This window comes from Opisthocomus hoazin, chromosome 19 (genome assembly GCF_030867145.1).
Source record: "Opisthocomus hoazin isolate bOpiHoa1 chromosome 19, bOpiHoa1.hap1, whole genome shotgun sequence".
Lineage (NCBI taxonomy): Eukaryota > Metazoa > Chordata > Aves > Opisthocomiformes > Opisthocomidae > Opisthocomus > Opisthocomus hoazin.
In genome coordinates this window covers 2,529,660-2,599,032 of record NC_134432.1, presented here as the reverse complement: position 1 = coordinate 2,599,032, position 69,373 = coordinate 2,529,660, and positions in this window count along the sequence as shown.

Below are 69,373 nucleotides of genomic sequence, written 5' to 3'. Positions count from 1 at the left end.
ATGGGCAGATGAGGCTGAGCAACAGCTTTCCAGGCTAGCTCTTTCTGCCTGCGAGCTATCTGCAGACGTTCGCATTTTCAGAGCAGGGCTGCCGGAGGCGCCCGGCACAGACCACCTAAGCTACGTTTGAGGTTTGAGGGGGCAAGACAAGCAAGCAGCCCCAGTCTCTGTGCCTCTGTGCGAGCAGTGCCATGGGCAGATGAGGCTGAGCAACAGCTTTCCAGGCTAGCTCTTTCTGCCTGCGAGCTATCTGCAGACGTTCGCATTTTCAGAGCAGGACTGCCAGATTATAACGGCACGGAATACCAAATTTATGTTTGAGGTTTGAGGGGCCAAGACAAGCAAGCAGCCCCAGTCTCTGTGACTCTGTGCGAGCAGTGCCATGGGCAGATGAGGCTTAGCAACAACTTTCCAGGCTAGATCTTTCTGCCTGCGAGCTATCTGCAGACGTTCGCATTTTTGGAGCAGGGCTGCCGGAGGAGTCTGGCACAGACCACCTAAGTTACGTTTGAAGTTTGAGGGGACAAGACAAGCAAGCAGCCCCAGTCTCTGTGCCTCTGTGCGAGCAGTGCCATGGGCAGATGAGGGTGAGCAACAGCTTTCCAGGCTAGCTATTTCTGCCTGCGAGCTATCTGCAGACGTTCGCATTTTTGGAGCAGGGCTGCCGGAGGCGCCCGGCACGGACCACCTAATATACGTTTGAAGTTTGAGGGGGTAAGACAAGCAAGCAGCCCCAGTCTCTGTGCCTCTGTGCGAGCAGTGCCATGGGCAGATGAGGCGGAGGAACAGTTTTCCAGGCTAGCTCTTTCTGCCTGCGAGCTATCTGGAGATGTTTGCATTTTCAGAGCAGCGCTGCCTCAAGCACCCGGCACGGACCACCTAAGCTACGTTTGAAGTTTAAGGGGACAAGACAAGCAAGCAGTCCCAGTCTCTGTGCCTCTGTGCAAGCAGTGCCATGGGCAGATGAGGCTGGGCAACAGCTTTCCAGGCTAGCTCTTTCTGCATGCGAGCTATCTGCAGATGTTCGCATTTTCAGAGCAGGTCTGCCGGAGGCGCCTGGCACAGAACACCTAAGCTACGTTTGAAGTTTGAGGGGACAAGACAAGCAAGCAGTCCCAGTCTCTGTGCCTCTGTGCGAGCAGTGCCAGGGGCAGATGAGGCTGAGCGACAGCTTTCCAGGCTAGCTCTTTCTGCCTGCCAGCTACCTGAAGACGTTCGCATTTTCGGAGCAGGGCTGCCGGAGGCGCCCGGCACAGACCACCTAAGACACGTTTGAAGTTTGAGGGGGCAAGACAAGCAAGAAGCCCCAGTCTCTGTGCCTCTGTGCGAGAAGTGCCATGGGCAGATGAGGCTGAGCAACAGCTTTCCAGGCTAGCTCTTTCTGCCTGCGAGCTATCTGCAGACGTTTGCATTTTCGGAGCAGGGCTGCCGGAGGCGCCCGGCACGGACCACCAAAGCTACGTTTGAAGTTTGAGGGGGCAAGACAAGCAAGCAGCCCCAGTCTCTGTGCCTCTGTGCGAGCAGTGCCATGGGCAGATGAGGCTGAGCAACGGCTTTCCAGGCTAGCTCTTTCTGCCTGCCAGCTACCTGAAGACGTTCGCATTTTCGGAGCAGAGCTGCCGAAGATTCTCGTCACGGACCACCTAAGCTACATTTGATGTTTGAGGGGGCAAGACAAGCAGGCAGCCCCAGTCTCTGTGCCTCTGTGCGAGCAGTGCCAGGGGCAGATGAGGCTGAACAACAGCTTTCCAGGCTAGCTCTTTCTGCCTGCGAGCTACCTGAAGACGTTCGCATTTTCGGAGCAGTGCTGCCGGAGGCGCCCGGCACGGAACACCGAAGAAACGTTTGAAGCTTGAGGGGACAAGACAAGCAAGCAGCCCCAGTCTCTGTGCCTCTGTGCGAGCAGTGCCATGGGCAGATGAGGCTAAGCAACAGCTTTCCAGGCTAGCTCTTTCTGCATGCGACCTATCTACAGACGTTCGCATTTTCAGAGCACGGCTGCCGGAGGATCCCGGCACAGACCACCAAAGCTACGTTTGAAGTTTGAGTTGACAAGACAAGCAAGCAGCCCCAGTCTCTGTGACTCTGTGCGAGCAGTGCCATGGGCAGATGAGGCTTAGCAACAACTTTCCAGGCTAGCACTTTCTGGCTGCCAGCTATTTGCAAACGTTCGCATTTTCGGAGCAGGGCTGCTGGAGGCGCCGGGCACAGACCACCTAAGCTACGTTTGAAGTTTGAGGGGACAAGACAAGCAAGCAGCCCCAGTCTCTGTGCCTCTGTGCGAGCAGTGCCATGGGCAGATGAGGCTGAGCAACAGCTTTCCAGGCTAGCTCTTTCTGGCTGCGATCTATCTGCAGACGTTCGCATTTTCAGAGCAGGTCTGCCGGAGGTGCCTGACACAGAACACCTAAGCTACGTTTGAAGTTTGAGGGGACAAGACAAGCAAGCAGTCCCAGTCTCTGTGCCTCTGTGCGAGCAGTGCCAGGGGCAGATGAGGCTGAGCAACAGCTTTCCATGCTAGCTCTTTCTGCCTGCGAGCTATCTGCAGACGTTCGCATTTTTGGAGCTGGGCTGCCGGAGGCGCCCGGCACAGACCACCTAAGCTACGTTTGAAGTTTGAGGGGACAAGACAAGCAAGCAGCCCCAGTCTCTGTGCCTCTGTGCGAGCAGTGCCATGGGCAGATGAGGCGGAGGAACAGTTTTCCAGGCTAGCTCTTTCTGCCTGCGAGCTATCTGGAGATGTTTGCATTTTCAGAGCAGCGCTGCCTCAAGCACCCGGCACGGACCACCTAAGCTACGTTTGAAGTTTAAGGGGACAAGACAAGCAAGCAGTCCCAGTCTCTGTGCCTCTGTGCAAGCAGTGCCATGGGCAGATGAGGCTGGGCAACAGCTTTCCAGGCTAGCTCTTTCTGCATGCGAGCTATCTGCAGATGTTCGCATTTTCAGAGCAGGTCTGCCGGAGGCGCCTGGCACAGAACACCTAAGCTACGTTTGAAGTTTGAGGGGACAAGACAAGCAAGCAGTCCCAGTCTCTGTGCCTCTGTGCGAGCAGTGCCAGGGGCAGATGAGGCTGAGCGACAGCTTTCCAGGCTAGCTCTTTCTGCCTGCCAGCTACCTGAAGACGTTCGCATTTTCGGAGCAGGGCTGCCGGAGGCGCCCGGCACAGACCACCTAAGACACGTTTGAAGTTTGAGGGGGCAAGACAAGCAAGAAGCCCCAGTCTCTGTGCCTCTGTGCGAGAAGTGCCATGGGCAGATGAGGCTGAGCAACAGCTTTCCAGGCTAGCTCTTTCTGCCTGCGAGCTATCTGCAGACGTTTGCATTTTCGGAGCAGGGCTGCCGGAGGCGCCCGGCACGGACCACCAAAGCTACGTTTGAAGTTTGAGGGGGCAAGACAAGCAAGCAGCCCCAGTCTCTGTGCCTCTGTGCGAGCAGTGCCATGGGCAGATGAGGCTGAGCAACGGCTTTCCAGGCTAGCTCTTTCTGCCTGCCAGCTACCTGAAGACGTTCGCATTTTCGGAGCAGAGCTGCCGAAGATTCTCGTCACGGACCACCTAAGCTACATTTGATGTTTGAGGGGGCAAGACAAGCAGGCAGCCCCAGTCTCTGTGCCTCTGTGCGAGCAGTGCCAGGGGCAGATGAGGCTGAACAACAGCTTTCCAGGCTAGCTCTTTCTGCCTGCGAGCTACCTGAAGACGTTCGCATTTTCGGAGCAGGGCTGCCGGAGGCGCCCGGCACGGAACACCGAAGAAACGTTTGAAGCTTGAGGGGACAAGACAAGCAAGCAGCCCCAGTCTCTGTGCCTCTGTGCGAGCAGTGCCATGGGCAGATGAGGCTAAGCAACAGCTTTCCAGGCTAGCTCTTTCTGCATGCGACCTATCTACAGACGTTCGCATTTTCAGAGCACGGCTGCCGGAGGATCCCGGCACAGACCACCAAAGCTACGTTTGAAGTTTGAGTTGACAAGACAAGCAAGCAGCCCCAGTCTCTGTGACTCTGTGCGAGCAGTGCCATGGGCAGATGAGGCTTAGCAACAACTTTCCAGGCTAGCACTTTCTGGCTGCCAGCTATTTGCAAACGTTCGCATTTTCGGAGCAGGGCTGCTGGAGGCGCCGGGCACAGACCACCTAAGCTACGTTTGAAGTTTGAGGGGACAAGACAAGCAAGCAGCCCCAGTCTCTGTGCCTCTGTGCGAGCAGTGCCATGGGCAGATGAGGCTGAGCAACAGCTTTCCAGGCTAGCTCTTTCTGGCTGCGATCTATCTGCAGACGTTCGCATTTTCAGAGCAGGTCTGCCGGAGGTGCCTGACACAGAACACCTAAGCTACGTTTGAAGTTTGAGGGGACAAGACAAGCAAGCAGTCCCAGTCTCTGTGCCTCTGTGCGAGCAGTGCCAGGGGCAGATGAGGCTGAGCAACAGCTTTCCATGCTAGCTCTTTCTGCCTGCGAGCTATCTGCAGACGTTCGCATTTTTGGAGCTGGGCTGCCGGAGGCGCCCGGCACAGACCACCTAAGCTACGTTTGAAGTTTGAGGGGACAAGACAAGCAAGCAGCCCCAGTCTCTGTGCCTCTGTGCGAGCAGTGCCATGGGCAGATGAGGCTGAGCAACAGCTTTCCAGGCTAGCTCTTTCTGCCTGCCAGCTACCTGAAGACGTTCGCATTTTCGGAGCAGAGCTGCCGAAGTTTCTCGTCACGGACCAACTAAGCTACATTTGATGTTTGAGGGGGCAAGACAAGCAGGCAGCCCCAGTCTCTGTGCCTCTGTGCGAGCAGTGCCAGGGGCAGATGAGGCTGAGCAACAGCTTTCCAGGCTAGCTCTTTCTGTCTGCGAGCTACCTGAAGACGTTCGCATTTTCGGAGCAGGGCTGCCGGAGGCGCCCGGCACGGAACACCGAAGAAACGTTTGAAGCTTGAGGGGACAAGACAAGCAAGCAGCCCCAGTCTCTGTGCCTCTGTGCGAGCAGTGCCATGGGCAGATGAGGGTGAGCAACAGCTTTCCAGGCTAGCTCTTTCTGCCTGCGAGCTATCTGCAGACGTTCGCATTTTTGGAGCAGGGCTGCCGGAGGCGCCCGGCACGGACCACCTAATATACGTTTGAAGTTTGAGGGGGTAAGTCAAGCAAGCAGCCCCAGTCTCTGTGCCTCTGTGCGAGCAGTGCCATGGGCAGATGAGGCGGAGCAACAGTTTTCCAGGCTAGCTCTTTCTGCCTGCGAGCTATCTGCAGATGTTTGCATTTTCAGAGCAGCGCTGCCTCAAGCACCCGGCACGGACCACCTAAGCTACGTTTGAAGTTTAAGGGGACAAGACAAGCAAGCAGCCCCAGTCTCTGTGCCTCTGTGCAAGCAGTGCCATGGGCAGATGAGGCTGAGCAACAGCTTTCCAGGCTAGCTCTTTCTGCCTGCGAGCTATCTGCAGACGTTCGCATTTTCAGAGCAGTACTGCCAGAGGATCCCGGCATGGAATACCAAATTTATGTTTGAGGTTTGAGGGGGCAAGACAAGCAAGCAGCCCCAGTCTCTGTGCCTCTGTGCGAGCAGTGCCGTGGGCAGATGAGGCTTAGCAACCACTTTCCAGGCTAGCTCTTTGTGGCTGCCAGCTATCTGCAAACGTTCGCATTTTCGAAGCAGGGCTGCTGGAGGCGCCGGGCACAGACCACCTAAGCTACGTTTGAAGTTTGAGGGGACAAGACAAGCAAGCAGTCCCAGTCTCTGTGCCTCTGTGCGAGCAGTGCCATGGGCAGATGAGGCTGAGCAACAGCTTTCCAGGCTAGCTCTTTCTGCCTGCGAGCTATCTGCAGGCGTTCGCATTTTCAGAGCAGGGCTGCCGGAGGCGCCCGGCACAGACCACCTAAGCTACGTTTGAGGTTTGAGGGGGCAAGACAAGCAAGCAGCCCCAGTCTCTGTGCCTCTGTGCGAGCAGTGCCATGGGCAGATGAGGCTGAGCAACAGCTTTCTAGGCTAGCTCTTTCTGCCTGCGAGCTATCTGCAGACGTTCGCATTTTCAGAGCAGGACTGCCAGATTATAACGGCACGGAATACCAAATTTATGTTTGAGGTTTGAGGGGCCAAGACAAGCAAGCAGCCCCAGTCTCTGTGACTCTGTGCGAGCAGTGCCATGGGCAGATGAGGCTTAGCAACATCTTTCCAGGCTAGATCTTTCTGCCTGCGAGCTATCTGCAGACGTTCGCATTTTTGGAGCAGGGCTGCCGGAGGAGTCTGGCACAGACCACCTAAGTTACGTTTGAAGTTTGAGGGGACAAGACAAGCAAGCAGCCCCAGTCTCTGTGCCTCTGTGCGAGCAGTGCCATGGGCAGATGAGGGTGAGCAACAGCTTTCCAGGCTAGCTATTTCTGCCTGCGAGCTATCTGCAGACGTTCGCATTTTTGGAGCAGGGCTGCCGGAGGCGCCCGGCACGGACCATCTAATATACGTTTGAAGTTTGAGGGGGTAAGACAAGCAAGCAGCCCCAGTCTCTGTGCCTCTGTGCGAGCAGTGCCATGGGCAGATGAGGCGGAGGAACAGTTTTCCAGGCTAGCTCTTTCTGCCTGCGAGCTATCTGGAGATGTTTGCATTTTCAGAGCAGCGCTGCCTCAAGCACCCGGCACGGACCACCTAAGTTACGTTTGAAGTTTAAGGGGACAAGACAAGCAAGCAGCCCCAGTCTCTGTGCCTCTGTGCGAGCAGTGCCAGGGGCAGATGAGGCTGAGCGACAGCTTTCCAGGCTAGCTCTTTCTGCCTGCCAGCTACCTGAAGACGTTCGCATTTTCGGAGCAGGGCTGCCGGAGGCGCCCGGCACAGACCACCTAAGACACGTTTGAAGTTTGAGGGGGCAAGACAAGCAAGAAGCCCCAGTCTCTGTGACTCTGTGCGAGCAGTGCCATGGGCAGATGAGGCTTAGCAACAACTTTCCAGGCTAGCACTTTCTGGCTGCCAGCTATTTGCAAACGTTCGCATTTTCGGAGCAGGGCTGCTGGAGGCGCCGGGCACAGACCACCTAAGCTACGTTTGAAGTTTGAGGGGACAAGACAAGCAAGCAGCCCCAGTCTCTGTGCCTCTGTGCGAGCAGTGCCATGGGCAGATGAGGCTGAGCAACAGCTTTCCAGGCTAGCTCTTTCTGGCTGCGATCTATCTGCAGACGTTCGCATTTTCAGAGCAGGTCTGCCGGAGGTGCCTGACACAGAACACCTAAGCTACGTTTGAAGTTTGAGGGGACAAGACAAGCAAGCAGTCCCAGTCTCTGTGCCTCTGTGCGAGCAGTGCCAGGGGCAGATGAGGCTGAGCAACAGCTTTCCATGCTAGCTCTTTCTGCCTGCGAGCTATCTGCAGACGTTCGCATTTTTGGAGCTGGGCTGCCGGAGGCGCCCGGCACAGACCACCTAAGCTACGTTTGAAGTTTGAGGGGACAAGACAAGCAAGCAGCCCCAGTCTCTGTGCCTCTGTGCGAGCAGTGCCATGGGCAGATGAGGCGGAGGAACAGTTTTCCAGGCTAGCTCTTTCTGCCTGCGAGCTATCTGGAGATGTTTGCATTTTCAGAGCAGCGCTGCCTCAAGCACCCGGCACGGACCACCTAAGCTACGTTTGAAGTTTAAGGGGACAAGACAAGCAAGCAGTCCCAGTCTCTGTGCCTCTGTGCAAGCAGTGCCATGGGCAGATGAGGCTGGGCAACAGCTTTCCAGGCTAGCTCTTTCTGCATGCGAGCTATCTGCAGATGTTCGCATTTTCAGAGCAGGTCTGCCGGAGGCGCCTGGCACAGAACACCTAAGCTACGTTTGAAGTTTGAGGGGACAAGACAAGCAAGCAGTCCCAGTCTCTGTGCCTCTGTGCGAGCAGTGCCAGGGGCAGATGAGGCTGAGCGACAGCTTTCCAGGCTAGCTCTTTCTGCCTGCCAGCTACCTGAAGACGTTCGCATTTTCGGAGCAGGGCTGCCGGAGGCGCCCGGCACAGACCACCTAAGACACGTTTGAAGTTTGAGGGGGCAAGACAAGCAAGAAGCCCCAGTCTCTGTGCCTCTGTGCGAGAAGTGCCATGGGCAGATGAGGCTGAGCAACAGCTTTCCAGGCTAGCTCTTTCTGCCTGCGAGCTATCTGCAGACGTTTGCATTTTCGGAGCAGGGCTGCCGGAGGCGCCCGGCACGGACCACCAAAGCTACGTTTGAAGTTTGAGGGGGCAAGACAAGCAAGCAGCCCCAGTCTCTGTGCCTCTGTGCGAGCAGTGCCATGGGCAGATGAGGCTGAGCAACGGCTTTCCAGGCTAGCTCTTTCTGCCTGCCAGCTACCTGAAGACGTTCGCATTTTCGGAGCAGAGCTGCCGAAGATTCTCGTCACGGACCACCTAAGCTACATTTGATGTTTGAGGGGGCAAGACAAGCAGGCAGCCCCAGTCTCTGTGCCTCTGTGCGAGCAGTGCCAGGGGCAGATGAGGCTGAACAACAGCTTTCCAGGCTAGCTCTTTCTGCCTGCGAGCTACCTGAAGACGTTCGCATTTTCGGAGCAGGGCTGCCGGAGGCGCCCGGCACGGAACACCGAAGAAACGTTTGAAGCTTGAGGGGACAAGACAAGCAAGCAGCCCCAGTCTCTGTGCCTCTGTGCGAGCAGTGCCATGGGCAGATGAGGCTAAGCAACAGCTTTCCAGGCTAGCTCTTTCTGCATGCGACCTATCTACAGACGTTCGCATTTTCAGAGCACGGCTGCCGGAGGATCCCGGCACAGACCACCAAAGCTACGTTTGAAGTTTGAGTTGACAAGACAAGCAAGCAGCCCCAGTCTCTGTGACTCTGTGCGAGCAGTGCCATGGGCAGATGAGGCTTAGCAACAACTTTCCAGGCTAGCACTTTCTGGCTGCCAGCTATTTGCAAACGTTCGCATTTTCGGAGCAGGGCTGCTGGAGGCGCCGGGCACAGACCACCTAAGCTACGTTTGAAGTTTGAGGGGACAAGACAAGCAAGCAGCCCCAGTCTCTGTGCCTCTGTGCGAGCAGTGCCATGGGCAGATGAGGCTGAGCAACAGCTTTCCAGGCTAGCTCTTTCTGGCTGCGATCTATCTGCAGACGTTCGCATTTTCAGAGCAGGTCTGCCGGAGGTGCCTGACACAGAACACCTAAGCTACGTTTGAAGTTTGAGGGGACAAGACAAGCAAGCAGTCCCAGTCTCTGTGCCTCTGTGCGAGCAGTGCCAGGGGCAGATGAGGCTGAGCAACAGCTTTCCATGCTAGCTCTTTCTGCCTGCGAGCTATCTGCAGACGTTCGCATTTTTGGAGCTGGGCTGCCGGAGGCGCCCGGCACAGACCACCTAAGCTACGTTTGAAGTTTGAGGGGACAAGACAAGCAAGCAGCCCCAGTCTCTGTGCCTCTGTGCGAGCAGTGCCATGGGCAGATGAGGCTGAGCAACAGCTTTCCAGGCTAGCTCTTTCTGCCTGCCAGCTACCTGAAGACGTTCGCATTTTCGGAGCAGAGCTGCCGAAGTTTCTCGTCACGGACCAACTAAGCTACATTTGATGTTTGAGGGGGCAAGACAAGCAGGCAGCCCCAGTCTCTGTGCCTCTGTGCGAGCAGTGCCAGGGGCAGATGAGGCTGAGCAACAGCTTTCCAGGCTAGCTCTTTCTGTCTGCGAGCTACCTGAAGACGTTCGCATTTTCGGAGCAGGGCTGCCGGAGGCGCCCGGCACGGAACACCGAAGAAACGTTTGAAGCTTGAGGGGACAAGACAAGCAAGCAGCCCCAGTCTCTGTGCCTCTGTGCGAGCAGTGCCATGGGCAGATGAGGGTGAGCAACAGCTTTCCAGGCTAGCTCTTTCTGCCTGCGAGCTATCTGCAGACGTTCGCATTTTTGGAGCAGGGCTGCCGGAGGCGCCCGGCACGGACCACCTAATATACGTTTGAAGTTTGAGGGGGTAAGTCAAGCAAGCAGCCCCAGTCTCTGTGCCTCTGTGCGAGCAGTGCCATGGGCAGATGAGGCGGAGCAACAGTTTTCCAGGCTAGCTCTTTCTGCCTGCGAGCTATCTGCAGATGTTTGCATTTTCAGAGCAGCGCTGCCTCAAGCACCCGGCACGGACCACCTAAGCTACGTTTGAAGTTTAAGGGGACAAGACAAGCAAGCAGCCCCAGTCTCTGTGCCTCTGTGCAAGCAGTGCCATGGGCAGATGAGGCTGAGCAACAGCTTTCCAGGCTAGCTCTTTCTGCCTGCGAGCTATCTGCAGACGTTCGCATTTTCAGAGCAGTACTGCCAGAGGATCCCGGCATGGAATACCAAATTTATGTTTGAGGTTTGAGGGGGCAAGACAAGCAAGCAGCCCCAGTCTCTGTGCCTCTGTGCGAGCAGTGCCGTGGGCAGATGAGGCTTAGCAACCACTTTCCAGGCTAGCTCTTTGTGGCTGCCAGCTATCTGCAAACGTTCGCATTTTCGAAGCAGGGCTGCTGGAGGCGCCGGGCACAGACCACCTAAGCTACGTTTGAAGTTTGAGGGGACAAGACAAGCAAGCAGTCCCAGTCTCTGTGCCTCTGTGCGAGCAGTGCCATGGGCAGATGAGGCTGAGCAACAGCTTTCCAGGCTAGCTCTTTCTGCCTGCGAGCTATCTGCAGGCGTTCGCATTTTCAGAGCAGGGCTGCCGGAGGCGCCCGGCACAGACCACCTAAGCTACGTTTGAGGTTTGAGGGGGCAAGACAAGCAAGCAGCCCCAGTCTCTGTGCCTCTGTGCGAGCAGTGCCATGGGCAGATGAGGCTGAGCAACAGCTTTCTAGGCTAGCTCTTTCTGCCTGCGAGCTATCTGCAGACGTTCGCATTTTCAGAGCAGGACTGCCAGATTATAACGGCACGGAATACCAAATTTATGTTTGAGGTTTGAGGGGCCAAGACAAGCAAGCAGCCCCAGTCTCTGTGACTCTGTGCGAGCAGTGCCATGGGCAGATGAGGCTTAGCAACATCTTTCCAGGCTAGATCTTTCTGCCTGCGAGCTATCTGCAGACGTTCGCATTTTTGGAGCAGGGCTGCCGGAGGAGTCTGGCACAGACCACCTAAGTTACGTTTGAAGTTTGAGGGGACAAGACAAGCAAGCAGCCCCAGTCTCTGTGCCTCTGTGCGAGCAGTGCCATGGGCAGATGAGGGTGAGCAACAGCTTTCCAGGCTAGCTATTTCTGCCTGCGAGCTATCTGCAGACGTTCGCATTTTTGGAGCAGGGCTGCCGGAGGCGCCCGGCACGGACCATCTAATATACGTTTGAAGTTTGAGGGGGTAAGACAAGCAAGCAGCCCCAGTCTCTGTGCCTCTGTGCGAGCAGTGCCATGGGCAGATGAGGCGGAGGAACAGTTTTCCAGGCTAGCTCTTTCTGCCTGCGAGCTATCTGGAGATGTTTGCATTTTCAGAGCAGCGCTGCCTCAAGCACCCGGCACGGACCACCTAAGTTACGTTTGAAGTTTAAGGGGACAAGACAAGCAAGCAGCCCCAGTCTCTGTGCCTCTGTGCGAGCAGTGCCAGGGGCAGATGAGGCTGAGCGACAGCTTTCCAGGCTAGCTCTTTCTGCCTGCCAGCTACCTGAAGACGTTCGCATTTTCGGAGCAGGGCTGCCGGAGGCGCCCGGCACAGACCACCTAAGACACGTTTGAAGTTTGAGGGGGCAAGACAAGCAAGAAGCCCCAGTCTCTGTGCCTCTGTGCGAGAAGTGCCATGGGCAGATGAGGCTGAGCAACGGCTTTCCAGGCTAGCTCTTTCTGCCTGCCAGCTACCTGAAGACGTTCGCATTTTCGGAGCAGAGCTGCCGAAGATTCTCGTCACGGACCACCTAAGCTACATTTGATGTTTGAGGGGGCAAGACAAGCAGGCAGCCCCAGTCTCTGTGCCTCTGTGCGAGCAGTGCCAGGGGCAGATGAGGCTGAACAACAGCTTTCCAGGCTAGCTCTTTCTGCCTGCGAGCTACCTGAAGACGTTCGCATTTTCGGAGCAGGGCTGCCGGAGGCGCCCGGCACGGAACACCGAAGAAACGTTTGAAGCTTGAGGGGACAAGACAAGCAAGCAGCCCCAGTCTCTGTGCCTCTGTGCGAGCAGTGCCATGGGAAGATGAGGCTAAGCAACAGCTTTCCAGGCTAGCTCTTTCTGCATGCGACCTATCTACAGACGTTCGCATTTTCAGAGCACGGCTGCCGGAGGATCCCGGCACAGACCACCAAAGCTACGTTTGAAGTTTGAGTTGACAAGACAAGCAAGCAGCCCCAGTCTCTGTGACTCTGTGCGAGCAGTGCCATGGGCAGATGAGGCTTAGCAACAACTTTCCAGGCTAGCACTTTCTGGCTGCCAGCTATTTGCAAACGTTCGCATTTTCGGAGCAGGGCTGCTGGAGGCGCCGGGCACAGACCACCTAAGCTACGTTTGAAGTTTGAGGGGACAAGACAAGCAAGCAGCCCCAGTCTCTGTGCCTCTGTGCGAGCAGTGCCATGGGCAGATGAGGCTGAGCAACAGCTTTCCAGGCTAGCTCTTTCTGGCTGCGAGCTATCTGCAGACGTTCGCATTTTCAGAGCAGGTCTGCCGGAGGTGCCTGACACAGAACACCTAAGCTACGTTTGAAGTTTGAGGGGACAAGACAAGCAAGCAGTCCCAGTCTCTGTGCCTCTGTGCGAGCAGTGCCAGGGGCAGATGAGGCTGAGCAACAGCTTTCTATGCTAGCTCTTTCTGCCTGCGAGCTATCTGCAGACGTTCGCATTTTTGGAGCAGGGCTGCCGGAGGCGCCCGGCACAGACCACCTAAGCTACGTTTGAAGTTTGAGGGGACAAGACAAGCAAGCAGCCCCAGTCTCTGTGCCTCTGTGCGAGCAGTGCCATGGGCAGATGAGGCTGAGCAACAGCTTTCCAGGCTAGCTCTTTCTGCCTGCCAGCTACCTGAAGACGTTCGCATTTTCGGAGCAGAGCTGCCGAAGTTTCTCGTCACGGACCAACTAAGCTACATTTGATGTTTGAGGGGGCAAGACAAGCAGGCAGCCCCAGTCTCTGTGCCTCTGTGCGAGCAGTGCCATGGGCAGATGAGGCTGAGCAACAGCTTTCCAGGCTAGCTCTTTCTGCCTGCGAGCTACCTGAAGACGTTCGCATTTTCGGAGCAGGGCTGCCGGAGGCGCCCGGCACGGAACACCGAAGAAACGTTTGAAGCTTGAGGGGACAAGACAAGCAAGCAGCCCCAGTCTCTGTGCCTCTGTGCGAGCAGTGCCATGGGCAGATGAGGGTGAGCAACAGCTTTCCAGGCTAGCTCTTTCTGCCTGCGAGCTATCTGCAGACGTTCGCATTTTTGGAGCAGGGCTGCCGGAGGCGCCCGGCACGGACCACCTAATATACGTTTGAAGTTTGAGGGGGTAAGTCAAGCAAGCAGCCCCAGTCTCTGTGCCTCTGTGCGAGCAGTGCCATGGGCAGATGAGGCGGAGCAACAGTTTTCCAGGCTAGCTCTTTCTGCCTGCGAGCTATCTGCAGATGTTTGCATTTTCAGAGCAGCGCTGCCTCAAGCACCCGGCACGGACCACCTAAGCTACGTTTGAAGTTTAAGGGGACAAGACAAGCAAGCAGTCCCAGTCTCTGTGCCTCTGTGCAAGCAGTGCCATGGGCAGATGAGGCTGAGCAACAGCTTTCCAGGCTAGCTCTTTCTGCCTGCGAGCTATCTGCAGACGTTCGCATTTTCAGACCAGGGCTGCCAGAGGATCCCGGCATGGAATACCAAATTTATGTTTGAGGTTTGAGGGGGCAAGACAAGCAAGCAGCCCCAGTCTCTGTGCCTCTGTGCGAGCAGTGCCATGGGCAGATGAGGCTGGGCAACAGCTTTCCAGGCTAGCTCTTTCTGCCTGCCAGCTACCTGAAGACGTTCGCATTTTCGGAGCAGGGCTGCCGGAGGCGCCCGGCACAGACCACCTAAGCCACGTTTGAAGTTTGAGGGGGCAAGACAAGCAAGAAGCCCCAGTCTCTGTGCCTCTGTGCGAGAAGTGCCATGGGCAGATGAGGCTGAGCAACAGCTTTCCAGGCTAGCTCTTTCTGCCTGCGAGCTATCTGCAGACGTTTTCATTTTCGGAGCAGGGCTGCCGGAGGCGACCGGCACGGACCACCAAAGCTACGTTTGAAGTTTGAGGGGGCAAGACAAGCAAGCAGCCCCAGTCTCTGTGCCTCTGTGCGAGCAGTGCCATGGGCAGATGAGGCTGAGCAACGGCTTTCCAGGCTAGCTCTTTCTGCCTGCCATCTACCTGAAGACGTTCGCATTTTCGGAGCAGAGCTGCCGAAGATTCTCGTCACGGACCACCTAAGCTACATTTGATGTTTGAGGGGGCAAGACAAGCAGGCAGCCCCAGTCTCTGTGCCTCTGTGCGAGCAGTGCCAGGGGCAGATGAGGCTGAGCAACAGCTTTCCAAGCTAGCTCTTTCTGCCTGCGAGCTACCTGAAGACGTTCGCATTTTCGGAGCAGGGCTGCCGGAGGCGCCCGGCACGGAACACCGAAGAAACTTTTGAAGCTTGAGGGGACAAGACAAGCAAGCAGCCCCAGTCTCTGTGCCTCTGTGCGAGCAGTGCCATGGGCAGATGAGGCTAAGCAACAGCTTTCCAGGCTAGCTCTTTCTGCATGCGACCTATCTACAGACGTTCGCATTTTCAGAGCACGGCTGCCGGAGGATCCCGGCACAGACCACCAAAGTTACATTTGAAGTTTGAGTTGACAAGACAAGCAAGCAGCCCCAGTCTCTGTGACTCTGTGCGAGCAGTGCCATGGGCAGATGAGGCTTAGCAACAACTTTCCAGGCTAGCTCTTTCTGGCTGCCAGCTATTTGCAAACGTTCGCATTTTCGGAGCAGGGCTGCTGGAGGCGCCGGGCACAGACCACCTAAGCTACGTTTGAAGTTTGAGGGGACAAGACAAGCAAGCAGCCCCAGTCTCTGTGCCTCTGTGCGAGCAGTGCCATGGGCAGATGAGGCTGAGCAACAGCTTTCCAGGCCAGCTCTTTGTGCCTGCGAGCTATTTGCAGACGTTCGCATTTTCAGAGCAGGACTACCAGAGGATCCGAGCACGGAATACCAAATTTATGTTTGAGGTTTGAGGGGGCAAGACAAGCAAGCAGCCCCAGTCTCTGTGCCTCTGTGCGAGCAGTGCCATGGGCAGATGAGGCTGGGCAACAGCTTTCCAGGCTAGCTCTTTCTGCATGCGAGCTATCTGCAGACGTTCGCATTTTCAGAGCAGGTCTGCCGGAGGCGCCTGGCACAGAACACCTAAGCTACGTTTGAAGTTTGAGGGGACAAGACAAGCAAGCAGTCCCAGTCTCTGTGCCTCTGTGCGAGCAGTGCCAGGGGCAGATGAGGCTGAGCGACAGCTTTCCAGGCTAGCTCTTTCTGCCTGCCAGCTACCTGAAGACGTTCGCATTTTCGGAGCAGGGCTGCCGGAGGCGCCCGGCACAGACCACCTAAGCCACGTTTGAAGTTTGAGGGGGCAAGACAAGCAAGAAGCCCCAGTCTCTGTGCCTCTGTGCGAGAAGTGCCATGGGCAGATGAGGCTGAGCAACAGCTTTCCAGGCTAGCTCTTTCTGCCTGCGAGCTATCTGCAGACGTTTGCATTTTCGGAGCAGGGCTGCCGGAGGCGCCCGGCACGGACCACCAAAGCTACGTTTGAAGTTTGAGGGGACAAGACAAGCAAGCAGCCCCAGTCTCTGTGCCTCTGTGCGAGCAGTGCCATGGGCAGATGAGGCTGAGCAACGGCTTTCCAGGCTAGCTCTTTCTGCCTGCCAGCTACCTGAAGACGTTCGCATTTTCGGAGCAGAGCTGCCGAAGATTCTCGTCACGGACCACCTAAGCTACATTTGATGTTTGAGGGGGCAAGACAAGCAGGCAGCCCCAGTCTCTGTGCCTCTGTGCGAGCAGTGCCAGGGGCAGATGAGGCTGAGCAACAGCTTTCCAGGCTAGCTCTTTCTGCCTGCGAGCTACCTGAAGACGTTCGCATTTTCGGAGCAGTGCTGCCGGAGGCGCCCGGCACGGAACACCGAAGAAACGTTTGAAGCTTGAGGGGACAAGACAAGCAAGCAGCCCCAGTCTCTGTGCCTCTGTGCGAGCAGTGCCATGGGCAGATGAGGGTGAGCAACAGCTTTCCAGGCTAGCTCTTTCTGCCTGCGAGCTATCTGCAGACGTTCGCATTTTTGGAGCAGGGCTGCCGGAGGCGCCCGGCACGGACCACCTAATATACGTTTGAAGTTTGAGGGGGTAAGACAAGCAAGCAGCCCCAGTCTCTGTGCCTCTGTGCGAGCAGTGCCATGGGCAGATGAGGCGGAGCAACAGTTTTCCAGGCTAGCTCTTTCTGCCTGCGAGCTATCTGCAGATGTTTGCATTTTCAGAGCAGCGCTGCCTCAAGCACCCGGCACGGACCACCTAATCTACGTTTGAAGTTTAAGGGGACAAGACAAGCAAGCAGTCCCAGTCTCTGTGCCTCTGTGCAAGCAGTGCCATGGGCAGATGAGGCTGAGCAACAGCTTTCCAGGCTAGCTCTTTCTGCCTGCGAGCTATCTGCAGACGTTCGCATTTTCAGAGCAGTACTGCCAGAGGATCCCGGCATGGAATACCAAATTTATGTTTGAGGTTTGAGGGGGCAAGACAAGCAAGCAGCCCCAGTCTCTGTGCCTCTGTGCGAGCAGTGCCATGGGCAGATGAGGCTGGGCAACAGCTTTCCAGGCTAGCTCTTTCTGCATGCGAGCTATCTGCAGACGTTCGCATTTTCAGAGCAGGTCTGCCGGAGGCGCCTGGCACAGAACACCTAAGCTACGTTTGAAGTTTGAGGGGACAAGACAAGCAAGCAGTCCCAGTCTCTGTGCCTCTGTGCGAGCAGTGCCAGGGGCAGATGAGGCTGAGCAACAGCTTTCCAGGCTAGCTCTTTCTGCCTGCCAGCTACCTGAAGACGTTCGCATTTTCGGAGCAGGGCTGCCGGAGGCGCCCGGCACAGACCACCTAAGCCACGTTTGAAGTTTGAGGGGGCAAGACAAGCAAGAAGCCCCAGTCTCTGTGCCTCTGTGCGAGAAGTGCCATGGGCAGATGAGGCTGAGCAACAGCTTTCCAGGCTAGCTCTTTCTGCCTGCGAGCTATCTGCAGACGTTTGCATTTTCGGAGCAGGGCTGCCGGAGGCGCCCGGCACGGACCACCAAAGCTACGTTTGAAGTTTGAGGGGACAAGACAAGCAAGCAGCCCCAGTCTCTGTGCCTCTGTGCGAGCAGTGCCATGGGCAGATGAGGCTGAGCAACGGCTTTCCAGGCTAGCTCTTTCTGCCTGCCAGCTACCTGAAGACGTTCGCATTTTCGGAGCAGAGCTGCCGAAGATTCTCGTCACGGACCACCTAAGCTACATTTGATGTTTGAGGGGGCAAGACAAGCAGGCAGCCCCAGTCTCTGTGCCTCTGTGCGAGCAGTGCCATGGGCAAATGAGGCTGAGCAACAGCTTTCCAGGCTAGCTCTTTCTGCCTGCGAGCTACCTGAAGACGTTCGCATTTTCGGAGCAGGGCTGCTGGAGGCGCCGGGCACAGACCACCTAAGCTACGTTTGAAGTTTGAGGGGACAAGACAAGCAAGCAGCCCCAGTCTCTGTGCCTCTGTGCGAGCAGTGCCATGGGCAGATGAGGCTGAGCAACAGCTTTCCAGGCCAGCTCTTTGTGCCTGCGAGCTATTTGCAGACGTTCGCATTTTCAGAGCAGGACTACCAGAGGATCCCAGCACGGAATACCAAATTTATGTTTGAGGTTTGAGGGGGCAAGACAAGCAAGCAGCCCCAGTCTCTGTGCCTCTGTGCGAGCAGTGCCATGGGCAGATGAGGCTAAGCAACAGCTTTCCAGGCTAGCTCTTTCTGCATGCGACCTATCTACAGACGTTCGCATTTTCAGAGCAGGGCTGCCGGAGGATCCCGGCACAGACCACCAAAGATACGTTTGAAGTTTGAGTTGACAAGACAAGCAAGCAGCCCCAGTCTCTGTGACTCTGTGCGAGCAGTGCCATGGGCAGATGAGGCTTAGCAACAACTTTCCAGGCTAGCTCTTTCTGGCTGCCAGCTATCTGCAAACGTTCGCATTTTCGGAGTAGGGATGCTGGAGGCGCCCGGCACAGACCACCTAAGCTACGTTTCAAGTTTGACGGGACAAGACAAGCAAGCAGCCCCAGTCTCTGTGCATCTGTGCGAGCAGTGCCATGGGCAGATGAGGCTGAGCAACAGCTTTCCAGGCTAGCTCTTTCTGCCTGCGAGCTATCTGCAGACGTTCGCATTTTTGGAGCAGGGCTGCCGGAGGCGCCTGGCACAGACCACCTAAGCTACGTTTGAAGTTTGAGGGGGCAAGACAAGCAAGCAGCCCCAGTCTCTGTGCCTCTGTGCGAGCAGTGCCATGGGCAGATGAGGCTGAGCAACAGCTTTCTAGGCTAGCTCTTTCTAGCTGCGAGCTATCTGCAGACGTTCGCATTTTCGGAGCAGGGATCCCAGAGGCACCCAGCACAGACCACCTAAGCTACGTTTGAAGTTTGAGGGGACAAGACAAGAAAGCAACCCCAGTCTCTGTGCCTCTGTGCGAGCAGTGCCATGGGCAGATGAGGCTGAGCAACAGCTTTCCAGGCTAGCTCTTTCTGCCTGCGAGCTATCTGCAGACGTTCGCATTTTCGAAGCAGGGCTGCCGGAGGATCCCAGCACGAAATACCAAATTTATGTTTGAGGTTTGAGGGGGCAAGACAAGCAAGCAGCCCCAGTCTCTGTGCCTCTGTGCGAGCAGTGCCAGGGGCAGATGAGGCTAAGCAACAGCTTTCCAGGCTAGCTCTTTCTGCCTACGAGCTATTTGCAGACGTTCGCATTTTCAGAGCAGGACTGCCAGAGGATCCCAGCACGGAATACCAAATTTATGTTTGAGGTTTGAGGGGGCAAGACAAGCAAGCAGCCCCAGTCTCTGTGCCTCTGTGCGAGCAGTGCCATGGGCAGATGAGGCTGAGCAACAGCTTTCCATGCTAGCTCTTTCTGCCTGCGAGCTATCTGCAGACGTTTGCATTTTCGGAGCAGGGCTGATGGAGGCGCCCGGCACGGACCACCAAAGCTACGTTTGAAGTTTGAGGAGACAAGACAAGCAAGCAGCCCCAGTCTCTGTGACTCTGTGCGAGCAGTGCCATGGGCAGATGAGGCTTAGCAACAACTTTCCAGGCTAGCTCTTTCTGGCTGCCAGCTATTTGCAAACGTTCGCATTTTCGGAGCAGGGCTGCTGGAGGCGCCGGGCACAGACCACCTAAGCTACGTTTGAAGTTTGAGGGGACAAGGCAAGCAAGCAGCCCCAGTCTCTGTGCCTCTGTGCGAGCAGTGCCATGGGCAGATGAGGCTGAGCAACAGCTTTCCAGGCCAGCTCTTTGTGCCTGCGAGCTATTTGCAGACGTTCGCATTTTCAGAGCAGGACTACCAGAGGATCCCAGCACGGAATACCAAATTTATGTTTGAGGTTTAAGGGGGCAAGACAAGCAAGCAGCCCCAGTCTCTGTGCCTCTGTGCGAGCAGTGCCATGGGCAGATGAGGCTAAGCAACAGCTTTCCAGGCTAGCTCTTTCTGCATGCGACCTATCTACAGACGTTCGCATTTTCAGAGCAGGGCTGCCGGAGGATCCCGGCACAGACCACCAAAGATACGTTTGAAGTTTGAGTTGACAAGACAAGCAAGCAGCCCCAGTCTCTGTGACTCTGTGCGAGCAGTGCCATGGGCAGATGAGGCTTAGCAACAACTTTCCAGGCTAGCTCTTTCTGGCTGCCAGCTATCTGCAAACGTTCGCATTTTCGGAGCAGGGCTGCTGGAGGCGCCCGGCACAGAACACCTAAGCTACGTTTCAAGTTTGACGGGACAAGACAAGCAAGCAGCCCCAGTCTCTCTGCATCTGTGCGAGCAGTGCCATGGGCAGATGAGGCTGAGCAACAGCTTTCCAGTATAGCTCTTTCTGCCTGCGAGCTATCTGCAGACGTTCGCATTTTTGGAGCAGGGCTGCCGGAGGCGCCTGGCACAGACCACCTAAGATACGTTTGAAGTTTGAGGGGACAAGACAAGCAAGCAGCCCCAGTCTCTGTGCCTCTGTGCGAGCAGTGCCATGGGCAGATGAGGCTGAGCAACAGCTTTCTAGGCTAGCTCTTTCTGCCTGCGAGCTATCTGCAGACGTTCGCATTTTCGGAGCAGGGATCCCAGAGGCACCCAGCACAGACCACCTAAGCTACGTTTGAAGTTTGAGGGGACAAGACAAGCAAGCAACCCCAGTCTCTGTGCCTCTGTGCGAGCAGTGCCATGGGCAGATGAGGCTGAGCAACAGCTTTCCAGGATAGCTCTTTCTGCCTGCGAGCTATCTGCAGACGTTAGCATTTTCGAAGCAGTTCTGCCGGAGGATCCCAGCACGGAATACCAAATTTATGTTTGAGGTTTGAGGGGGCAAGACAAGCAAGCAGCCCCAGTCTCTGTGCCTCTGTGCGAGCAGTGCCATGGGCAGATGAGGCTAAGCAACAGCTTTCCAGGCTAGCTCTTTCTGCCTACGAGCTATTTGCAGACGTTCGCATTTTCAGAGCAGGACTGCCAGAGGATCCCAGCACGGAATACCAAATTTATGTTTGAGGTTTGAGGGGGCAAGACAAGCAAGCAGCCCCAGTCTCTGTGCCTCTGTGCGAGCAGTGCCATGGGCAGATGAGGCTGAGCAACAGCTTTCCATGCTAGCTCTTTCTGTCTGCGAGCTATCTGCAGACGTTTGCATTTTCAGAGCAGGGCTGATGGAGGCGCCCGGCACGGACCACCAAAGCGACATTTGATGTTTGAGGGGGCAAGACAAGCAGGCAGCCCCAGTCTCTGTGCCTCTGTGCGAGCAGTGCCAGGGGCAGATGAGGCTGAGCAACAGCTTTCCAGGCTAGCTCTTTCTGCCTGCCAGCTACCTGAAGACTTTCGCATTTTCGGAGCAGGGCTGCCGGAGGCGCTTGGCACGGAACACCGAAGAAACTTTTGAAGCTTGAGGGGACAAGACAAGCAAGCAGCCCCAGTCTCTGTGCCTCTGTGCGAGCAGTGCCATGGGCAGATGAGGCTGAGCAACAGCTTTCCAGGCTAGCTCTTTCTGCCTGCGAACTATTTGCAGACGTTCGCATTTTCAGAGCAGGACTGCCAGAGGATCCCGGCACGGAACACCAAATTTATGTTTGAGGTTTGAGGGGGCAAGACAAGCAAGCAGCCCCAGTCTCTGTGCCTCTGTGCGAGCAGTGCCATGGGCAGATGAGGCTGAGCAACAGCTTTCCAGGCTAGCTCTTTCTGCCTGCGAGCTATCTGCAGACGTTCGCATTTTTGGAGCAGGGCTGCCGGAGGCGCCTGGCACAGACCACCTAAGCTACGTTTGAAGTTTGAGGGGGCAAGACAAGCAAGCAGCCCCAGTCTCTGTGCCTCTGTGCGAGCAGTGCCATGGGCAGATGAGGTTGAGCAACAGCTTTCCAGGCTAGCTCTTTCTGCCTGCGAGCTATCTGCAGACGTTTGCATTTTCGGAGCAGGGCTGATGGAGGCGCCCGGCACGGACCACCAAAGCTACGTTTGAAGTTTGAGGAGACAAGACAAGCAAGCAGCCCCAGTCTCTGTGACTCTGTGCGAGCAGTGCCATGGGCAGATGAGGCTTAGCAACAACTTTCCAGGCTAGCTCTTTCTGGCTGCCAGCTATTTGCAAACGTTCGCATTTTCGGAGCAGGGCTGCTGGAGGCGCCGGGCACAGACCACCTAAGCTACGTTTGAAGTTTGAGGGGACAAGGCAAGCAAGCAGCCCCAGTCTCTGTGCCTCTGTGCGAGCAGTGCCATGGGCAGATGAGGCTGAGCAACAGCTTTCCAGGCCAGCTCTTTGTGCCTGCGAGCTATTTGCAGACGTTCGCATTTTCAGAGCAGGACTACCAGAGGATCCCAGCACGGAATACCAAATTTATGTTTGAGGTTTGAGGGGGCAAGACAAGCAAGCAGCCCCAGTCTCTGTGCCTCTGTGCGAGCAGTGCCATGGGCAGATGAGGCTGAGCAACAGCTTTCCAGGCTAGCTCTTTCTGCCTGCGAGCTATCTGCAGACGTTCGCATTTTCAGAGCAGGGCTGCCGGAGGATCCCGGCACAGACCACCAAAGATACGTTTGAAGTTTGAGTTGACAAGACAAGCAAGCAGCCCCAGTCTCTGTGACTCTGTGCGAGCAGTGCCATGGGCAGATGAGGCTTAGCAACAACTTTCCAGGCTAGCTCTTTCTGGCTGCCAGCTATCTGCAAACGTTCGCATTTTCGGAGCAGGGCTGCTGGAGGCGCCCGGCACAGAACACCTAAGCTACGTTTCAAGTTTGACGGGACAAGACAAGCAAGCAGCCCCAGTCTCTGTGCCTCTGTGCGAGCAGTGCCATGGGCAGATGAGGCTGAGCAACAGCTTTCCAGGCTAGCTCTTTCTGCCTGCGAGCTATCTGCAGACGTTCGCATTTTTGGAGCAGGGCTGCCGGAGGCGCCTGGCACAGACCACCTAAGCTACGTTTGAAGTTTGAGGGGGCAAGACAAGCAAGCAGCCCCAGTCTCTGTGCCTCTGTGCGAGCAGTGCCATGGGCAGATGAGGCTGAGCAACAGCTTTCTAGGCTAGCTCTTTCTGCCTGCGAGCTATCTGCAGACGTTCGCATTTTCGGAGCAGGGATCCCAGAGGCACCCAGCACAGACCACCTAAGCTACGTTTGAAGTTTGAGGGGACAAGACAAGCAAGCAACCCCAGTCTCTGTGCCTCTGTGCGAGCAGTGCCATGGGCAGATGAGGCTGAGCAACAGCTTTCCAGGATAGCTCTTTCTGCCTGCGAGCTATCTGCAGACGTTAGCATTTTCGAAGCAGTTCTGCCGGAGGATCCCAGCACGGAATACCAAATTTATGTTTGAGGTTTGAGGGGGCAAGACAAGCAAGCAGCCCCAGTCTCTGTGCCTCTGTGCGAGCAGTGCCATGGGCAGATGAGGCTAAGCAACAGCTTTCCAGGCTAGCTCTTTCTGCCTACGAGCTATTTGCAGACGTTCGCATTTTCAGAGCAGGACTGCCAGAGGATCCCAGCACGGAATACCAAATTTATGTTTGAGGTTTGAGGGGGCAAGACAAGCAAGCAGCCCCAGTCTCTGTGCCTCTGTGCGAGCAGTGCCATGGGCAGATGAGGCTGAGCAACAGCTTTCCATGCTAGCTCTTTCTGTCTGCGAGCTATCTGCAGACGTTTGCATTTTCAGAGCAGGGCTGATGGAGGCGCCCGGCACGGACCACCAAAGCGACATTTGATGTTTGAGGGGGCAAGACAAGCAGGCAGCCCCAGTCTCTGTGCCTCTGTGCGAGCAGTGCCAGGGGCAGATGAGGCTGAGCAACAGCTTTCCAGGCTAGCTCTTTCTGCCTGCCAGCTACCTGAAGACTTTCGCATTTTCGGAGCAGGGCTGCCGGAGGCGCTTGGCACGGAACACCGAAGAAACTTTTGAAGCTTGAGGGGACAAGACAAGCAAGCAGCCCCAGTCTCTGTGCCTCTGTGCGAGCAGTGCCATGGGCAGATGAGGCTGAGCAACAGCTTTCCAGGCTAGCTCTTTCTGCCTGCGAACTATTTGCAGACGTTCGCATTTTCAGAGCAGGACTGCCAGAGGATCCCGGCACGGAACACCAAATTTATGTTTGAGGTTTGAGGGGGCAAGACAAGCAAGCAGCCCCAGTCTCTGTGCCTCTGTGCGAGCAGTGCCATGGGCAGATGAGGCTGAGCAACAGCTTTCCAGGCTAGCTCTTTCTGCCTGCGAGCTATCTGCAGACGTTCGCATTTTTGGAGCAGGGCTGCCGGAGGCGCCTGGCACAGACCACCTAAGCTACGTTTGAAGTTTGAGGGGGCAAGACAAGCAAGCAGCCCCAGTCTCTGTGCCTCTGTGCGAGCAGTGCCATGGGCAGATGAGGTTGAGCAACAGCTTTCCAGGCTAGCTCTTTCTGCCTGCGAGCTATCTGCAGACGTTTGCATTTTCGGAGCAGGGCTGATGGAGGCGCCCGGCACGGACCACCAAAGCTACGTTTGAAGTTTGAGGAGACAAGACAAGCAAGCAGCCCCAGTCTCTGTGACTCTGTGCGAGCAGTGCCATGGGCAGATGAGGCTTAGCAACAACTTTCCAGGCTAGCTCTTTCTGGCTGCCAGCTATTTGCAAACGTTCGCATTTTCGGAGCAGGGCTGCTGGAGGCGCCGGGCACAGACCACCTAAGCTACGTTTGAAGTTTGAGGGGACAAGGCAAGCAAGCAGCCCCAGTCTCTGTGCCTCTGTGCGAGCAGTGCCATGGGCAGATGAGGCTGAGCAACAGCTTTCCAGGCCAGCTCTTTGTGCCTGCGAGCTATTTGCAGACGTTCGCATTTTCAGAGCAGGACTACCAGAGGATCCCAGCACGGAATACCAAATTTATGTTTGAGGTTTAAGGGGGCAAGACAAGCAAGCAGCCCCAGTCTCTGTGCCTCTGTGCGAGCAGTGCCATGGGCAGATGAGGCTAAGCAACAGCTTTCCAGGCTAGCTCTTTCTGCATGCGACCTATCTACAGACGTTCGCATTTTCAGAGCAGGGCTGCCGGAGGATCCCGGCACAGACCACCAAAGATACGTTTGAAGTTTGAGTTGACAAGACAAGCAAGCAGCCCCAGTCTCTGTGACTCTGTGCGAGCAGTGCCATGGGCAGATGAGGCTTAGCAACAACTTTCCAGGCTAGCTCTTTCTGGCTGCCAGCTATCTGCAAACGTTCGCATTTTCGGAGCAGGGCTGCTGGAGGCGCCCGGCACAGAACACCTAAGCTACGTTTCAAGTTTGACGGGACAAGACAAGCAAGCAGCCCCAGTCTCTCTGCATCTGTGCGAGCAGTGCCATGGGCAGATGAGGCTGAGCAACAGCTTTCCAGTATAGCTCTTTCTGCCTGCGAGCTATCTGCAGACGTTCGCATTTTTGGAGCAGGGCTGCCGGAGGCGCCTGGCACAGACCACCTAAGATACGTTTGAAGTTTGAGGGGACAAGACAAGCAAGCAGCCCCAGTCTCTGTGCCTCTGTGCGAGCAGTGCCATGGGCAGATGAGGCTGAGCAACAGCTTTCTAGGCTAGCTCTTTCTGCCTGCGAGCTATCTGCAGACGTTCGCATTTTCGGAGCAGGGATCCCAGAGGCACCCAGCACAGACCACCTAAGCTACGTTTGAAGTTTGAGGGGACAAGACAAGCAAGCAACCCCAGTCTCTGTGCCTCTGTGCGAGCAGTGCCATGGGCAGATGAGGCTGAGCAACAGCTTTCCAGGATAGCTCTTTCTGCCTGCGAGCTATCTGCAGACGTTAGCATTTTCGAAGCAGTTCTGCCGGAGGATCCCAGCACGGAATACCAAATTTATGTTTGAGGTTTGAGGGGGCAAGACAAGCAAGCAGCCCCAGTCTCTGTGCCTCTGTGCGAGCAGTGCCATGGGCAGATGAGGCTAAGCAACAGCTTTCCAGGCTAGCTCTTTCTGCCTACGAGCTATTTGCAGACGTTCGCATTTTCAGAGCAGGACTGCCAGAGGATCCCAGCACGGAATACCAAATTTATGTTTGAGGTTTGAGGGGGCAAGACAAGCAAGCAGCCCCAGTCTCTGTGCCTCTGTGCGAGCAGTGCCATGGGCAGATGAGGCTGAGCAACAGCTTTCCATGCTAGCTCTTTCTGTCTGCGAGCTATCTGCAGACGTTTGCATTTTCAGAGCAGGGCTGATGGAGGCGCCCGGCACGGACCACCAAAGCGACATTTGATGTTTGAGGGGGCAAGACAAGCAGGCAGCCCCAGTCTCTGTGCCTCTGTGCGAGCAGTGCCAGGGGCAGATGAGGCTGAGCAACAGCTTTCCAGGCTAGCTCTTTCTGCCTGCCAGCTACCTGAAGACTTTCGCATTTTCGGAGCAGGGCTGCCGGAGGCGCTTGGCACGGAACACCGAAGAAACTTTTGAAGCTTGAGGGGACAAGACAAGCAAGCAGCCCCAGTCTCTGTGCCTCTGTGCGAGCAGTGCCATGGGCAGATGAGGCTGAGCAACAGCTTTCCAGGCTAGCTCTTTCTGCCTGCGAACTATTTGCAGACGTTCGCATTTTCAGAGCAGGACTGCCAGAGGATCCCGGCACGGAACACCAAATTTATGTTTGAGGTTTGAGGGGGCAAGACAAGCAAGCAGCCCCAGTCTCTGTGCCTCTGTGCGAGCAGTGCCATGGGCAGATGAGGCTGAGCAACAGCTTTCCAGGCTAGCTCTTTCTGCCTGCGAGCTATCTGCAGACGTTCGCATTTTTGGAGCAGGGCTGCCGGAGGCGCCTGGCACAGACCACCTAAGCTACGTTTGAAGTTTGAGGGGGCAAGACAAGCAAGCAGCCCCAGTCTCTGTGCCTCTGTGCGAGCAGTGCCATGGGCAGATGAGGTTGAGCAACAGCTTTCCAGGCTAGCTCTTTCTGCCTGCGAGCTATCTGCAGACGTTCGCATTTTCGGAGCAGTTCTGCCGGAGTCGCCTGGCACAGACCACCTAAGCTACGTTTGAAGTTTGAGGGGACAAGACAAGCAAGCAGCCCCAGTCTCTGTGCCTCTGTGCGAGCAGTGCCATGGGCAGATGATTCGGAGCAACAGTTTTCCAGGCTAGATCTTTCTGCCTGCGAGCTATCTGCAGATGTTCGCATTTTCAGAGCAGGGCTGCCGCAAGCACCCGACACGGACCACCTAAGATACGTTTGAAGTTTAAGGGGACAAGACAAGCAAGCAGTCCCAGTCTCTGTGCCTATGTGCAAGCAGTGCCATGGGCAGATGAGGCTAAGCAACAGCTTTCCAGGCTAGCTCTTTCTGCATGAGACCTATCTACAGACGTTCGCATTTTCAGAGCAGGGCTGCCGGAGGATCCCGGCACAGACCACCAAAGATACGTTTGAAGTTTGAGTTGACAAGACAAGCAAGCAGCCCCAGTCTCTGTGACTCTGTGCGAGCAGTGCCATGGGCAGATGAGGCTTAGCAACAACTTTCCAGGCTAGCTCTTTCTGGCTGCCAGCTATCTGCAAACTTTCGCATTTTCGCAGCAGGGCTGCTGGAGGCGCCCGGCACAGACCACCTTAGCTACGTTTGAAGTTTGAGGGGACAAGACAAGCAAGCAGCCCCAGTCTCTGTGCCTCTGTGTGAGCAGTGCCATGGGCAGATGAGGCTGAGCAACAGCTTTCCAGTATAGCTCTTTCTGCCTGCGAGCTATCTGCAGACGTTCGCATTTTTGGAGCAGGGCTGCCGGAGGCGCCTGGCACAGACCACCTAAGCTACGTTTGAAGTTTGAGGGGACAAGACAAGCAAGCAGCCCCAGTCTCTGTGCCTCTGTGCGAGCAGTGCCATGGGCAGATGAGGCTGAGCGACAGCTTTCCAGGCTAGCTCTTTCTGGCTGCGAGCTATCTGAAGACGTTCGCATTTTCGGAGCAGGGCTGCCGGAGGCGCCCGGCACGGACCAGCTAAGAAACGTTTGAAGCTTGAGAGTACAAGACAAGCAAGCAGCCCCAGTCTCTGTGCCTCTGTGCGAGCAGTGCCATGGGCAGATGAGGCTGAGCAACAGCTTTCCAGGCTAGCTCTTTCTGCCTGCGATCTATCTGCAGACGTTCGCATTTTCAGAGCAGGACTGCCAGATTATCCCGGCACGGAATACCAAATTTCTGTTTGAGGTTTGAGGGGGCAAGACAAGCAAGCAGCCCCAGTCTCTGTGCCTCTGTGCGAGCAGTGCCATGGGCAGATGAGGCTAAGCAACAGCTTTCCAGGCTAGCTCTTTCTGCCTGCGAGCTATCTGCAGACGTTCGCATTTTCGGAGCAGGGCTGCCGGAGGCGCCCGGCACGGGCCACGTAAGCTACGTTTGAAGTTTGAGGGGGCAAGACAAGCAAGCAGCCCCAGTCTCTGTGCTTCTGTGCGAGCAGTGCCGTGGGCAGATGAGGCTGAGCAACGGCTTTCCAGGCTAGATCTTTCTGCCTGCCAGCTACCTGAAGACGTTCGCATTTTCGGAGCAGGGCTTCCGGAGGTTCTCTTCACGGACCACCTAAGCTACATTTGATGTTTGAGGGGGCAAGACAAGCAAGCAGTCCCAGTCTCTGTGCCTCTGTGCAAGCAGTGCCATGGGCAGATGAGGCTGAGCAACAGTTTTCCAGGCTAGCTCTTTCTGCCTGCGATCTATCTGCAGACGTTCGCATTTTCAGAGCAGGTCTGCTGGAGGCGTATGGCACAGAACACCTAAGCTACGTTTGAAGTTTGAGGGGACAAGACAAGCAAGCAGTCCCAGTCTCTGTGCCTCTGTGCGAGCAGTGCCATGGGCAGATGAGGCTGAGCAACAGCTTTCCAGGCTAGCTCTTTCTGCCTGCGAGCTATCTGCAGACGTTCGCATTTTCGGGGCAGGGATCCCAGAGGCACCCAGCACAGACCACCTAAGCTACGTTTGAAGTTTGAGGGGACAAGACAAGAAAGCAACCCCAGTCTCTGTGCCTCTGTGCGAGCAGTGCCATGGGCAGATGAGGCTGAGAAACAGCTTTCCAGGATAGCTCTTTCTGCCTGCGAGCTATCTGCAGACGTTCGCATTTTCGAAGCAGGGCTGCCGGAGGATCCCAGCACGAAATACCAAATTTATGTTTGAGGTTTGAGGGGGCAAGACAAGCAAGCAGCCCCAGTCTCTGTGCCTCTGTGCGAGCAGTGCCATGGGCAGATGAGGCTAAGCAACAGCTTTCCAGGCTAGCTCTTTCTGCCTACGATCTATTTGCAGACGTTCGCATTTTCAGAGCAGGACTGCCAGAGGATCCCAGCACGGAATACCAAATTTATGTTTGAGGTTTGAGGGGGCAAGACAAGCAAGCAGCCCCAGTCTCTGTGCCTCTGTGCGAGCAGTGCCATGGGCAGATGAGGTTGAGCAACAGCTTTCCAGGCTAGCTCTTTCTGCCTGCGAGCTATCTGCAGACGTTCGCATTTTCGGAGCAGTTCTGCCGGAGTCGCCTGGCACAGACCACCTAAGCTACGTTTGAAGTTTGAGGGGACAAGACAAGCAAGCAGCCCCAGTCTCTGTGCCTCTGTGCGAGCAGTGCCATGGGCAGATGAGGCTGAGCAACAGCTTTCCAGGCTAGCTCTTTCTGCCTGCGAGCTATCTGCAGACGTTCGCATTTTCGGAGCAGGGCTGCCGGAGGCGCCCGGAACAGACCACCTAAGCTACGTTTGAAGTTTAAGAGGACAAGACAAGCAAGCAGTCCCAGTCTCTGTGCCTCTGTGCAAGCAGTGCCATGGGCAGATGAGGCTGAGCAACAGTTTTCCAGGCTAGCTCTTTCTGCCTGCGAGCTATCTGCAGAAGTTCGCATTTTCAGAGCAGGTCTGCTTTAGGCGTATGGCACAGAACACCTAAGCTACGTTTGAAGTTTGAGGGGACAAGACAAGCAAGCAGTCCCAGTCTCTGTGACTCTGTGCGAGCAGTGCCATGGGCAGATGAGGCTGAGCAACAGCTTTCCAGGCTAGCTCTTTCTGCCTGCGATCTATCTGCAGACATTCGCATTTTCGGAGCAGGGCTGCCGGAGGCGCCCGGCACAGACCACCTAAGATACGTTTGAAGTTTGAGGGGGCAAGACAAGCAAGAAGTCCCAGTCTCTGTGCCTCTGTGCGAGAAGTGCCATGGGCAGATGAGGCTGAGCAACAGCTTTCCAGGCTAGCTCTTTCTGCCTGCCAGCTACCTGAAGACGTTCGCATTTTCGGAGCAGGGCTTCCGGAGGTTCTCGTCACGGACCACCTAAGCTACGTTTGATGTTTGAGGGGGCAAGACAAGCAGGCAGCCCCAGTCTCTGTGCCTCTGTGCGAGCAGTGCCAGGCGCAGATGAGGCTGAAAAACAGCTTTCCAGTATAGCTCTTTCTGCCTGCCAGCTACCTGAAGACATTTGCATTTTCGGAGCAGGGCTGCCGGAGGCGCCCGGCACGGACCACCTAAGAAACGTTTGAAGCTTGAGGGGACAAGACAAGCAAGCAGCCCCAGTCTCTGTGCCTCTGTGCGAGCAGTGCCATGGGCAGATGAGGCTGAGCAACAGCTTTCCAGGCTAGCTCTTTCTGCATGCGACCTATCTACAGACGTTCGCATTTTCAGAGCAGGGCTGCCGGTTGTTCCCGGCACAGACCACCAAAGCTACGTTGGAAGGTTGAGTTGACAAGACAAGCAAGCAGACCCAGTCTCTGTGCCTCTGTGCGAGCAGTGCCATGGGCAGATGAGGTTGAGCAACAGCTTTCCAGGCTAGCTCTTTCTAGCTGCGAGCTATCTGCAGACGTTCGCATTTTCGGAGCAGTTCTGCCGGAGTCGCCTGGCACAGAACACCTAAGCTACGTTTGAAGTTTGAGGGGACAAGACAAGCAAGCAGCCCCAGTCTCTGTGCCTCTGTGCGAGCAGTGCCATGGGCAGATGAGGCTGAGCAACAGCTTTCCAGGCCAGCTCTTTGTGCCTGCGAGCTATTTGCAGACGTTCGCATTTTCAGAGCAGGACTACCAGAGGATCCGAGCACGGAATACCAAATTTATGTTTGAGGTTTGAGGGGGCAAGACAAGCAAGCAGCCCCAGTCTCTGTGCCTCTGTGCGAGCAGTGCCATGGGCAGATGAGGCTGGGCAACAGCTTTCCAGGCTAGCTCTTTCTGCATGCGAGCTATCTGCAGACGTTCGCATTTTCAGAGCAGGTCTGCCGGAGGCGCCTGGCACAGAACACCTAAGCTACGTTTGAAGTTTGAGGGGACAAGACAAGCAAGCAGTCCCAGTCTCTGTGCCTCTGTGCGAGCAGTGCCAGGGGCAGATGAGGCTGAGCGACAGCTTTCCAGGCTAGCTCTTTCTGCCTGCCAGCTACCTGAAGACGTTCGCATTTTCGGAGCAGGGCTGCCGGAGGCGCCCGGCACAGACCACCTAAGCCACGTTTGAAGTTTGAGGGGGCAAGACAAGCAAGAAGCCCCAGTCTCTGTGCCTCTGTGCGAGAAGTGCCATGGGCAGATGAGGCTGAGCAACAGCTTTCCAGGCTAGCTCTTTCTGCCTGCGAGCTATCTGCAGACGTTTGCATTTTCGGAGCAGGGCTGCCGGAGGCGCCCGGCACGGACCACCAAAGCTACGTTTGAAGTTTGAGGGGGCAAGACAAGCAAGCAGCCCCAGTCTCTGTGCCTCTGTGCGAGCAGTGCCATGGGCAGATGAGGCTGAGCAACGGCTTTCCAGGCTAGCTCTTTCTGCCTGCCAGCTACCTGAAGACGTTCGCATTTTCGGAGCAGAGCTGCCGAAGATTCTCGTCACGGACCACCTAAGCTACATTTGATGTTTGAGGGGGCAAGACAAGCAGGCAGCCCCAGTCTCTGTGCCTCTGTGCGAGCAGTGCCAGGGGCAGATGAGGCTGAGCAACAGCTTTCCAGGCTAGCTCTTTCTGCCTGCGAGCTACCTGAAGACGTTCGCATTTTCGGAGCAGGGCTGCCGGAGGCGCCCGGCACGGAACACCGAAGAAACTTTTGAAGCTTGAGTGGACAAGACAAGCAAGCAGCCCCAGTCTCTGTGCCTCTGTGCGAGCAGTGCCATGGGCAGATGAGGCTAAGCAACAGCTTTCCAGGCTAGCTCTTTCTGCCTGCGAGCTATCTACAGACGTTCGCATTTTCAGAGCACGGCTGCCGGAGGATCCCGGCACAGACCACCAAAGCTACATTTGAAGTTTGAGTTGACAAGACAAGCAAGCAGCCCCAGTCTCTGTGACTCTGTGCGAGCAGTGCCATGGGCAAATGAGGCTTAGCAACAACTTTCCAGGCTAGCTCTTTCTGGCTGCCAGCTATTTGCAAACGTTCGCATTTTCGGAGCAGGGCTGCCGGAGGCGCCTGGCACAGAACACCTAAGCTACGTTTGAAGTTTGAGGGGACAAGACAAGCAAGCAGCCCCAGTCTCTGTGCCTCTGTGCGAGCAGTGCCATGGGCAGATGAGGCTGAGCAACAGCTTTCCAGGCCAGCTCTTTGTGCCTGCGAGCTATTTGCAGACGTTCGCATTTTCAGAGCAGGACTACCAGAGGATCCGAGCACGGAATACCAAATTTATGTTTGAGGTTTGAGGGGGCAAGACAAGCAAGCAGCCCCAGTCTCTGTGCCTCTGTGCGAGCAGTGCCATGGGCAGATGAGGCTGGGCAACAGCTTTCCAGGCTAGCTCTTTCTGCATGCGAGCTATCTGCAGACGTTCGCATTTTCAGAGCAGGTCTGCCGGAGGCGCCTGGCACAGAACACCTAAGCTACGTTTGAAGTTTGAGGGGACAAGACAAGCAAGCAGTCCCAGTCTCTGTGCCTCTGTGCGAGCAGTGCCAGGGGCAGATGAGGCTGAGCGACAGCTTTCCAGGCTAGCTCTTTCTGCCTGCCAGCTACCTGAAGACGTTCGCATTTTCGGAGCAGGGCTGCCGGAGGCGCCCGGCACAGACCACCTAAGCCACGTTTGAAGTTTGAGGGGGCAAGACAAGCAAGAAGCCCCAGTCTCTGTGCCTCTGTGCGAGAAGTGCCATGGGCAGATGAGGCTGAGCAACAGCTTTCCAGGCTAGCTCTTTCTGCCTGCGAGCTATCTGCAGACGTTTGCATTTTCGGAGCAGGGCTGCCGGAGGCGCCCGGCACGGACCACCAAAGCTACGTTTGAAGTTTGAGGGGGCAAGACAAGCAAGCAGCCCCAGTCTCTGTGCCTCTGTGCGAGCAGTGCCATGGGCAGATGAGGCTGAGCAACGGCTTTCCAGGCTAGCTCTTTCTGCCTGCCAGCTACCTGAAGACGTTCGCATTTTCGGAGCAGAGCTGCCGAAGATTCTCGTCACGGACCACCTAAGCTACATTTGATGTTTGAGGGGGCAAGACAAGCAGGCAGCCCCAGTCTCTGTGCCTCTGTGCGAGCAGTGCCAGGGGCAGATGAGGCTGAGCAACAGCTTTCCAGGCTAGCTCTTTCTGCCTGCGAGCTACCTGAAGACGTTCGCATTTTCGGAGCAGGGCTGCCGGAGGCGCCCGGCACGGAACACCGAAGAAACTTTTGAAGCTTGAGTGGACAAGACAAGCAAGCAGCCCCAGTCTCTGTGCCTCTGTGCGAGCAGTGCCATGGGCAGATGAGGCTAAGCAACAGCTTTCCAGGCTAGCTCTTTCTGCCTGCGAGCTATCTACAGACGTTCGCATTTTCAGAGCACGGCTGCCGGAGGATCCCGGCACAGACCACCAAAGCTACATTTGAAGTTTGAGTTGACAAGACAAGCAAGCAGCCCCAGTCTCTGTGACTCTGTGCGAGCAGTGCCATGGGCAAATGAGGCTTAGCAACAACTTTCCAGGCTAGCTCTTTCTGGCTGCCAGCTATTTGCAAACGTTCGCATTTTCGGAGCAGGGCTGCTGGAGGCGCCGGGCACAGACCACCTAAGCTACGTTTGAAGTTTGAGGGGACAAGACAAGCAAGCAGCCCCAGTCTCTGTGCCTCTGTGCGAGCAGTGCCATGGGCAGATGAGGCTGAGCAACAGCTTTCCAGGCCAGCTCTTTGTGCCTGCGAGCTATTTGCAGACGTTCGCATTTTCAGAGCAGGACTACCAGAGGATCCCAGCACGGAATACCAAATTTATGTTTGAGGTTTAAGGGGGCAAGACAAGCAAGCAGCCCCAGTCTCTGTGCCTCTGTGCGAGCAGTGCCATGGGCAGATGAGGCTAAGCAACAGCTTTCCAGGCTAGCTCTTTCTGCATGCGACCTATCTACAGACGTTCGCATTTTCAGAGCAGGGCTGCCGGAGGATCCCGGCACAGACCACCAAAGATACGTTTGAAGTTTGAGTTGACAAGACAAGCAAGCAGCCCCAGTCTCTGTGACTCTGTGCGAGCAGTGCCATGGGCAGATGAGGCTTAGCAACAACTTTCCAGGCTAGCTCTTTCTGGCTGCCAGCTATCTGCAAACGTTCGCATTTTCGGAGTAGGGATGCTGGAGGCGCCCGGCACAGACCACCTAAGCTACGTTTCAAGTTTGACGGGACAAGACAAGCAAGCAGCCCCAGTCTCTGTGCATCTGTGCGAGCAGTGCCATGGGCAGATGAGGCTGAGCAACAGCTTTCCAGGCTAGCTCTTTCTGCCTGCGAGCTATCTGCAGACGTTCGCATTTTTGGAGCAGGGCTGCCGGAGGCGCCTGGCACAGACCACCTAAGCTACGTTTGAAGTTTGAGGGGACAAGACAAGCAAGCAGCCCCAGTCTCTGTGCCTCTGTGCGAGCAGTGCCATGGGCAGATGAGGCTGAGCAACAGCTTTCTAGGCTAGCTCTTTCTAGCTGCGAGCTATCTGCAGACGTTCGCATTTTCGGAGCAGGGATCCCAGAGGCACCCAGCACAGACCACCTAAGCTACGTTTGAAGTTTGAGGGGACAAGACAAGAAAGCAACCCCAGTCTCTGTGCCTCTGTGCGAGCAGTGCCATGGGCAGATGAGGCTGAGCAACAGCTTTCCAGGATAGCTCTTTCTGCCTGCGAGCTATCTGCAGACGTTCGCATTTTCGAAGCAGGGCTGCCGGAGGATCCCAGCACGGAATACCAAATTTATGTTTGAGGTTTGAGGGGGCAAGACAAGCAAGCAGCCCCAGTCTCTGTGCCTCTGTGCGAGCAGTGCCATGGGCAGATGAGGCTAAGCAACAGCTTTCCAGGCTAGCTCTTTCTGCCTACGAGCTATTTGCAGACGTTCGCATTTTCAGAGCAGGACTGCCAGAGGATCCCAGCACGGAATACCAAATTTATGTTTGAGGTTTGAGGGGGCAAGACAAGCAAGCAGCCCCAGTCTCTGTGCCTCTGTGCGAGCAGTGCCATGGGCAGATGAGGCTGAGCAACAGCTTTCCATGCTAGCTCTTTCTGCCTGCGAGCTATCTGCAGACGTTCGCATTTTCGGAGCAGGGCTGATGGAGGCGCCCGGCACGGACCACCAAAGCTACGTTTGAAGTTTGAGGAGGCAAGACAAGCAAGCAGCCGCAGTCTCTGTGCCTCTGTGCGAGCAGTGCCATGGGCAGATGAGGCTGAGCAACAGCTTTCCAGGCTAGCTCTTTCTGCCTGCCAGCTACCTGAAGACGTTCGCATTTTCGGAGCAGGGCTGCTGGAGGTTCTCGTCACGCACCACCTAAGCGACATTTCATTTTGAGGGGGCAAGACAAGCAAGCAGCCCCAGTCTCTGTGCCTCTGTGCGAGCAGTGCCAGGGGCAGATGAGGCTGAGCAACAGCTTTCCAGGCTAGCTCTTTCTGCCTGCGAGCTATCTGCAGACGTTCGCATTTTTGGAGCAGGGCTGCCGGAGGCGCCTGTCACAGACCACCTAAGCTACGTTTGAAGTTTGAGGGGGCAAGACAAGCAAGCAGCCCCAGTCTCTGTGCCTCTGTGAGAGCAGTGCCATGGGCAGATGAGGTTGAGCAACAGCTTTCCAGGCTAGCTCTTTCTGCCTGCGAGCTATCTGCAGACGTTCGCATTTTCGGAGCAGTTCTGCCGGAGTCGCCTGGCACAGACCACCTAAGCTACGTTTGAAGTTTGAGGGGACAAGACAAGCAAGCAGCCCCAGTCTCTGTGCCTCTGTGCGAGCAGTGCCATGGGCAGATGAGGCTGAGCAACAGCTTTCCAGGCTAGCTCTTTCTGCCTGCGAGCTACCTGAAGACGTTCGCATTTTCGGAGCAGGGCTGCCGGAGGCGCCCGGCACGGAACACCGAAGAAACGTTTGAAGCTTGAGGGGACAAGACAAGCAAGCAGCCCCAGTCTCTGTGCCTCTGTGCGAGCAGTGCCATGGGCAGATGAGGCTAAGCAACAGCTTTCCAGGCTAGCTCTTTCTGCATGCGACCTATCTACAGACGTTCGCATTTTCAGAGCACGGCTGCCGGAGGATCCCGGCACAGACCACCAAAGCTACGTTTGAAGTTTGAGTTGACAAGACAAGCAAGCAGCCCCAGTCTCTGTGACTCTGTGCGAGCAGTGCCATGGGCAGATGAGGCTTAGCAACAACTTTCCAGGCTAGCTCTTTCTGGCTGCCAGCTATTTGCAAACGTTCGCATTTTCGGAGCAGGGCTGCTGGAGGCGCCGGGCACAGACCACCTAAGCTACGTTTGAAGTTTGAGGGGACAAGACAAGCAAGCAGCCCCAGTCTCTGTGACTCTGTGCGAGCAGTGCCATGGGCAGATGAGGCTTAGCAACAACTTTCCAGGCTAGCTCTTTCTGGCTGCCAGCTATCTGCAAACGTTCGCATTTTCGGAGCAGGGCTGCTGGAGGCGCCCGGCACAGACCACCTAAGCTACGTTTCAAGTTTGACGGGACAAGACAAGCAAGCAGCCCCAGTCTCTCTGCATCTGTGCGAGCAGTGCCATGGGCAGATGAGGCTGAGCAACAGCTTTCCAGGCTAGCTCTTTCTGCCTGCGAGCTATCTGCAGACGTTCGCATTTTTGGAGCAGGGCTGCCGGAGACGCCTGGCACAGACCACCTAAGATACGTTTGAAGTTTGAGGGGACAAGACAAGCAAGCAGCCCCAGTCTCTGTGCCTCTGTGCGAGCAGTGCCATGGGCAGATGAGGCTGAGCAACAGCTTTCTAGGCTAGCTCTTTCTAGCTGCGAGCTATCTGCAGACGTTCGCATTTTCGGAGCAGGGATCCCAGAGGCACCCAGCACAGACCACCTAAGCTACGTTTGAAGTTTGAGGGGACAAGACAAGAAAGCAACCCCAGTCTCTGTGCCTCTGTGCGAGCAGTGCCATGGGCAGATGAGGCTGAGCAACAGCTTTCCAGGATAGCTCTTTCTGCCTGCGAGCTATCTGCAGACGTTAGCATTTTCGAAGCAGGGCTGCCGGAGGATCCCAGCACGGAATACCAAATTTATGTTTGAGGTTTGAGGGGGCAAGACAAGCAAGCAGCCCCAGTCTCTGTGCCTCTGTGCGAGCAGTGCCATGGGCAGATGAGGCTAAGCAACAGCTTTCCAGGCTAGCTCTTTCTGCCTACGAGCTATTTGCAGACGTTCGCATTTTCAGAGCAGGACTGCCAGAGGATCCCAGCACGGAATACCAAATTTATGTTTGAGGTTTGAGGGGGCAAGACAAGCAAGCAGCCCCAGTCTCTGTGCCTCTGTGCGAGCAGTGCCATGGGCAGATGAGGCTGAGCAACAGCTTTCCAGGCTAGCTCTTTCTGCCTGCCAGCTATCTGCAGACGTTCGCATTTTCAGAGCAGGACTGCCAGAGGATCCCGGCACGGAACACCAAATTTATGTTTGAGGTTTGAGGGGGCAAGACAAGCAAGCAGCCCCAGTCTCTGTGCCTCTGTGCGAGCAGTGCCATGGGCAGATGAGGCTGAGCAACAGCTTTCCAGGCTAGCTCTTTCTGCCTGCGAGCTATCTGCAGACGTTCGCATTTTTGGAGCAGGGCTGCCGGAGGCGCCTGGCACAGACCACCTAAGCTACGTTTGAAGTTTGAGGGGGCAAGACAAGCAAGCAGCCCCAGTCTCTGTGCCTCTGTGCGAGCAGTGCCATGGGCAGATGAGGTTGAGCAACAGCTTTCCAGGCTAGCTCTTTCTGCCTGCGAGCTATCTGCAGACGTTCGCATTTTCGGAGCAGTTCTGCCGGAGTCGCCTGGCACAGACCACCTAAGCTACGTTTGAAGTTTGAGGGGACAAGACAAGCAAGCAGCCCCAGTCTCTGTGCCTCTGTGCGAGCAGTGCCATGGGCAGATGAGGCGGAGCAACAGTTTTCCAGGCTAGATCTTTCTGCCTGCGAGCTATCTGCAGATGTTCGCATTTTCAGAGCAGGGCTGCCGCAAGCACCCGACACGGACCACCTAAGATACGTTTGAAGTTTAAGGGGACAAGACAAGCAAGCAGTCCCAGTCTCTGTGCCTCTGTGCAAGCAGTGCCATGGGCAGATGAGGCTAAGCAACAGCTTTCCAGGCTAGCTCTTTCTGCATGAGACCTATCTACAGACGTTCGCATTTTCAGAGCAGGGCTGCCGGAGGATCCCGGCACAGACCACCAAAGATACGTTTGAAGTTTGAGTTGACAAGACAAGCAAGCAGCCCCAGTCTCTGTGACTCTGTGCGAGCAGTGCCATGGGCAGATGAGGCTTAGCAACAACTTTCCAGGCTAGCTCTTTCTGGCTGCCAGCTATCTGCAAACTTTCGCATTTTCGCAGCAGGGCTGCTGGAGGCGCCCGGCACAGACCACCTTAGCTACGTTTGAAGTTTGAGGGGACAAGACAAGCAAGCAGCCCCAGTCTCTGTGCCTCTGTGTGAGCAGTGCCATGGGCAGATGAGGCTGAGCAACAGCTTTCCAGTATAGCTCTTTCTGCCTGCGAGCTATCTGCAGACGTTCGCATTTTTGGAGCAGGGCTGCCGGAGGCGCCTGGCACAGACCACCTAAGCTACGTTTGAAGTTTGAGGGGACAAGACAAGCAAGCAGCCCCAGTCTCTGTGCCTCTGTGCGAGCAGTGCCATGGGCAGATGAGGCTGAGCGACAGCTTTCCAGGCTAGCTCTTTCTGGCTGCGAGCTATCTGAAGACGTTCGCATTTTCGGAGCAGGGACTGCCGGAGGCGCCCGGCATGGACCAGCTAAGAAACGTTTGAAGCTTGAGAGTACAAGACAAGCAAGCAGCCCCAGTCTCTGTGCCTCTGTGCGAGCAGTGCCATGGGCAGATGAGGCTGAGCAACAGCTTTCCAGGCTAGCTCTTTCTGCCTGCGATCTATCTGCAGACGTTCGCATTTTCAGAGCAGGACTGCCAGATTATCCCGGCACGGAATACCAAATTTATGTTTGAGGTTTGAGGGGGCAAGACAAGCAAGCAGCCCCAGTCTCTGTGCCTCTGTGCGAGCAGTGCCATGGGCAGATGAGGCTAAGCAACAGCTTTCCAGGCTAGCTCTTTCTGCCTGCGAGCTATCTGCAGACGTTCGCATTTTCGGAGCAGGGCTGCCGGAGGCGCCCGGCACGGGCCACGTAAGCTACGTTTGAAGTTTGAGGGGGCAAGACAAGCAAGCAGCCCCAGTCTCTGTGCTTCTGTGCGAGCAGTGCCGTGGGCAGATGAGGCTGAGCAACGGCTTTCCAGGCTAGATCTTTCTGCCTGCCAGCTACCTGAAGACGTTCGCATTTTCGGAGCAGGGCTTCCGGAGGTTCTCTTCACGGACCACCTAAGCTACATTTGATGTTTGAGGGGGCAAGACAAGCAAGCAGTCCCAGTCTCTGTGCCTCTGTGCGAGCAGTGCCATGGGCAGATGAGGCTGAGCAACAGCTTTCTAGGCTAGCTCTTTCTAGCTGCGAGCTATCTGCAGACGTTCGCATTTTCGGAGCAGGGATCCCAGAGGCACCCAGCACAGACCACCTAAGCTACGTTTGAAGTTTGAGGGGACAAGACAAGAAAGCAACCCCAGTCTCTGTGCCTCTGTGCGAGCAGTGCCATGGGCAGATGAGGCTGAGCAACAGCTTTCCAGGATAGCTCTTTCTGCCTGCGAGCTATCTGCAGACGTTAGCATTTTCGAAGCAGTTCTGCCGGAGGATCCCAGCACGGAATACCAAATTTATGTTTGATGTTTGAGGGGGCAAGACAAGCAAGCAGCCCCAGTCTCTGTGCCTCTGTGCGAGCAGTGCCATGGGCAGATGAGGCTAAGCAACAGCTTTCCAGGCTAGCTCTTTCTGCCTACGAGCTATTTGCAGACGTTCGCATTTTCAGAGCAGGACTGCCAGAGGATCCCAGCACGGAATACCAAATTTATGTTTGAGGTTTGAGGGGGCAAGACAAGCAAGCAGCCCCAGTCTCTGTGCCTCTGTGCGAGCAGTGCCATGGGCAGATGAGGCTGAGCAACAGCTTTCCAGGCTAGCTCTTTCTGCCTGCCAGCTACCTGAAGACGTTCGCATTTTCGGAGCAGGGCTGCCGGAGGTTCTCGTCAAGGACCACCTAAGCGACATTTGATGTTTGAGGGGGCAAGACAAGCAGGCAGCCCCAGTCTCTGTGCCTCTGTGCGAGCAGTGCCAGGGGCAGATGAGGCTGAGCAACAGCTTTCCAGGCTAGCTCTTTCTGCCTGCCAGCTACCTGAAGACTTTCGCATTTTCGGAGCAGGGCTGCCGGAGGCGCTTGGCACGGAACACCGAAGAAACGTTTGAAGCTTTAGGGGACAAGACAAGCAAGCAGCCCCAGTCTCTGTGCCTCTGTGCGAGCAGTGCCATGGGCAGATGAGGCTGAGCAACAGCTTTCCAGGCTAGCTCTTTCTGCCTGCGAGCTATTTGCAGACGTTCGCATTTTCAGAGCAGGACTGCCAGAGGATCCCGGCACGGAACACCAAATTTATGTTTGAGGTTTGAGGGGGCAAGACAAGCAAGCAGCCCCAGTCTCTGTGCCTCTGTGCGAGCAGTGCCATGGGCAGATGAGGCTGAGCAACAGCTTTCCAGGCTAGCTCTTTCTGCCTGCGAGCTATCTGCAGACGTTCGCATTTTTGGAGCAGGGCTGCCGGAGGCGCCTGGCACAGACCACCTAAGCTACGTTTGAAGTTTGAGGGGGCAAGACAAGCAAGCAGCCCCAGTCTCTGTGCCTCTGTGCGAGCAGTGCCATGGGCAGATGAGGTTGAGCAACAGCTTTCCAGGCTAGCTCTTTCTGCCTGCGAGCTATCTGCAGACGTTCGCATTTTCGGAGCAGTTCTGCCGGAGTCGCCTGGCACAGACCACCTAAGCTACGTTTGAAGTTTGAGGGGACAAGACAAGCAAGCAGCCCCAGTCTCTGTGCCTCTGTGCGAGCAGTGCCATGGGCAGATGAGGCGGAGCAACAGTTTTCCAGGCTAGATCTTTCTGCCTGCGAGCTATCTGCAGATGTTCGCATTTTCAGAGCAGGGCTGCCGCAAGCACCCGACACGGACCACCTAAGATACGTTTGAAGTTTAAGGGGACAAGACAAGCAAGCAGTCCCAGTCTCTGTGCCTCTGTGCAAGCAGTGCCATGGGCAGATGAGGCTAAGCAACAGCTTTCCAGGCTAGCTCTTTCTGCATGAGACCTATCTACAGACGTTCGCATTTTCAGAGCAGGGCTGCCGGAGGATCCCGGCACAGACCACCAAAGATACGTTTGAAGTTTGAGTTGACAAGACAAGCAAGCAGCCCCAGTCTCTGTGACTCTGTGCGAGCAGTGCCATGGGCAGATGAGGCTTAGCAACAACTTTCCAGGCTAGCTCTTTCTGGCTGCCAGCTATCTGCAAACTTTCGCATTTTCGCAGCAGGGCTGCTGGAGGCGCCCGGCACAGACCACCTTAGCTACGTTTGAAGTTTGAGGGGACAAGACAAGCAAGCAGCCCCAGTCTCTGTGCCTCTGTGTGAGCAGTGCCATGGGCAGATGAGGCTGAGCAACAGCTTTCCAGTATAGCTCTTTCTGCCTGCGAGCTATCTGCAGACGTTCGCATTTTCAGAGCAGGGCTGCCGGAGGCGCCTGGCACAGACCACCTAAGCTACGTTTGAAGTTTGAGGGGACAAGACAAGCAAGCAGCCCCAGTCTCTGTGCCTCTGTGCGAGCAGTGCCATGGGCAGATGAGGCTGAGCGACAGCTTTCCAGGCTAGCTCTTTCTGGCTGCGAGCTATCTGAAGACGTTCGCATTTTCGGAGCAGGGCTGCCGGAGGCGCCCGGCATGGACCAGCTAAGAAACGTTTGAAGCTTGAGAGTACAAGACAAGCAAGCAGCCCCAGTCTCTGTGCCTCTGTGCGAGCAGTGCCATGGGCAGATGAGGCTGAGCAACAGCTTTCCAGGCTAGCTCTTTCTGCCTGCGATCTATCTGCAGACGTTCGCATTTTCAGAGCAGGACTGCCAGATTATCCCGGCACGGAATACCAAATTTATGTTTGAGGTTTGAGGGGGCAAGACAAGCAAGCAGCCCCAGTCTCTGTGCCTCTGTGCGAGCAGTGCCATGGGCAGATGAGGCTAAGCAACAGCTTTCCAGGCTAGCTCTTTCTGCCTGCGAGCTATCTGCAGACGTTCGCATTTTCGGAGCAGGGCTGCCGGAGGCGCCCGGCACGGGCCACGTAAGCTACGTTTGAAGTTTGAGGGGGCAAGACAAGCAAGCAGCCCCAGTCTCTGTGCTTCTGTGCGAGCAGTGCCGTGGGCAGATGAGGCTGAGCAACGGCTTTCCAGGCTAGATCTTTCTGCCTGCCAGCTACCTGAAGACGTTCGCATTTTCGGAGCAGGGCTTCCGGAGGTTCTCTTCACGGACCACCTAAGCTACATTTGATGTTTGAGGGGGCAAGACAAGCAAGCAGTCCCAGTCTCTGTGCCTCTGTGCAAGCAGTGCCATGGGCAGATGAGGCTGAGCAACAGTTTTCCAGGCTAGCTCTTTCTGCCTGCGATCTATCTGCAGACGTTCGCATTTTCAGAGCAGGTCTGCTGGAGGCGTATGGCACAGAACACCTAAGCTACGTTTGAAGTTTGAGGGGACAAGACAAGCAAGCAGTCCCAGTCTCTGTGCCTCTGTGCGAGCAGTGCCATGGGCAGATGAGGCTGAGCAACAGCTTTCCAGGCTAGCTCTTTCTGCCTGCGAGCTATCTGCAGACGTTCGCATTTTCGGGGCAGGGATCCCAGAGGCACCCAGCACAGACCACCTAAGCTACGTTTGAAGTTTGAGGGGACAAGACAAGAAAGCAACCCCAGTCTCTGTGCCTCTGTGCGAGCAGTGCCATGGGCAGATGAGGCTGAGCAACAGCTTTCCAGGATAGCTCTTTCTGCCTGCGAGCTATCTGCAGACGTTCGCATTTTCGAAGCAGGGCTGCCGGAGGATCCCAGCACGAAATACCAAATTTATGTTTGAGGTTTGAGGGGGCAAGACAAGCAAGCAGCCCCAGTCTCTGTGCCTCTGTGCGAGCAGTGCCATGGGCAGATGAGGCTGAGCAACAGCTTTCCATGCTAGCTCTTTCTGCCTGCGAGATATCTGCAGACGTTTGCATTTTCGGAGCAGGGCTGATGGAGGCGCCCGGCACGGACCACCAAAGCTACGTTTGAAGTTTGAGGGGACAAGACAAGCAAGCAGCCCCAGTCTCTGTGCCTCTGTGCGAGCAGTGCCATGGGCAGATGAGGCTGAGCAACAGCTTTCCAGGCTAGCTTTTTCTGCCTGCCAGCTACCTGAAGACGTTTGCATTTTCGGAGCAGAGCTGCCGGAGGTTCTCGTCACGGACCACCTAAGCTACATTTGATGTTTGAGGGGGCAAGACAAGCAAGCAGCCCCAGTCTCTGTGCCTCTGTGCGAGCAGTGCCAGGGGCAGATGAGGCTGAGCAACAGCTTTCCAGGCTACCACTTTCTGCCTGCCAGCTACCTGCAGACGTTCGCATTTTCGGAGCAGGGCTGCCGGAGGTACTTTGCACGGAACACCGAAGAAACGTTTGAAGCTTGAGGGGACAAGACAAGCAAGCAGCCCCAGTCTCTGTGCCTCTGTGCGAGCAGTGCCATGGGCAGATGAGGCTGAGCAACAGCTTTCCAGGCTAGCTCTTTCTGCCTACGAGTATTTGCAGACGTTCGCATTTTCAGAGCAGGACTGCCAGAGGATCCCAGCACGGAACACCAAATTTATGTTTGAGGTTTGAGGGGGCAAGACAAGCAAGCAGCCCCAGTCTCTGTGCCTCTGTGCGAGCAGTGCCATGGGCAGATGAGGCTGAGCAACAGCTTCCCAGGCTAGCTCTTTCTGCCTGCGAGCTATCTGCAGACGTTCGCATTTTTGGAGCAGGGCTGCCGGAGGCGCCTTGCACAGACCACCTAAGCTACGTTTCAAGTTTGAGGGGGCAAGACAAGCAAGCAGCCCCAGTCTCTGTGCCTCTGTGCGAGCAGTGCCATGGGCAGATGAGGTTGAGCAACAGCTTTCCAGGCTAGCTCTTTCTGCCTGCGAGCTATCTGCAGACGTTCGCATTTTCGGAGCAGTTCTGCCAGAGTCGCCTGGCACAGACCACCTAAGCTACGTTTGAAGTTTGAGGGGACAAGACAAGCAAGCAGCCCCAGTCTCTGTGCCTCTGTGCGAGCAGTGCCATGGGCAGATGAGGCTGAGCAACAGCTTTCCAGGCTAGCTCTTTCTGCCTGCGAGCTATCTGCAGACGTTCGCATTTTCGGAGCAGGGCTGCCGGAGGCGCCCGGAACAGACCACCTAAGCTACGTTTGAAGTTTAAGAGGACAAGACAAGCAAGCAGTCCCAGTCTCTGTGCCTCTGTGCAAGCAGTGCCATGGGCAGATGAGGCTGAGCAACAGTTTTCCAGGCTAGCTCTTTCTGCCTGCGATCTATCTGCAGAAGTTCGCATTTTCAGAGCAGGTCTGCTGGAGGCGTATGGCACAGAACACCTAAGCTACGTTTGAAGTTTGAGGGGACAAGACAAGCAAGCAGTCCCAGTCTCTGTGCCTCTGTGCGAGCAGTGCCATGGGCAGATGAGGCTGAGCAACAGCTTTCCAGGCTAGCTCTTTCTGCCTGCGAGCTATCTGCAGACATTCGCATTTTCGGAGCAGGGCTGCCGGAGGCGCCCGGCACAGACCACCTAAGATACGTTTGAAGTTTGAGGGGGCAAGACAAGCAAGAAGTCCCAGTCTCTGTGCCTCTGTGCGAGAAGTGCCATGGGCAGATGAGGCTGAGCAACAGCTTTCCAGGCTAGCTCTTTCTGCCTGCCAGCTACCTGAAGACGTTCGCATTTTCGGAGCAGGGCTTCCGGAGGTTCTCGTCACGGACCACCTAAGCTACGTTTGATGTTTGAGGGGGCAAGACAAGCAGGCAGCTCCAGTCTCTGTGCCTCTGTGCGAGCAGTGCCAGGCGCAGATGAGGCTGAACAACAGCTTTCCAGTATAGCTCTTTCTGCCTGCCAGCTACCTGAAGACATTTGCATTTTCGGAGCAGGGCTGCCGGAGGCGCCCGGCACGGACCACCTAAGAAACGTTTGAAGCTTGAGGGGACAAGACAAGCAAGCAGCCCCAGTCTCTGTGCCTCTGTGCGAGCAGTGCCATGGGCAGATGAGGCTGAGCAACAGCTTTCCAGGCTAGCTCTTTCTGCATGCGACCTATCTACAGACGTTCGCATTTTCAGAGCAGGGCTGCCGGTTGTTCCCGGCACAGACCACCAAAGCTACGTTTGAAGTTTGAGTTAACAAGACAAGCAAGCAGCCCCAGTCTCTGTGCCTCTGTGCGAGCAGTGCCATGGGCAGATGAGGTTGAGCAACAGCTTTCCAGGCTAGCTCTTTCTAGCTGCGAGCTATCTGCAGACGTTCGCATTTTCGGAGCAGTTCTGCCGGAGTCGCCTGGCACAGAACACCTAAGCTACGTTTGAAGTTTGAGGGGACAAGACAAGCAAGCAGCCCCAGTCTCTGTGCCTCTGTGCGAGCAGTGCCATGGGCAGATGAGGCTGAGCAACAGCTTTCCAGGCTAGCTCTTTGTGCCTGCGAGCTATTTGCAGACGTTCGCATTTTCAGAGCAGGACTGCCAGAGGATCCCAGCACGGAATACCAAATTTATGTTTGAGGTTTGAGGGGGCAAGACAAGCAAGCAGCCCCAGTCTCTGTGCCTCTGTGCGAACAGTGCCATGGGCAGATGAGGCTAAGCAACAGCTTTCCAGGCTAGCTCTTTCTGCATGAGACCTATCTACAGACGTTCGCATTTTCAGAGCAGGGCTGCCGGAGGATCCCGACACAGACCACCAAAGATACGTTTGAAGTTTGAGTTGACAAGACAAGCAAGCAGCCCCAGTCTCTGTGACTCTGTGCGAGCAGTGCCATGGGCAGATGAGGCTTAGCAACAACTTTCCAGGCTAGCTCTTTCTGGCTGCCAGCTATCTGCAAACTTTCGCATTTTCGGAGCAGGGCTGCCGGAGGCGCCCGGCACAGACCACCTTAGCTACATTTGAAGTTTGAGGGGACAAGACAAGCAAGCAGCCCCAGTCTCTGTGCCTCTGTGTGAGCAGTGCCATGGGCAGATGAGGCTGAGCAACAGCTTTCCAGGCTAGCTCTTTCTGCCTGCGAGCTATCTGCAGACGTTCGCATTTTCGGAGCAGGGCTTCCGGAGGTTCTCTTCACGGACCACCTAAGCTACATTTGATGTTTGAGGGGGCAAGACAAGCAGGCAGCCCCAGTCTCTGTGCCTCTGTGCGAGCACTGCCATGGGCAGATGAGGCTGAGCAACAGCTTTCCAGGCTAGCTCTTTCTGCCTGCGGGCTATCTGCAGACGTTCGCATTTTCAGAGCAGGACTGCCAGATTATCCCGGCACGGAATACCAAATTTATGTTTGAGGTTTGAGGGGGCAAGACAAGCAAGCAGCCCCAGTCTCTGTGCCTCTGTGCGAGCAGTGCCATGGGCAGATGAGGCTAAGCAACAGCTTTCCAGGCTAGCTCTTTCTGCCTGCGAGCTATCTGCAGACGTTCACATTTTTGGAGCAGGGCTGCCGGAGGAGCCTGGCACAGACCACCTAAGCTACGTTTGAAGTTTAAGGGGACAAGACAAGCAAGCAGCCCCAGTCTCTGTGCCTCTGTGCGAGCAGTGCCATGGGCAGATGAGGCTGAGCAACAGCTTTCCAGGCTAGCTCTTTCTAGCTGCGAGCTATCTGCAGACGTTCGCATTTTCGGAGCAGGGCTGCCGGAGGCGCCTGGCACAGAACACCTAAGCTACGTTTGAAGTTTGAGAGGACAAGACAAGCAAGCAGCCCCAGTCTCTGTGCCTCTGTGCGAGCAGTGCCATGGGCAGATGAGGCTGAGCAACAGCTTTCCAGGCTAGCTCTTTCTGCCTGCGAGCTATATGCAGACGTTCGCATTTTCGGAGCAGGGCTGCCGGAGGCGCCTGGCACAGACCACCTAAGATACGTTTGAAGTTTGAGGGGGCAAGACAAGCAAGCAGTCCCAGTCTCTGTGCCTCTGTGCGAGCAGTGCCATGGGCAGATGAGGCTGAGCGACAGCTTTCCAGGCTAGCTCTTTCTAGCTGCGAGTTATCTGCAGACGTTCGCATTTTCAGAGCAGGACTGCCAGAGGATCCCAGCACGGAATACCAAATTTATGTTTGAGGTTTGAGGGGGCAAGACAAGCAAGCAGCCCCAGTCTCTGTGCCTCTGTGCGAGCAGTGCCATGGGCAGATGAGGCTGAGCAACAGTTTTCCAGGCTAGCTCTTTGTGCCTGCGAGCTATCTGCAGACGTTCGCATTTTCAGAGCAGGACTGCCAGAGGATCCCGGCACGGAATACCAAATTTATGTTTGAGGTTTGAGGGGGCAAGACAAGCAAGCAGCCCCAGTCTCTGTGCCTCTGTGCGAGCAGTGCCAGGGGCAGATGAGTCTAAGCAACAGCTTTCCAGGCTAGCTCTTTCTGCCTACGAGCTATTTGCAGACGTTCGCATTTTCAGAGCAGGGCTGCCGGGGGATCCCGGCACAGACCACCAAAGCTACGTTTGAAGTTTGAGTTGACAAGACAAGCAAGCAGCCCCAGTCTCTGTGACTCTGTGCGAGCAGTGCCATGGGCAGATGAGGCTGAGCAACAGCTTTGCAGGCTAGCTCTTTCTGCATGCGACCTATCTACAGACGTTCGCATTTTCAGAGCAGGGCTGCCGGAGGATCCCGGCACAGACCACCTAAGCTACGTTTGAAGTTTGAGGGGACAAGACAAGCAAGCAGCCCCAGTCTCTATGCCTCTGTGCGAGCAGTGCCATGGGCAGATGAGGCTGAGCAACAGCTTTCCAGGCTAGCTCTTTCTGCATGCGACCTATCTACAGACGTTCGCATTTTCGGAACAGGGCTGCCGGAGGCGCCCGGCACGGACCACCTAAGAAACATTTGAAGCTTGAGGGGACAAGACAAGCAAGCAGCCCCAGTCTCTGTGCCTCTGTGCGAGCACTGCCATGGGCAGATGAGGCTGAGCAACGGCTTACCAGGCAAGCTCTTTCTGCCTGCGAGCTATCTGCAGACGTTCGCATTTTCAGAGCAGGACTGCCAGAGGATCCCAGCACGGAATACCAAATTTATGTTTGAGGTTTGAGGGGGCAAGACAAGCAAGCAGCCCCAGTCTCTGTGCCTCTGTGCGAGCAGTGCCATGGGCAGATGAGGCTAAGCAACAGTTTTCCAGGCTAGCTCTTTCTGCCTGCGAGCTATCTGCAGACGTTCGCATTTTCGGAGCAGGGCTGCCGGAGGCGCCCGGCACGGGCCACGTAAGCTACGTTTGAAGTTTGAGGGGGCAAGACAAGCAAGCAGCCCCAGTCTCTGTGCTTCTGTGCGAGCAGTGCCGTGGGCAGATGAGGCTGAGCAACGGCTTTCCAGGCTAGATCTTTCTGCCTGCCAGCTACCTGAAGACGTTCGCATTTTCGGAGCAGGGCTTCCGGAGGTTCTCTTCACGGACCACCTAAGCTACATTTGATGTTTGAGGGGGCAAGACAAGCAAGCAGTCCCAGTCTCTGTGCCTCTGTGCAAGCAGTGCCATGGGCAGATGAGGCTGAGCAACAGTTTTCCAGGCTAGCTCTTTCTGCCTGCGATCTATCTGCAGACGTTCGCATTTTCAGAGCAGGTCTGCTGGAGGCGTATGGCACAGAACACCTAAGCTACGTTTGAAGTTTGAGGGGACAAGACAAGCAAGCAGTCCCAGTCTCTGTGCCTCTGTGCGAGCAGTGCCATGGGCAGATGAGGCTGAGCAACAGCTTTCCAGGCTAGCTCTTTCTGCCTGCGAGCTATCTGCAGACGTTCGCATTTTCGGGGCAGGGATCCCAGAGGCACCCAGCACAGACCACCTAAGCTACGTTTGAAGTTTGAGGGGACAAGACAAGAAAGCAACCCCAGTCTCTGTGCCTCTGTGCGAGCAGTGCCATGGGCAGATGAGGCTGAGCAACAGCTTTCCAGGATAGCTCTTTCTGCCTGCGAGCTATCTGCAGACGTTCGCATTTTCGAAGCAGGGCTGCCGGAGGATCCCAGCACGAAATACCAAATTTATGTTTGAGGTTTGAGGGGGCAAGACAAGCAAGCAGCCCCAGTCTCTGTGCCTCTGTGCGAGCAGTGCCATGGGCAGATGAGGCTAAGCAACAGCTTTCCAGGCTAGCTCTTTCTGCCTACGAGCTATTTGCAGACGTTCGCATTTTCAGAGCAGGACTGCCAGAGGATCCCAGCACGGAATACCAAATTTATGTTTGAGGTTTGAGGGGGCAAGACAAGCAAGGAGCCCCAGTCTCTGTGCCTCTGTGCGAGCAGTGCCATGGGCAGATGAGGCTGAGCAACAGCTTTCCATGCTAGCTCTTTCTGCCTGCGAGCTATCTGCAGACGTTTGCATTTTCGGAGCAGGGCTGATGGAGGCGCCCGGCACGGACCACCAAAGCTACGTTTGAAGTTTGAGGGGACAAGACAAGCAAGCAGCCCCAGTCTCTGTGCCTCTGTGCGAGCAGTGCCATGGGCAGATGAGGCTGAGCAACAGCTTTCCAGGCTAGCTATTTCTGCCTGCCAGCTACCTGAAGACGTTCGCATTTTCGGAGCAGGGCTGCCGGAGGTTCTCGTCACGGACCACCTAAGCTACATTTGATGTTTGAGGGGGCAAGACAAGCAAGCAGCCCCAGTCTCTGTGCCTCTGTGCGAGCAGTGCCAGGGGCAGATGAGGCTGAGCAACAGCTTTCCAGGCTAGCACTTTCTGCCTGCCAGCTACCTGCAGACGTTCGCATTTTCGGAGCAGGGCTGCCGGAGGTACTTTGCACGGAACACCGAAGAAACGTTTGAAGCTTGAGGGGACAAGACAAGCAAGCAGCCCCAGTCTCTGTGCCTCTGTGCGAGCAGTGCCATGGGCAGATGAGGCTGAGCAACAGCTTTCCAGGCTAGCTCTTTCTGCCTACGAGTATTTGCAGACGTTCGCATTTTCAGAGCAGGACTGCCAGAGGATCCCAGCACGGAACACCAAATTTATGTTTGAGGTTTGAGGGGGCAAGACAAGCAAGCAGCCCCAGTCTCTGTGCCTCTGTGCGAGCAGTGCCATGGGCAGATGAGGCTGAGCAACAGCTTCCCAGGCTAGCTCTTTCTGCCTGCGAGCTATCTGCAGACGTTCGCATTTTTGGAGCAGGGCTGCCGGAGGCGCCTTGCACAGACCACCTAAGCTACGTTTCAAGTTTGAGGGGGCAAGACAAGCAAGCAGCCCCAGTCTCTGTGCCTCTGTGCGAGCAGTGCCATGGGCAGATGAGGTTGAGCAACAGCTTTCCAGGCTAGCTCTTTCTGCCTGCGAGCTATCTGCAGACGTTCGCATTTTCGGAGCAGTTCTGCCGGAGTCGCCTGGCACAGACCACCTAAGCTACGTTTGAAGTTTGAGGGGACAAGACAAGCAAGCAGCCCCAGTCTCTGTGCCTCTGTGCGAGCAGTGCCATGGGCAGATGAGGCTGAGCAACAGCTTTCCAGGCTAGCTCTTTCTGCCTGCGAGCTATCTGCAGACGTTCGCATTTTCGGAGCAGGGCTGCCGGAGGCGCCCGGAACAGACCACCTAAGCTACGTTTGAAGTTTAAGAGGACAAGACAAGCAAGCAGTCCCAGTCTCTGTGCCTCTGTGCAAGCAGTGCCATGGGCAGATGAGGCTGAGCAACAGTTTTCCAGGCTAGCTCTTTCTGCCTGCGATCTATCTGCAGAAGTTCGCATTTTCAGAGCAGGTCTGCTGGAGGCGTATGGCACAGAACACCTAAGCTACGTTTGAAGTTTGAGGGGACAAGACAAGCAAGCAGTCCCAGTCTCTGTGCCTCTGTGCGAGCAGTGCCATGGGCAGATGAGGCTGAGCAACAGCTTTCCAGGCTAGCTCTTTCTGCCTGCGAGCTATCTGCAGACATTCGCATTTTCGGAGCAGGGCTGCCGGAGGCGCCCGGCACAGACCACCTAAGATACGTTTGAAGTTTGAGGGGACAAGACAAGCAAGCAGCCCCAGTCTCTGTGCCTCTGTGCGAGCAGTGCCATGGGCAGATGAGGCTGAGCAACAGCTTTCCAGGCTAGCTCTTTCTGCATGCGACCTATCTACAGACGTTCGCATTTTCAGAGCAGGGCTGCCGGTTGTTCCCGGCACAGACCACCAAAGCTACGTTGGAAGTTTGAGTTGACAAGACAAGCAAGCAGCCCCAGTCTCTGTGCCTCTGTGCGAGCAGTGCCATGGGCAGATGAGGTTGAGCAACAGCTTTCCAGGCTAGCTCTTTCTAGCTGCGAGCTATCTGCAGACGTTCGCATTTTCGGAGCAGTTCTGCCGGAGTCGCCTGGCACAGAACACCTAAGCTACGTTTGAAGTTTGAGGGGACAAGACAAGCAAGCAGCCCCAGTCTCTGTGCCTCTGTGCGAGCAGTGCCATGGGCAGATGAGGCTGAGCAACAGCTTTCCAGGCTAGCTCTTTGTGCCTGCGAGCTATTTGCAGACGTTCGCATTTTCAGAGCAGGACTGCCAGAGGATCCCAGCACGGAATACCAAATTTATGTTTGAGGTTTGAGGGGGCAAGACAAGCAAGCAGCCCCAGTCTCTGTGCCTCTGTGCGAACAGTGCCATGGGCAGATGAGGCTAAGCAACAGCTTTCCAGGCTAGCTCTTTCTGCATGAGACCTATCTACAGACGTTCGCATTTTCAGAGCAGGGCTGCCGGAGGATCCCGACACAGACCACCAAAGATACGTTTGAAGTTTGAGTTGACAAGACAAGCAAGCAGCCCCAGTCTCTGTGACTCTGTGCGAGCAGTGCCATGGGCAGATGAGGCTTAGCAACAACTTTCCAGGCTAGCTCTTTCTGGCTGCCAGCTATCTGCAAACTTTCGCATTTTCGGAGCAGGGCTGCTGGAGGCGCCCGGCAGAGACCACCTTAGCTACGTTTGAAGTTTGAGGGGACAAGACAAGCAAGCAGCCCCAGTCTCTGTGCCTCTGTGTGAGCAGTGCCATGGGCAGATGAGGCTGAGCAACAGCTTTCCAGGCTAGCTCTTTCTGCCTGCGAGCTATCTGCAGACGTTCGCATTTTCGGAGCAGGGCTTCCGGAGGTTCTCTTCACGGACCACCTAAGCTACATTTGATGTTTGAGGGGGCAAGACAAGCAGGCAGCCCCAGTCTCTGTGCCTCTGTGCGAGCACTGCCATGGGCAGATGAGGCTGAGCAACAGCTTTCCAGGCTAGCTCTTTCTGCCTGCGGGCTATCTGCAGACGTTCGCATTTTCAGAGCAGGAGTGCCAGATTATCCCGGCACGGAATACCAAATTTATGTTTGAGGTTTGAGGGGGCAAGACAAGCAAGCAGCCCCAGTCTCTGTGCCTCTGTGCGAGCAGTGCCATGGGCAGATGAGGCTAAGCAACAGCTTTCCAGGCTAGCTCTTTCTGCCTGCGAGCTATCTGCAGACGTTCACATTTTTGGAGCAGGGCTGCCGGAGGAGCCTGGCACAGACCACCTAAGCTACGTTTGAAGTTTAAGGGGACAAGACAAGCAAGCAGCCCCAGTCTCTGTGCCTCTGTGCGAGCAGTGCCATGGGCAGATGAGGCTGAGCAACAGCTTTCCAGGCTAGCTCTTTCTAGCTGCGAGCTATCTGCAGACGTTCGCATTTTCGGAGCAGGGCTGCCGGAGGCGCCTGGCACAGAACACCTAAGCTACGTTTGAAGTTTGAGAGGACAAGACAAGCAAGCAGCCCCAGTCTCTGTGCCTCTGTGCGAGCAGTGCCATGGGCAGATGAGGCTGAGCAACAGCTTTCCAGGCTAGCTCTTTCTGCCTGCGAGCTATATGCAGACGTTCGCATTTTCGGAGCAGGGCTGCCGGAGGCGCCTGGCACAGACCACCTAAGATACGTTTGAAGTTTGAGGGGGCAAGACAAGCAAGCAGTCCCAGTCTCTGTGCCTCTGTGCGAGCAGTGCCATGGGCAGATGAGGCTGAGCGACAGCTTTCCAGGCTAGCTCTTTCTAGCTGCGAGTTATCTGCAGACGTTCGCATTTTCAGAGCAGGACTGCCAGAGGATCCCAGCACGGAATACCAAATTTATGTTTGAGGTTTGAGGGGGCAAGACAAGCAAGCAGCCCCAGTCTCTGTGCCTCTGTGCGAGCAGTGCCATGGGCAGATGAGGCTGAGCAACAGTTTTCCAGGCTAGCTCTTTGTGCCTGCGAGCTATCTGCAGACGTTCGCATTTTCAGAGCAGGACTGCCAGAGGATCCCGGCACGGAATACCAAATTTATGTTTGAGGTTTGAGGGGGCAAGACAAGCAAGCAGCCCCAGTCTCTGTGCCTCTGTGCGAGCAGTGCCAGGGGCAGATGAGTCTAAGCAACAGCTTTCCAGGCTAGCTCTTTCTGCCTACGAGCTATTTGCAGACGTTCGCATTTTCAGAGCAGGGCTGCCGGGGGATCCCGGCACAGACCACCAAAGCTACGTTTGAAGTTTGAGTTGACAAGACAAGCAAGCAGCCCCAGTCTCTGTGACTCTGTGCGAGCAGTGCCATGGGCAGATGAGGCTGAGCAACAGCTTTGCAGGCTAGCTCTTTCTGCATGCGACCTATCTACAGACGTTCGCATTTTCAGAGCAGGGCTGCCGGAGGATCCCGGCACAGACCACCAAAGCTACGTTTGAAGTTTGAGGGGACAAGACAAGCAAGCAGCCCCAGTCTCTATGCCTCTGTGCGAGCAGTGCCATGGGCAGATGAGGCTGAGCAACAGCTTTCCAGGCTAGCTCTTTCTGCATGCGACCTATCTACAGACGTTCGCATTTTCGGAACAGGGCTGCCGGAGGCGCCCGGCACGGACCACCTAAGAAACATTTGAAGCTTGAGGGGACTAGACAAGCAAGCAGCCCCAGTCTCTGTGCCTCTGTGCGAGCACTGCCATGGGCAGATGAGGCTGAGCAACGGCTTACCAGGCAAGCTCTTTCTGCCTGCGAGCTATCTGCAGACGTTCGCATTTTCAGAGCAGGACTGCCAGAGGATCCCAGCACGGAATACCAAATTTATGTTTGAGGTTTGAGGGGGCAAGGCAAGCAAGCAGCCCCAGTCTCTGTGCCTCTGTGCGAGCAGTGCCATGGGCAGATGAGGCTGAGCAACAGCTTTCCAGGCTAGCTCTTTCTGCATGCGACCTATCTACAGACGTTCGCATTTTCGGAGCAGGGCTTCCGGAGGTTCTCGTCACGGACCACCTAAGCTACATTTGATGTTTGAGGGGGCAAGACAAGCAGGCAGCCCCAGTCTCTGTGCCTCTGTGCGAGCAGTGCCAGGGGCAGATGAGGCTGAGCAACAGCTTTCCAGGCTAGCTCTTTCTGCCTGCCAGCTATCTGCAAACGTTCGCATTTTCGGAGCAGGGCTGCTGGAGGCGCCCGGCACAGACCACCTAAGCTACATTTGAAGTTTGAGGGGACAAGAAAAGCAAGCAGCCCCAGTCTCTGTGCCTCTGTGCGAGCAGTGCCATGGGCAGATGAGGCTGAGCAACAGCTTTCCAGGCTAGCTCTTTCTGCCTGCGAGCTATCTGCAGACGTTCGCAATTTTGGAGCAGGGCTGCCGGAGGCGCCTGGCACAGACCACCTAAGATACGTTTAAAGATTGAGGGGACAAAACAAGCAAGCAGTCCCAGTCTCTGTGCCTCTGTGCAAGCAGTGCCATGGGCAGATGAGGCTGAGCGACAGCTTTCCAGGCTAGCTCTTTCTAGCTGCGAGCTATCTGCAGACGTTCGCATTTTCGGAGCAGGGCTCCCAGAGTCACCCAGCACAGACCACCTAAGCTATGTTTGAAGTTTGAGGGGACAAGACAAGCAAGCAGCCCCAGTCTCTGTGCCTCTGTGCGAGCAGTGCCATGTGCAGATGAGGCTGAGCAACAGCTTTCCAGGCTAGCTCTTTCTGGCTGTGAGCTATCTGCAGACGTTCGCATTTTCGGAGCAGGGCTGCCGGAGGCGCCCGTCACGGAATACCAAATTTAGGTTTGAGGTTTGAGGGGGCAAGACAAGCAAGCAGCCCCAGTCTCTGTGCCTCTGTGCGAGCAGTGCCATGGGCATATGAGGCTGAGCAACAGCTTTCCAGGCTAGCTCTTTCTGGCTGCGAACTATCTGCAGACGTTTGCATTTTCGGAGCAGGGCTGCCGGAGGCACCCGGCACGGACCACCTAAGCTACGTTTGAAGTTTGAGGGGACAAGACAAGCAAGCAGCCCCAGTCTCTGTGCCTCTGTGCGAGCAGTGCCGTGGGCATATGAGGATGAGCAACGGCTTTACAGGCTAGCTCTTTCTGCCTGTGAACTATCTGCAGACGTTCCAATTTCGGAGCAGGGCTTCCGGAGGTTCTCGTCACGGACCACCTAAGCTACATTTGATGTTTGAGGGGGCAAGACAAGCAGGCAGCCCCAGTCTCTGTGCCTCTGTGCGAACAGTGCCATGGGCAGATGAGGCTGAGCAACAGCTTTCCAGGCTAGCTTTTTCTGCCTGGCAGCTACCTGCAGACGTTCGCATTTTTGGAGCAGGGCTGCCGGAGGCGCCTGGCACAGACCACCTAAGCTACGTTTGAAGTTTGAGGGGACAAGACAAGCAAGCAGCCCCAGTCTCTGTGCCTCTGTGAGAGCAGTGCCATGGGCAGATGAGGCTGAGCAACAGCTTTCCAGGCTAGCTTTTTCTGCCTGCCAGCTACCTGAAGACGTTCGCATTTTCGGAACAGGGCTGCCGGAGGCGCCCGGCACGGACCACCTAAGAAACATTTGAAGCTTGAGGGGACAAGACAAGCAAGCAGCCCCAGTCTCTGTGCCTCTGTGCGAGCACTGCCATGGGCAGATGAGGCTGAGCAACAGCTTTCCAGGCAAGCTCTTTCTGGCTGCGAGCTATCTGCAGACGTTCGCATTTTCAGAGCAGGAGTGCCAGAGGATCCCAGCACGGAATACCAAATTTATGTTTGAGGTTTGAGGGGGCAAGACAAGCAAGCAGCCCCAGTCTCTGTGCCTCTGTGCGAGCAGTGCCATGGGCAGATGAGGCTGAGCAACAGCTTTCCAGGCTAGCTTTTTCTGCATGCGACCTATCTACAGACGTTCGCATTTTCAGAGCAGGGCTGCCGGAGGATCCCGGCACAGACCACCAAAGCTACGTTTGAAGTTTGAGTTGACAAGACAAGCAAGCAGCCCCAGTCTCTGTGATTCTGTGCGAGCAGTGCCATGGGCAGATGAGGCTTAGCAACAACTTTCCAGGCTAGCTTTTTCTGGCTGCCAGCTATCTGCAAACGTTCGCATTTTCGGAGCAGGGCTGCTGGAGGCGCCCGGCACAGACCACCTAAGCTACGTTTGAAGTTTGAGGGGACAAGACAAGCAAGCAGTCCCAGTCTCTGTGCCTCTGTGCGAGCAGTGCCATGGGCAGATGAGGCTGAGCGACAGCTTTCCAGGCTAGCTCTTTCTAGCTGTGAGTTATCTGCAGACGTTCGCATTTTCAGAGCAGGGCTCCCAGAGGCACCCAGCACAGACCACCTAAGCTATGTTTGAAGTTTGAGAGGACAAGACAAGCAAGCAGCTCCAGTCTCTGTGCCTCTGTGCGAGCAGTGCCATGGGCAGATGAGGCTGAGCGACAGTTTTCCAGGCTAGCTCTTTGTGCCTGCGAGCTATCTGCAGACGTTCGCATTTTCAGAGCAGGACTGCCAGAGGATCCCGGCACGGAATACCAAATTTATGTTTGAGGTTTGAGGGGGCAAGACAAGCAAGCAGCCCCAGTCTCTGTGCCTCTGTGCGAGCAGTGCCATGGGCAGATGAGGCTGAGCAACAGCTTTCCAGGCTAGCTCTTTCTGCCTGCGAGCTATCTGCAGACGTTTGCATTTTCGGAGCAGGGCTGCCGGAAGCACCCGGCACGGACCACCTAAGCTACGTTTGAAGTTTGATGGGACAAGACAAGCAAGCAGCCCCAGTCTCTGTGCCTCTGTGTGAGCAGTGCCGTGGGCATATGAGGCTGAGCAACGGCTTTACAGGCTAGCTCTTTCTGCCTGTGAGCTATCTGCAGACGTTCCAATTTCGGAGCAGGGCTTCCGGAGGTTCTCGTCACGGACGACCTAAGCTACATTTGATGTTTGATGGGGCAAGACAAGCAGGCAGCCCCAGTCTCTGTGCCTCTGTGCGAGCAGCGCCAGGGGCAGATGAGGCTGAGCAACAGCTTTCCAGGATAGCTTTTTCTGCCTGCCAGCTACCTGAAGACGTTCGCATTTTCGGAACAGGGCTGCCGGAGGCGCCCGGCACGGACCACCTAAGAAACGTTTGAAGCTTGAGGGGACAAGACAAGCAAGCAGCCCCAGTCTCTGTGCCTCTGTGCGAGCAGTGCCATGGGCAGATGAAGCTGAGCAACAGCTTTCCAGGCTAGCTCTTTCTGGCTGCGACCTATCTGCAGACGTTCGCATTTTCGGAGCAGGACTGCCAGAGGATGCCGTCACGGAATACCAAATTTATGTTTGAGTTTTGAGGGGGCAAGACAAGCAAGCAGCCTTAGTGTCTGTGTCTCTGTGCGAGCAGTGCCATGGGCAGATGAGGCTAAGCAACAGCTTTCCAGGCTAGCTCTTTCTGCCTACGAGCTATTTGCAGACGTTTGCATTTTCAGAGCAGGGCTGCCGGGGGATCCCGGCACAGACCACCAAAGCTACGTTTGAAGTTTGAGTTGACAAGACAAGCAAGCAGCCCCAGTCTCTGTGACTCTGTGCGAGCAGTGCCATGGGCAGATGAGGCTGAGCAACAACTTTCCAGGCTAGCTCTTTCTGGCTGCCATCTATCTGCAGACGTTCGCATTTTCGGAGCAGGGCTGCTGGAGGCGCCCGGCACAGACCACCTAAGCTACGTTTGAAGTTTGAGGGGACAAGACAAGCAAGCAGCCCCAGTCTCTGTGCCTCTGTGCGAGCAGTGCCATGGGCAGATGAGGCTGAGCGACAGCTTTCCAGGCTAGCTCTTTCTAGCTGCGAGCTATCTGCAGACGTTCGCATTTTCGGAGCAGGACTGCCAGAGGATCCCAGCACGGAATACCAAATTTATGTTTGAGGTTTGAGGGGGCAAGACAAGCAAACAGCCCCAGTCTCTGTGCCTCTGTGCGAGCAGTGCCATGGGCAGATGAGGCTGAGCAACAGCTTTCCAGGCTAGCTCTTTCTGCATGCGACCTATCTACAGACGTTCGCATTTTCAGAGCAGGGCTGCCGGAGGATCCCGGCACAGACCACCAAAGCTACGTTTGAAGTTTGAGTTGACAAGACAAGCAAGCAGCCCCAGTCTCTGTGCCTCTGTGCGAGCAGTGCCATGGGCAGATGAGGCTTAGCAACAACTTTCCAGGCTAGCCCTTTCTGGCTGCCAGCTATCTGCAAACGATTGCATTTTCGGAGCAGGGCTGATGGAGGCGCCCGGCACGGACCACCTAAGATACTTTTGAAGTTTGAGGGGGCAAGACAAGCAAGCAGCCCCAGTCTCTGTGCCTCTGTGAGAGCAGTGCCATGGGCAGATGAGGCTGAGCAACAGCTTTCCAGGCTAGCTTTTTCTGCCTGCCAGCTACCTGAAGACGTTCGCATTTTCGGAACAGGGCTGCCGGAGGCGCCCGGCACGGACCACCTAAGAAACATTTGAAGCTTGAGGGGACAACACAAGCAAGCAGCCCCAGTCTCTGTGCCTCTGTGCGAGCACTGCCATGGGCAGATGAGGCTGAGCAACAGCTTTCCAGGAAAGCTCTTTCTGCCTGCGAGCTATCTGCAGACGTTCGCATTTTCAGAGCAGGACTGCCAGAGGATCTCAGCACGGAATACCAAATTTATGTTTGAGGTTTGAGGGGGTAAGGCAAGCAAGCAGCCCCAGTCTCTGTGCCTCTGTGCGAGCAGTGCCATGGGCAGATGAGGCTGAGCAACAGCTTTCCAGGCTAGCTCTTTCTGCCTGCGACCTATCTACAGACGTTCGCATTTTCAGAGCAGGGCTGCCGGAGGATCCCGGCACAGACCACCAAAGCTACGTTTGAAGTTTGAGTTGACAAGACAAGCAAGCAGCCCCAGTCTCTGTGATTCTGTGCGAGCAGTGCCATGGGCAGATGAGGCTTAGCAACAACTTTCCAGGCTCGCTTTTTCTGGCTGCCAGCTATCTGCAAACGTTCGCATTTTTGGAGCAGGGCTGCTGGAGGCGCCCGGCACAGACCACCTAAGCTACGTTTGAAGTTTGAGGGGACAAGACAAGCAAGCAGCCCCAGTCTCTGTGATTCTGTGCGAGCAGTGCCATGGGCAGATGAGGCTGAGCGACAGCTTTCCAGGCTAGCTCTTTCTAGCTGTGAGTTATCTGCAGACGTTCGCATTTTCAGAGCAGGGCTCCCAGAGGCACCCAGCACAGACCACCTAAGCTATGTTTGAAGTTTGAGAGGACAAGACAAGCAAGCAGCTCCAGTCTCTGTGCCTCTGTGCGAGCAGTGCCATGGGCAGATGAGGCTGAGCGACAGTTTTCCAGGCTAGCTCTTTGTGCCTGCGAGCTATCTGCAGACGTTCGCATTTTCAGAGCAGGACTGCCAGAGGATCCCGGCACGGAATACCAAATTTATGTTTGAGGTTTGAGGGGGCAAGACAAGCAAGCAGCCCCAGTCTCTGTGCCTCTGTGCGAGCAGTGCCATGGGCAGATGAGGCTGAGCAACAGCTTTCCAGGCTAGCTCTTTCTGCCTGCGAGCTATCTGCAGACGTTTGCATTTTCGGAGCAGGGCTGCCGGAAGCACCCGGCACGGACCACCTAAGCTACGTTTGAAGTTTGATGGGACAAGACAAGCAAGCAGCCCCAGTCTCTGTGCCTCTGTGTGAGCAGTGCCGTGGGCATATGAGGCTGAGCAACGGCTTTACAGGCTAGCTCTTTCTGCCTGTGAGCTATCTGCAGACGTTCCAATTTCGGAGCAGGGCTTCCGGAGGTTCTCGTCACGGACGACCTAAGCTACATTTGATGTTTGATGGGGCAAGACAAGCAGGCAGCCCCAGTCTCTGTGCCTCTGTGCGAGCAGCGCCAGGGGCAGATGAGGCTGAGCAACAGCTTTCCAGGATAGCTTTTTCTGCCTGCCAGCTACCTGAAGACGTTCGCATTTTCGGAACAGGGCTGCCGGAGGCGCCCGGCACGGACCACCTAAGAAACGTTTGAAGCTTGAGGGGACAAGACAAGCAAGCAGCCCCAGTCTCTGTGCCTCTGTGCGAGCAGTGCCATGGGCAGATGAAGCTGAGCAACAGCTTTCCAGGCTAGCTCTTTCTGGCTGCGACCTATCTGCAGACGTTCGCATTTTCGGAGCAGGACTGCCAGAGGATGCCGTCACGGAATACCAAATTTATGTTTGAGTTTTGAGGGGGCAAGACAAGCAAGCAGCCTTAGTGTCTGTGTCTCTGTGCGAGCAGTGCCATGGGCAGATGAGGCTAAGCAACAGCTTTCCAGGCTAGCTCTTTCTGCCTACGAGCTATTTGCAGACGTTCGCATTTTCAGAGCAGGGCTGCCGGGGGATCCCGGCACAGACCACCAAAGCTACGTTTGAAGTTTGAGTTGACAAGACAAGCAAGCAGCCCCAGTCTCTGTGACTCTGTGCGAGCAGTGCCATGGGCAGATGAGGCTGAGCAACAACTTTCCAGGCTAGCTCTTTCTGGCTGCCATCTATCTGCAGACGTTCGCATTTTCGGAGCAGGGCTGCTGGAGGCGCCCGGCACAGACCACCTAAGCTACGTTTGAAGTTTGAGGGGACAAGACAAGCAAGCAGCCCCAGTCTCTGTGCCTCTGTGCGAGCAGTGCCATGGGCAGATGAGGCTGAGCGACAGCTTTCCAGGCTAGCTCTTTCTAGCTGCGAGCTATCTGCAGACGTTCGCATTTTCGGAGCAGGACTGCCAGAGGATCCCAGCACGGAATACCAAATTTATGTTTGAGGTTTGAGGGGGCAAGACAAGCAAACAGCCCCAGTCTCTGTGCCTCTGTGCGAGCAGTGCCATGGGCAGATGAGGCTGAGCAACAGCTTTCCAGGCTAGCTCTTTCTGCATGCGACCTATCTACAGACGTTCGCATTTTCAGAGCAGGGCTGCCGGAGGATCCCGGCACAGACCACCAAAGCTACGTTTGAAGTTTGAGTTGACAAGACAAGCAAGCAGCCCCAGTCTCTGTGCCTCTGTGCGAGCAGTGCCATGGGCAGATGAGGCTTAGCAACAACTTTCCAGGCTAGCCCTTTCTGGCTGCCAGCTATCTGCAAACGATTGCATTTTCGGAGCAGGGCTGATGGAGGCGCCCGGCACGGACCACCTAAGATACTTTTGAAGTTTGAGGGGGCAAGACAAGCAAGCAGCCCCAGTCTCTGTGCCTCTGTGAGAGCAGTGCCATGGGCAGATGAGGCTGAGCAACAGCTTTCCAGGCTAGCTTTTTCTGCCTGCCAGCTACCTGAAGACGTTCGCATTTTCGGAACAGGGCTGCCGGAGGCGCCCGGCACGGACCACCTAAGAAACATTTGAAGCTTGAGGGGACAACACAAGCAAGCAGCCCCAGTCTCTGTGCCTCTGTGCGAGCACTGCCATGGGCAGATGAGGCTGAGCAACAGCTTTCCAGGAAAGCTCTTTCTGCCTGCGAGCTATCTGCAGACGTTCGCATTTTCAGAGCAGGACTGCCAGAGGATCTCAGCACGGAATACCAAATTTATGTTTGAGGTTTGAGGGGGTAAGGCAAGCAAGCAGCCCCAGTCTCTGTGCCTCTGTGCGAGCAGTGCCATGGGCAGATGAGGCTGAGCAACAGCTTTCCAGGCTAGCTCTTTCTGCCTGCGACCTATCTACAGACGTTCGCATTTTCAGAGCAGGGCTGCCGGAGGATCCCGGCACAGACCACCAAAGCTACGTTTGAAGTTTGAGTTGACAAGACAAGCAAGCAGCCCCAGTCTCTGTGATTCTGTGCGAGCAGTGCCATGGGCAGATGAGGCTTAGCAACAACTTTCCAGGCTAGCTTTTTCTGGCTGCCAGCTATCTGCAAACGTTCGCATTTTTGGAGCAGGGCTGCTGGAGGCGCCCGGCACAGACCACCTAAGCTACGTTTGAAGTTTGAGGGGACAAGACAAGCAAGCAGCCCCAGTCTCTGTGCCTCTGTGCGAGCAGTGCCATGGGCAGATGAGGCTGAGCAACAGTTTTCCAGGCTAGCTCTTTGTGCCTGCGAGCTATCTGCAGACGTTTGCATTTTCAGAGCAGGACTGCCAGAGGATCCCGGCACGGAATACCAAATTTATGTTTGAGGTTTGAGGGGGCAAGACAAGCAAGCAGCCCCAGTCTCTGTGCCTCTGTGCGAGCAGTGCCATGGGCAGATGAGGCTGAGCAACAGCTTTCCAGGCTAGCTCTTTCTGCATGCGGCCTATCTACAGACGTTCGCATTTTCAGAGCAGGGCTGCCGGAGGATCCAGGCACAGACCACCAAAGCTACGTTTGAAGTTTGAGGGGACAAGACAAGCAAGCAGCCCCAGTCTCTGTGCCTCTGTGCGAGCAGTGCCAGGGGCAGATGAGGCTGAGCAACAGCTTTGCAGGCTAGCTCTTTCTGCCTGCGAGCTATCTGCAGATGTTCGCATTTTCGGAGCAGGGCTGCCGCAAGCACCCGGCACGGACCACCTAAGCTACGTTTGAAGTTTGAGGGGACAAGACAAGCAAGCAGCCCCAGTCTCTGTGCCTCTGTGCGAGCAGTGCCATGGGCAGATGAGGCTGAGCAACAGCTTTCCAGGCTAGCTCTTTCTAGCTGCGAGCTATCTGCAGACGTCCGCATTTTTGGAGCAGGGCTGCCGGAGGCGCCTGGCACAGACCACCTAAGATACGTTTGAAGTTTGAGTGGACAAAACAGGCAAGCAGTCCCAGTCTCTGTGCCTCTGTGCGAGCAGTGCCATGGGCAGATGAGGCTGAGCGACAGCTTTCCAGGCTAGCTCTTTCTAGCTGCGAGCTATCTGCAGACGTTCGCATTTTCGGAGCAGGGCTCCCAGAGTCACCCAGCACAGACCACCTAAGCTATGTTTGAAGTTTGACGGGACAAGACAAGCAAGCAGCCCCAGTCTCTGTGCCTCTGTGCGAGCAGTGCCATGGGCAGATGAGGCTGAGCAACAGCTTTCCAGGCTAGCTCTTTCTGGCTGCGAGCTATCTGCAGACGTTCGCATTTTCGGAGCAGGGCTGCCGGAGTATCCCGGCACGGAATACCAAATATATGTTTGAGGTTTGAGGGGGCAAGACAAGCAAGCAGCCCCAGTCTCTGTGCCTCTGTGCGAGCAGTGCCATGGGCAGATGAGGCTTAGCAACAACTTTCCAGGCTAGCTCTTTCTGGCTGCCAGCTATCTGCAAACGATTGCATTTTCGGAGCAGGGCTGATGGAGGCGCCCGACACAGAGCACCTAAGCTACGTTTGAAGTTTGAGGGGACAAGACAAGCAAGCAGCCCCAGTCTCTGTGCCTCTGTGCGAGCAGTGCCGTGGGCATATGAGGCTGAGCAACGGCTTTACAGGCTAGCTCTTTCTGCCTGTGAGCTATCTGCAGACGTTCCAATTTCGGAGCAGGGCTTCCGGAGGTTCTCATCACGGACCACCTAAGCTACGTTTGATGTTTGAGGGGGCAAGACAAGCAAGCAGCCCCAGACTCTGTGCCTCTGTGCGAACAGTGCCATGGGCAGATGAGGCTGAGCAACAGCTTTCCAGGCTAGCTCTTTCTAGCTGCGAGCTATCTGCAGACGTTCGCATTTTCGGAGCAGGGCTGCCGGAGGCGCCCGGCACAGACCACCTAAGCTACGTTTGAAGTTTGAGGGGACAAGACAAGCAAGCAGCCCCAGTCTCTGTGCCTCTGTGCGAGCAGTGCCATGGACAGATGAGGCTGAGCAACGGCTTTACAGGCTAGCTCTTTCTGGCTGCGAGCTATCTGCAGATGTTCGCATTTTCAGAGCAGGGCTGCCGCAAGCACCCGGCACGGACCACCTAAGCTACGTTTGAAGTTTGAGTTAACAAGACAAGCAAGCAGCCCCAGTCTCTGTGCCTCTGTGCGAACAGTGCCATGGGCAGATGAGGCTGAGCAACAGCTTTCCAGGCTAGCTCTTTCTAGCTGCGAGCTATCTGCAGACGTTCGCATTTTCGGAGCAGGGCTGCCGGAGGCGCCCGGCACAGACCACCTAAGCTACGTTTGAAGTTTGAGGGGACAAGACAAGCAAGCAGCCCCAGTGTCTGTGGCTCTGTGCGAGCAGTGCCATGGGCAGATGAGGCTGAGCAACGGCTTTACAGGCTAGCTCTTTCTGCCTGTGAGCTATCTGCAGACGTTCCAATTTCGGACCAGGGCTTCCGGAGGTTCTCGTCACGGACCACCTAAGCTACATTTGATGTTTGAGAGGGCAAGACAAGCAGGCAGCCCCAGTCTCTGTGCCTCTGTGCGAGCAGTGCCAGGGGCAGATGAGGCTGAGCAACAGCTTTCCAGGCTAGCTCTTTCTGCCTGCCAGCTACCTGCAGACGTTCGCATTTTCGGAACAGGGCTGCCGGAGGCGCCCGGCACGGACCACCTAAGAAACGTTTGAATCTTGAGGGAACAAGACAAGCAAGCAGCCCCAGTCTCTGTGCCTCTGTGCGAGCACTGCCATGGGCAGATGAGGCTGAGCAACAGCTTTCCAGGCTAGCTCTTTCTGCCTGCGAGCTATCTGCAGACGTTCGCATTTTCGGAGCAGGGCTGTCGGAGGCGCCCGGCACGGACCACCTAAGCTACGTTTGAAGTTTGAGGGGGCAAGACAAGCAAGCAGCCCCAGTCTCTGTGCCTCTGTGCGAGCAGTGCCATGGGCAGATGAGGCTGAGCAACAGCTTTCCAGGCTAGCTTTTTCTGCCTGCCAGCTACCTGAAGACGTTCGCATTTTCGGAACAGGGCTGCCGGAGGCGCCCGGCACGGACCACCTAAGAAACATTTGAAGCTTGAGGGGACAAGACAAGCAAGCAGCCCCAGTCTCTGTGCCTCTGTGCGAGCAGTGCCATGGGCAGATGAGGCTGAGCAACAGCTTTCCAGGCAAGCTCTTTCTGCCTGCGAGCTATCTGCAGACGTTCGCATTTTCAGAGCAGGACTGCCAGAGGATCCCAGCACGGAATACCAAATTTATGTTTGAGGTTTGAGGGGGCAAGACAAGCAAGCAGCCCCAGTCTCTGTGCCTCTGTGCGAGCAGTGCCATGGGCAGATGAGGCTGAGCAACAGCTTTCCAGGCTAGCTCTTTCTGCATGCGACCTATCTACAGACGTTCGCATTTTCAGAGCAGGGCTGCCGGAGGATCCCGGCACAGACCACCAAAGCTACGTTTGAAGTTTGAGGGGACAAGACAAGCAAGCAGCCCCAGTCTCTGTGCCTCTGTGCGAGCAGTGTCATGGGCAGATGAGGCTGAGCAACAGCTTTGCAGGCTAGCTCTTTCTGCCTGCGAGCTATCTGCAGATGTTCGCATTTTCAGAGCAGGGCTGCCGCAAGCACCCGGCACGGACCACCTAAGCTACGTTTGAAGTTTGAGGGGACAAGACAAGCAAGCAGCCCCAGTCTCTGTGCCTCTGTGCGAGCAGTGCCGTGGGCATATGAGGCTGAGCAACGGCTTTACAGGCTAGCTCTTTCTGCCTGTGAGCTATCTGCAGACGTTCCAATTTCGGAGCAGGGCTTCCGGAGGTTCTCGTCACGGACCACCTAAGCTACATTTGATGTTTGAGGGGGCAAGACAAGCAGGCAGCCCCAGTCTCTGTGCCTCTGTGCGAGCAGTGCCAGGGGCAGATGAGGCTGAGCAACAGCTTTCCAGGCTAGCTCTTTCTGGCTGCGAGCTATCTGCAGACGTTCGCATTTTCGGAGCAGGACTGCCAGAGGATCCCGTCACGGAATACCAAATTTATGTTTGAGGTTTGAGGGGGCAAGACAAGCAAGCAGCCTTAGTGTCTGTGTCTCTGTGCGAGCAGTGCCATGGGCAGATGAGGCTAAGCAACAGCTTTCCAGGCTAGCTCTTTCTGCCTACGAGCTATTTGCAGACGTTCGCATTTTCAGAGCAGGGCTGCCGGAGGATCCCGGCACAGACCACCAAAGCTACGTTTGAAGTTTGAGTTGACAAGACAAGCAAGCAGCCCCAGTCTCTGTGCCTCTGTGCGAACAGTGCCATGGGCAGATGAGGCTGAGCAACAGCTTTCCAGGCTAGCTCTTTCTGCCTGCGAGCTATCTGCAGACGTTCGCAATTTTGGAGCAGGGCTGCCGGAGGCGCCTGGCACAGACCACCTAAGCTGCGTTTGAAGTTTGAGGGGAAAAGACAAGCAAGCAGCCCTAGTCTCTGTGCCTCTGTGCGAGCAGTGCCATGGGCAGATGAGGCTGAGCAACAGCTTTCCAGGCTAGCTCTTTCTGCATGCGACCTATCTACAGGCGTTCGCATTTTCAGAGCAGGGCTGCCGGAGGATCCCGGCACAGACCACCAAAGCTACGTTTGAAGTTTGAGGGGACAAGACAAGCAAGCAGCCCCAGTCTCTGTGCCTCTGTGCGAGCAGTGCCATGGGCAGATGAGGCTGAGCAACAGCTTTGCAGGCTAGCTCTTTCTAGCTGCGAGCTATCTGCAGACGTTCGCATTTTTGGAGCAGGGCTGCCGGAGGCGCCTGGCACAGACCACCTAAGATACGTTTGAAGTTTGAGGGGACAAAACAAGCAAGCAGTCCCAGTCTCTGTGCCTCTGTGCGAGCAGTGCCATGGGCAGATGAGGCTGAGCGACAGCTTTCCAGGCTAGCTCTTTCTAGCTGCGAGCTATCTGCAGACGTTCGCATTTTCGGAGCAGGGCTCCCAGAGTCACCCAGCACAGACCACCTAAGCTATGTTTGAAGTTTGAGGGGACAAGACAAGCAAGCAGCCCCAGTCTCTGTGCCTCTGTGCGAGCAGTGCCATGTGCAGATGAGGCTGAGCAACAGCTTTCCAGGCTAGCTCTTTCTGGCTGCGAGCTATCTGCAGACGTTCGCATTTTCGGAGCAGGGCTGCCGGAGGCGCCCGGCACGCAATACGAAATTTATGTTTGAGGTTTGAGGGGGCAAGACAAGCAAGCAGCCCCAGTCTCTGTGCCTCTGTGCGAGCAGTGCCATGGGCATATGAGGCTGAGCAACAGCTTTCCAGGCTAGCTCTTTCTGGCTGCGAGCTATCTGCAGACGTTTGCATTTTCGGAGCAGGGCTGCCGGAGGCACCCGGCACGGACCACCTAAGCTACGTTTGAAGTTTGAGGGGACAAGACAAGCAAGCAGCCCCAGTCTCTGTGCCTCTGTGCGAGCAGTGCCGTGGGCATATGAGGCTGAGCAACGGCTTTACAGGCTAGCTCTTTCTGCCTGTGAACTATCTGCAGACGTTCCAATTTCGGAGCAGGGCTTCCGGAGGTTCTCGTCACGGACCACCTAAGCTACATTTGATGTTTGAGGGGACAAGACAAGAAAGCAGCCCCAGTCTCTGTGCCTCTATGCGAGCAGTGCCATGTCCAGATGAGGCTGAGCAACAGCTTTCCAGGCTAGCTCTTTCTGCCTGCCAGCTACCTGCAGACGTTCGCATTTTTGGAGCAGGGCTGCCGGAGGCGCCTGGCACAGACCACCTAAGCTACGTTTGAAGTTTGAGGGGACAAGACAAGCAAGCAGCCCCAGTCTCTGTGCCTCTGTGCGAGCAGTGCCATAGGCATATGAGGCTGAGCGACAGCTTTCCAGGCTAGCTCTTTCTGCATGCGACCTATCTACAGACGTTCGCATTTTCAAGAGCAGGGCTGCCGGAGGATCCCGGCACAGAACACCAAAGCTACGTTTGAAGTTTGAGGGGACAAGACAAGCAAGCAGCCCCAGTCTCTGTGCCTCTGTGCGAGCAGTGTCATGGGCAGATGAGGCTGAGCAACAGCTTTGCAGGCTAGCTCTTTCTGCCTGCGAGCTATCTGCAGATGTTCCATTTTCAGAGCAGGGCTGCCGCAAGCACCCGGCACGGACCACCTAAGCTACGTTTGAAGTTTGAGGGGACAAGACAAGCAAGCAGCCCCAGTCTCTGTGCCTCTGTGCGAGCAGTGCCATGGGCAGATGAGGCTGAGCAACAGCTTTCCAGGCTAGCTCTTTCTGCCTGCGAGCTATCTGCAGACGTTCGCATTTTCGGAGCAGGGCTGCCGGAGGCGCTAGGCACAGACCACCTAAGCTACGTTTGAAGTTTGAGGGGGCAAGACAAGCAAGCAGCCCCAGTCTCTGTGCCTCTGTGAGAGCAGTGCCATGGGCAGATGAGGCTGAGCAACAGCTTTCCAGGCTAGCTTTTTCTGCCTGCCAGCTACCTGAAGACGTTCGCATTTTCGGAACAGGGCTGCCGGAGGTGCCCTGCACGGACCACCTAAGAAACATTTGAAGCTTGAGGGGACAAGACAAGCAAGCAGCCCCAGTCTCTGTGCCTCTGTGCGAGCACTGCCATGGGCAGATGAGGCTGAGCAACAGCTTTCCAGGCTAGCTCTTTCTGCCTGCGAGCTATCTGCAGACGTTCGCATTTTCGGAGCAGGGCTGTCGGAGGCGCCCGGCACGGACCATCTAAGCTACGTTTGAAGTTTGAGGGGGCAAGACAAGCAAGCAGCCCCAGTCTCTGTGCCTCTGTGCGAGCAGTGCCATGGGCAGATGAGGCTGAGCAACAGCTTTCCAGGCTAGCTTTTTCTGCCTGCCAGCTACCTGAAGACGTTCGCATTTTTGGAACAGGGCTGCCGGAGGCGCCCGGCACGGACCACCTAAGAAACGTTTGAAGCTTGAGGGGACAAGACAAGCAAGCAGCCCCAGTCTCTGTGCCTCTGTGCGAGCAGTGCCATGGGCAGATGAGGCTGAGCAACAGCTTTCCAGGCAAGCTCTTTCTGCCTGCGAGCTATCTGCAGACGTTCGCATTTTCAGAGCAGGACTGCCAGAGGATCCCAGCACGGAATACCAAATTTATATTTGAGGTTTGAGGGGGCAAGACAAGCAAGCAGCCCCAGTCTCTGTGCCTCTGTGCGAGCAGTGCCATGGGCAGATGAGGCTGAGCGACAGCTTTCCAGGCTAGCTCTTTCTGCATGCGACCTATCTACAGACGTTCGCATTTTCAGAGCAGGGCTGCCGGAGGATCCCGGCACAGACCACCAAAGCTACGTTTGAAGTTTAAGGGGACAAGACAAGCAAGCAGCCCCAGTCTCTGTGCCTCTGCGCGAGAAGTGCCCTGGGCATATGAGGCTGAGCAACGGCTTTACAGGCTAGCTCTTTCTGCCTGTGAGCTATCTGCAGACGTTCCAATTTCGGAGCAGGGCTTCCGGAGGTTCTCGTCACGGACCACCTAAGCTACATTTGATGTTTGAGGGGGCAAGACAAGCAGGCAGCCCCAGTCTCTGTGCCTCTGTGCGAGCAGTGCCAGGGGCAGATGAGGCTGAGCAACAGTTTTCCAGGCTAGCTGTTTCTGCCTGCCAGCTACCTGAAGACGTTCGCATTTTCGGAACAGGGCTGCCGGAGGCGCCCGGCACGGACCACCTAAGAAACTTTTGAAGTTTGAGGGGACAAGACAAGCAAGCAGCCCCAGTCTCTGTGCCTCTGTGCGAGCACTGCCGTGGGCAGATGAGGCTGAGCAACAGCTTTCCAGGCTAGCTCTTTCTGCCT